This window comes from Phodopus roborovskii, unplaced genomic scaffold (assembly GCF_943737965.1).
Source record: "Phodopus roborovskii unplaced genomic scaffold, PHOROB, whole genome shotgun sequence".
Taxonomy (NCBI): Eukaryota; Metazoa; Chordata; class Mammalia; order Rodentia; family Cricetidae; genus Phodopus; species Phodopus roborovskii.
The window spans coordinates 34,126,085-34,198,173 of record NW_026125295.1 but is presented as its reverse complement, the minus strand read 5'-3'; positions in this window follow the sequence as shown (position 1 = coordinate 34,198,173).

The window sequence follows — 72,089 nt, the reverse complement described above, 5'->3', positions numbered from 1 at the left end:
CTGTTTCTTGAATGACACAACTCCATGATTCCATCCTCTGTCATTGCTCTTCTCATGAAAGATTTCTCTGTTTGTTTTTATAGAAGTTTTTAAATAATTATTTTCCTTTATATGTACGAGTATTGTGCATGCATGCATGTCTGTGCACCATTTGTATGCCTGGTACCTGCTGAGGCCAGAAGAGAGTGTGAGATCCCTTGGAACTGGAGTTACAGATGGTTGAGCTGCTATGTAGATGCCGAAAACCCAATCTGGGTCATTGGAAGAGCAGCCAGTGCTTTTACCTCTGAGCCCTCTCTCCAGCCCCTACCTACTTTTAGGGTTTTAACTGTCCCTTAGTGCTTTTTCCCACTGAGAATTTCCATCTTAACTTCTTATCTAGATTTCAGTCTCGACATTTCTAACCCTGTAAGATCCATCCATAGGCTACATCTAAAATTCACTTTACTGCTGCCCTGCTCCTCTCCTATCTTCTATATCATTTAAGGAATGGCCAGCTGCCAAAAGTCTTGAATCTGAGAACTCGTCTCATTTTCTCTGCCCCTAGACTCCCTGTTGAACTAATGGATAGACTCTGTCACCTGCAGCTTTGAAACATTCATTCATGTATGCTTACTCTCTCCTCTACAGTCTTAGTGTCATAACTTGAACTATGTCTGAGTTTCTCATTTTGTGATGAGTTTTTAAATTCATGCACTACCCCAAAGCTACCTGACCAAAGTAAAATCTGATGTCCCTTTTCTCCTTGCAGTCTGCAAAGCTTCTGCGTAGTTGCAGGGAAAGCCTGATGCCTGATGATATAAACATGGGAACCAAGGCCTTTATAAGCCAGGTGTAGTCTACATTGTTAAAGACTCCTAATATTCCACCCCTCACTACTCAAAAACACCGAAGGATTAAATTTTCTCATCCACATGGATTTTTTCACCAAACCACGGCTGCTGACCACATCTCTAATACTCTTCAGACCTCTCTCTTAGTTGCTTTTTAGAAGTACCTACCACGGTTTCTAGTGCACCTTCACCTTCTGAAGGCATGATAGTTCTGGTGACCGTGACCATCTGACTTGTTTTGACAAATGAAAACTAAGAAAAAAATAACATGAAGCATAACTGAATAGAAACTTTGGAAAGAAATACAGTAGTTTTGCATCTTCCTTATCTCCTGTGATGGCGAAAGCAGCATTGTGAAGGATCATCCAGTTGCTGATGCTGCAGTAAGGGAAATTTTCTAATATCAACGTACATACAGGTAGGAAATAACCTGTGTTACTTTTACATCCAAAAAGGATAATATGCTTAATGACTGCAGCATATTCTAATATGTTTGACACCTGCAACCTATTCTAATCTTTCTGTGTGACAGATTTCTTGCCTTCCCCATCTATTCAAAACATTTCCTTTGAATTGCCATTTTATTCATTCTTCCATATCTTTCAGCCACTACCTGTTGCAGATTTCCTTGTCCTGCCTAGGTCCTGCAGCCACTTCAGCCCCAAATGAGCACACAGAGACATTATATTGATTGTCAAACTGTTGGCAGGTAACTAGGCCTTCTTATTTTCTAGCTCTGTCTTAATTATTAACCCATAACTACTAATCTATGTATTTCTACATGGCCTTATCTTACCGGAGAATGCCTGATGTATCCTATCTTCCCAGTCTCCACATGGCGATTGTTGGGAACCAGCAGTCTGCTGACCCCGGCCCCTGATGATGGGTGGGATGCTCATGGACATGTCTTATCTCTGTCATGACTTACCTGGCTGCCAGGGGACTCAGTTACGCATGTGCAAGTTTCCCTTTTAAAGCAAGCGTGCCTTTCTCTCTTGCTCTCTCTCTCTCTCGCTCTTTCTCTCTTCTCTCTCTCCCCTGCTTTTGGTTGGCCACCAGCTATCCCCCTTTTTCTCCCCTCTCTCAATAAACTCCACGTGGGCACTGAGTCTCGTATTTGTGTTTCATAGGCAATAGCTGCAGAAAAAGAACAACAGCAATTGTTTTGATGGGTCCTCTATGCCTACCTTTCCCAAATTCTCCTTGTCTCCTAGTCCTCGCTACCTTCCTGCCTTATTGGCCAGACAGTGTTTTATTCATCAACCAATAAGAGAAACATATATACATAAGGACCTACCCGTATGTCAGCTACCTCTTCTGCCATTCTACTGTATTGAATTGTCTCTGTGTAACTCATTCAACCCCCATAGGCTGAGATTCTTTAGAAAAGGAGAGGAAGATGTTACAATGTATATCTTCTCTATTGTTTTATGCCTAGTGTTTAGTATGGGCATTTATTGGTCATAGAATTAGGGCTTATTATTAGTACTTATTCAAGTACTTCAAATTAAGGCAGCAAGATGTGAAACTTCAAGGCTAATGGTATGGGTAACATACAGTTCATCTTGAACCCAACTCACAACTGGAAATAATTTAGAGGAACTCTGAGTGTTCCACTGTGTTTGTAGAGTAACTTAGGGAATTTCAGTGTCTCTATGCCTATGTTTGCTAAATGTAAAATGTGGATAAATATGGATAGTCATGTCATTTCTTTAATTGGGCTCCTATAGGGTTAGCAAATAATAGGGCAGAAGTCTGTAATTCACATCAAATACTTAAAGTAGTAGATAGCTAGACATTCATGTTATAAAACATGTCTGTTTGCATAGTGGTTATTATTAAGATATAACTATCAGTTACCCAATCTCCATCTTTCCAAAGTGTATATTTGACTCAACTACATAACTTTATTGCCCCTTTGAAAACAAGATAGACAATTTCTCCTCAAATATATCTCTTTATCAAAATGACAGCATTTTAACTATGAATTTGGAGGCTGGGAATGCTCAGAATAGAAAGGGAAAGGGCACAAAAGCTTGGTCAAGCTTTGACTGTAACAGATGTTCTAGGTCTCTCTGACCTCTAGTTACTTCAGGTGTGATATTTTCCATTATTTAGAAACATGTGAAGTCCCTCACATTGCACTGAAGGAAATATAGCTAAAGAGTCTGTTTCTTATTCCTGTTCTTATGGTTGTCAACACGCATCCTGAGGAAGGATTGTCAACAGTCTACGTCTGTAAGTAGACTGCAACTCTACCTTGCCTCTGCCAGCAGTCACAAGAGTGAGATCAGATGGCCCTTTTTTACATTAATTGCCCTTAAGGCTGAGTAGAGCACTGTATTAGTTGTTGCTCTTCTCGCTGTAATTGATCACACAGCTAAAGTCACTTTTCAGAGTTCAGGGGAAAGTGAGGCAGATGGCAGTATTGTCAGTAGTTTGTTATATGGCTCAGTTACACAGATGGACCAAGAAGCAGAGAGAGAGCTCTAAGAACCTGGGCTGGGCTCTCACCCATAAAGCCTGATTCCTGGTGATCCACTTCCTTCAGTGAGACCCTACTCTCTGAGGGCTCCCCAACCCCACTCCAAACAGAACCATTGGCTAGCATTCAAATACCCAAAACTGGGGCGTGGGGGACCCTTCCCTCCCATCTAGAGTACTAAAATGCTTGGTAAGCAGTTTTGAGATTTAACTGGCTTTTTAATAAAATGTGTCACTTGATAGTCCAGATCAATATTACCAACCTTAGTGCTGAGGGAAGAGTCATGGATATTGTTATTTTCCAACTGGGGGATGACTGCCTTTGACAAGCCAGACCTTACTATTAGTCTAGGAAATGCTGCTGTTAACCAAACTCTTGGAATTTCCATCTATTCTGTCAGTGACTGTTAATCCCACATATAAATTTATCCAGATAAAAATGGGTGTGCCTTCTTGACCATGAGGTACTGGCTACTGTATAGGAAAGCTTCCAGAGACTGAAAAACTAAAAGCATCTGGGATTGAATGCCTGCCCCTGCTTTACAAAGACAGTTCTGTCATATACAGGAGAAATAGCACACTCACCTGAAAATGTTTGTCAAACACTGCAGGAGGCAAGCAGAGACAGACCAGAGACTATATTATAATTTGAGGAATCCTGTCAGTCACCATAGAAAACCACCTGGAAACAATTTAAATGCAGAAATTTGGGAGTTTGGGGACTGGTTACAATACTGTATTTTTTTTTCTATACTTCATAACTGGACCAACTTTCAGCAGAACTGAGGTGCTGGGGGCTTTAAAACAATCTAGAAATGTGATAGCCCACATAACAACCAGAAATAGCAGGGAGAAGACAGAAAAACCTCCACACAGAACACTGGATGATGTTCAGTGTGCCCCACAGAAGCCTCTCAACCAGTTCTAGGCATACTGGTGCTGAGCTAAGGAAATTTGTCGGTTTTTTTTTTTTCCAGTCACTCTGAAGCCCTCTATGTGGAGTGACATAGGAACTAGTCTTTTATCCTTGATAGTATGTCTGATTTGTTTCGTTCAACATTTGGATTCTGAGATAATTGCAGGTTTCTCAAATCACCGCAAGAAATGGGAATCAAAGACCAACCTTCATCATCCATGCTGATGAGGTGCTACCCCCAAAGCAGGGGTTTCTCCAGACCACAGCAGCACTTGGGACCTATGGCCACCAATGATGCTCTCAGCAGCAAGCTGCCAAGCAGTTCAGTGGCCACAGAATCTTCCCTTCTGCTTCCCTGTGTAGAGACATTCATTTTTTACCTACTCCATCAAACAATGAGGTTCTAATAAAAGTGCCTGGAGAGGAATGATGTGGGGTTTTATAAAAATGTTTTCATTATCCAAAATAAATACATCCATACAGTATGTTTTAGGTAGACTACTCTTTATTTAGTTTGTATTTTGCTTATTTTTCTAGGCACAAGAGAAATCTTTTTTTTTTTTTTTCTGTCAAAAAGAACTATTCAGAAAGAAAACATGGGAGAAAAAGAAACAGTTGCTGGAACATTTTATTCAAACTTCCTCCTGAAACTTTATCTGGCAAGTCGTGTCAGAAAACATAATGCATAATCTGCTTAAAAAAGAATAAAAGTAGGAATTTTTATTATCAGCCTCTATGTCCTGACCAGCACTTTCTCTTCTAGCTTGTGAGGCCAAATTCTACACTGACATATGCTCTTTCTCCCACAGTCTTCCTGGGTTTCATGATCCATGGAGTTATTCCAAGATTTTGAAAGTTGGATGACTTCTGGGTCCATCATGGGTTTGGTGAGAAATGCCATTGTTCTGTGAAAGGAGCAGAACATTAAGAACTAATTCTTCCTGTGAGGTTTTCTCTGATGCCAATAATTAAATTTTAATGGTAATTTAGAAACCTTTACGTCTTACTTATGCTACCTAATGAAATCGAATGGGAGGAGAGGGAAAAGGGGGAATGTTAGGCTTTGAAATGTGTCATTAAATTGAGAATTGAGGATTTGAATTTCACCTGCATGCCCTACTTGCTGCCTGAAGGATATATGACAACTCTAAAGTCCCTGCCCCCTTCTCATGTCCTTATCTATTTGATATTGGTTAATATATGTATAATATGTATTAATATGTGTGCATGTATGGTTGCATGTATGTATGTGTACCAGATGTAGGTCTAGTGCTGCCAAGACTGGAAGAAGGTGCTGGACTCTGGAACTGCTGGAACTGGAACTGGATCGGTGTAAGTTGCTGTGAGGAAGCTGGGGAGCAAAGGGTCCTTTGCAAGAATGGCAAATGTTCTTAATGGCTAAGCTTGCTTTAGAGAGCCCCCTACCACCATATTTTAAATTTGCTTGTCCTCCTGACTGGCTGTGGTGGCAGTGGGTGGAAGCCAGCAAATCATCATTAGTTTCTGTTCATGTCACTGTTTGAATTACTAGGTTTCTCACAGCTCAGCATATGCCATAATCACTTCAAAGGCCTATTAAACCCAGATCCCTAGGCCTTATCTCCAAGAATTCTCACTCGACAGCCAATGTATACAAATTTCATCTCTAGCTCCCATTTCAACCAGTTGGTATGCTCTTTTGAGAATACTCTAAGAGTGCGGTCACATTTGGAGTGAGGGATATTTGACATTTCTCTCCTTTCTATAGCAGGGCCTCCCCTCTTTCTTCGTATTTGCACACATTCAGAGACTCCAGTCAACTTAACATTCTTACAACCTCATGTCATGCAGGCTATCTTTAGAACATCTCCATGTACTCCCTCTGAGCCGTTCCATGACACCAACAGAACAGTAAAAAGCAGAGCCCTGTGCATGTTCATCAGCTATAGCAGCCTATGGAGCACAGATAAGAAGTCATAATTCTTGTAACTTAAGAAAAGCATGAAAGAGGGTTCCAGCAAAGATTTTTTGTTTTGTTTTGTTTTTATTTATGGAAAGGGATAATAAAAAGGGGAAAGGGGAGAGGGGAGACCAGCCTCCAGGGATAGGAGTAGTGGGAAAGAGGAGAGAGAGGAAGAGAGGAGAGAGAGGAAGAGAGGAGAGAGAGGGAGGGGGAAGAGAGAGCTAGAGGGAGGGGGAGAGAGAGGCAGAGGGAGAGGCAGAGGGAGAGAGAGAGAGAGAGAAGGATGAGAGGTGGGCAGGGCCCTTTTAAAGGAAACAGTAAATACACACAGGTGGTGCTTTTAGTGGCTGTAGCTGAGGGCGTATCCTGTCAGGATCCCAAGGATAGGCCATTACAGATATCTGAATACTAACAATAACAACTTACCTGACAATGTACTACACCTTAATATGTATGTCCTTTACTACCCCAAAAGTCTACGGAACAGGGAGACTATCACCCAAATAGAAATGAATAAATGATGTTTAGAGTTTTCTTCAGTAAGTTTTCCAAGGCAATACAGAAAGTATGTAAACTATTTATAATCCCAAAGGCTATGCTCTTCAATGCTATAGAAGCAGGAGAGAGAAGCAGACATTTTCTCTGCTTTGAGAAAAGAAAAATCAAAAGTCCTGCTATATTTTAGGGATAAAGGTCTGCTTATGAAATACATGGCGATGTTAATTTCCTATGTTACATTCAAGTGATACTTGAATAGAGTTCTGTGCCATTTTGAAGTAATTTCTCCTAAACATGATTCATTCAAAACAATGCCTTACTTAAGTTATTTAATATCTTTAATAGTTTCATGTCAAAAGAAATGTATTTTGGGGTGGTGAGATGGCTCGGAGTATTTATTGGCTGCTCTTACAGAGGACCTACGTTTGAGTCACAGCACTACATGGAGGCATGTAACTGTCTATAACTCTGGTGCTAGGGGATCAGATGCCCTTCTCTGGCTTCCAAAGGCGCCAGACATATACACTGGTGTACATACTGCATAAAATAAAAACATCAAAACTTCATATATTACACACACACACACACACACACACACACATCAGAGGTCTGTCCCAAATGGTGGGAAACATGCCAGTGTGCAGCCAGACTTACTGCTGGAGAATGAGCTTAGAATTCTACATCTTGATCCATATGCAGCAGGGAGAGACCTGACTTGAACTTCTGAGGCCTCAATGCATTTCTCACAGGGAAATACTTCCTCCAGCAAGGCTATACCTCCTAATAATGTCACTCCTTATGGGCATAAAGGGAACATTTTTATTCAAATCACCACATTCCACTCCCTGGCCTCCATAAGCTTATAGATATACCATAATGCATTTAATCCAACTTCAAAAAGTCCCCATAGTCTATAATAGTCCCAGTACTGTTTAAAAGTTCAAAGTCCCTTCTGAGACTCATGCAATCTATTAACTGTAATCCCCTGTAAAAATCAAATGCAGATTCCATACTTCCAACATATAATGGCACAGTATATACATTACCATTCCAAATAGGAGAAAAGGGAGCATAACAAGGGAAAACTAGACCAAAGCAAGATCAAAAACCAGCTGGGAAAACTCCAAACTCTGCATTTCCAAACTGATGTCAAAGTGCTCTTCAGTACTCTAACCCCTTTCCGTTGTGTTGACTTCAACATCCTTCTTTCTCCTGGGCTGTTTCTACCCTGTTAGTAGCTTTCCTTAACAGGTATCCCACAGCTCGGGCATCTCTAACATCTTGGGGGTCTCCAAAGCAATCCAGACTTCATCTTCACAGCTTCACCCAATGGCTTCTCTAGGCCTTCATTCACGGTCATCCCCAACACATGAATGGCCTCAGTGGTTTTCCTTATTTGAGAAGGAAGATTCCATAACTGCTTTGTTCTGTCATCTTAACTCTAAAGCCAAACCACATGGCCAAAGGTGCCAAGTCCTGCTGCTTGCTAGGGCAGAAACATGGCCCTTTGCTCATTTACATTTTCACCAGCTTTCTGGCTTTGATAGTTTTCTTCATTGCTCAAACTTGGCTGTCCTGCAACTTGCTCTGTAGACGGAACTGGCCTTGAATTCAGAGATTAGCTTTCCTCTATCTCCTGAGTGCTAGGATTAAAGACATGTACCACATACCTAGACCTAAGCTGTTTTAATTTCTTTTCACAAGATGGAAGATATTTGATTGGTAGGGTTTTGCTCTGAGGTCATCACTCCTTACATTCCATTTAACACAGGCTTTTGTTTAATCTATTTGTCTCCTTGAACACAGGATTTAGCTCCACCCCATTTCCTGGTGCCCCTTTTCTCCTTGTGCTGTACATTTTGTATGTTTCCTTGCTGGACTTGCTCCTTTTCATTATAGATCTTCATAAGAGTGAACACTAATAACCACAGACAGAGTTAAAACCAGGGTGTTTTGAGATTTCCTTTGCCAATGTAACTAATCCAAAACTCTTCAAATTAGCCTCAGGCAGACATTTTGAACAAGGGCAAAAAGCAGCCATGTTCTTTTCCAAAACATCACAGAAGTGGTCTCAGGCCACATATAACCTCTCCAGCCAGACCCCCACAGTTCAAATAAACCTCAGAGCCATGATCTTCCATGTTCTTACTAGGGTGGCCAATTGAGCAGCACTTAGAGTGTTCGACTGTTTTTCCAATCCAAAGACCACATTCCTCCAAACAACAGCACAATCTATCACAGCAATACCCCAAGTCCTAGTCCCAACTTCTGTCTTACTTAGAGTTTCCCTTGCTGTAAAAAGACACCATGACCATGACCACCGCAACTCTTATGTAGGAAAATATTTAATTGGGGCTAGTTTATAGTTCAGAGGTTTGTCCATTATCATCATGGTGGGAAACATGGCAGTGTGCAGGCAGACATTGTGCTGGAGAAGGAGCAGAGAGTTGTACATCTTGATCCTCAGGCAGCAGGCAGAAAATTTCCTAGAGCTCTGAGACCTCCAAGGCCACTTGCTCAGTGATACACTTCCCTCCAACAAGGCTACACCCACTCCGACAAGACCACACTCCTAATAATGCCACTCCTATGGGTCCATGAGGGTCATTTTTATTCAGACCACCACAATCAGGCAGCTGAAGCTAACCTCGAGTTGACTATATATTTAAGGAGGATGACTTAGGGATTCTGATCTTCAATGGGAGTACTACTATTGTAAGTCATGTGGAGCCAGGGATTGAATTCAGGGTTCTGTCCACACTAGAGAAGCACCCTAGCACACTAACTAAGCTACATCCCCAAGGTGATCCCAAATTTTAAATGTAACTCACTTAAATTTAATTCAGTGCTTTGCTAGTCTTCAATATTAGGGGGCCTCTACTTGTTTCAATTTTAGCAAATATTTTTTTTTGTCTCCAAATTCACTACCAGTTAATTGATTTTAGGCATATTGATGGATGATATTTATATTTGATATTTTGAAGAAAGAAAGCATATTTCAAAGCAAGCCAGTTCATTGGTAAAAAATGCACATATGATGCAATGTAATTTAATAATAACAGACTATTATAAAATCCTACTTTGGAAGTCCTGGACAATATAGTTACTGGTAAGAGCAGGACTGCCTGCTGCCTCCTCGGTGCTTTTATGTTTATAAAGGCGAATAAACAAAGCTATTTTGAAATACACTTAACTCTGTTTCTTTTACGCTCATGAAATTTCTTTGAAAATCATATTTAAATTTGTGTTGATACTCCTGGAATCCAGTTGTAAAGAGGGAGGAGTAATGGGCAAAGAGGCCAAGACCATTCTGGGGAAACCCATAGAGACAACTGACCTGAGCAAGTGGGAGCTGGCTGACTCTAGACTGACAGCTCCAGAACCTGCAGAGGACCCAACCAGGACCTCTGAATGTGGGTGTCAGTTGGGGGGACTTGGGCCGTCTATGTGACTGCTGGCAGTGGAACCAGTATTTATACCTAGTACCTGAATGGAGTTTGGAAGCCCATTCCCTGTGGAGGGATACTCTTTCAGCCTAGATACATGGTGGAGGTCCTGCCCCAAACTATATGACAGACTTTGATGATCTCCCATGGAAGACCACACCCTCCCTGAGTGTGGGCAGGGGATGGGTAGGGGTTGGGAAGATGGTGGGGGGATGGGAGGATGGAAGGAAGAGGGAACTGAGATTGGTTTGTCAAATAAGGTTGTTTTTAATTGAAATGAAAGTTAATTTTTAAAAAAGAAATAAATTTGGTCATTGTAAAGGCACTTTAAGGATAGCATTGTGAATTGTGTTCAAGATCTCTTCCTCTTTGGGACAGCTCACTTTGCCCTGATCGCTGCAGAGAGAAACAGCCTGGAATTTGTTCTGCTTTGCACCTTGCAGAGTTGTTCTTGAGATCAAAGAGGTTCCTGTGTGAGAAAGAGGTCTGAGGGCAGCAGGGTGATACAGCCTATGCCAACCAAGCAGGGGAGGCTGACTAGGAGAGCAACCTCCAAGTCACCAAAATATCGTTGTCTAACTTACAGGAACAGGGACTGCAGGATTATTGAGCTCTGAAGACCAATGGTACATTAGAGAAAACCCACTCTCAATTTTTTATTTAACTGAAAGAAAAACAGCACACAAGATTGCAAACTCAATTGCAAATAAATAAATATCATCCATTAAAATTGTCACAAGTAACCAATAACATTATACCAAACCATTTTAGTTCTGAACTTTATCAAAAATAAACTCAAGTGATAGAGTAGCCAGAAATCAGGCAACAACGGTAGATAAAACATTCAGAATTCTAAAAGTCAACATCAAAGCAGTAAATGAGATTTGTCATTATATTTGCTTTTTGTTTGTTTTGTTTTGTTTTGCTTGCATATGTAAAACATGAACTAGAAAAAAAGCCATTGAAAATACATGAAAACCATTTTATTGGGAACAATTTTGACTAAAGTGTGTCAGCTCTCCATGAAAACTTCCCAGGCAGATTCAGCCAAAGGCCTACAGAAAAGACAACTTGCAGGAATTGGGGGGTTACATCAAAATGGGATCTTTCCTGAAAATCGGCAAAGAACAATGCATGGCTTCAAAAGGGAAATTTGTTGACTCCACACTTTGGTACAGGATGTGAGTGAGATCCAGCAGCACTCAGGACCATTCGGAGCTTCAGCACTGGCTTATGAGGTTGAGATTGATTAGAAAACAGATGTCATCTAAACAAATGTTTCATAGAACTTATATCTACAAATTAGGGTAAATGCAGCAATAGAGTGAAAACTGTGAGTTAAAACAAGAGACAGAGACACACAGAGATAAAATGCCCTTATGACTAACTTGGACATCCATACAAGGAACTTCTACTCCCCTATTTATTGATGCAGTGGGTAAATATTTGCTTTCCTTACCAGTTAATGCAGGAACTTGAACATATAGGTCCATGTTTGTTTATAAGGCTAGTAATGGTTTCCCTGTAACCATGCGAGATGATCAAAGTTGACTTCAGACACTAACAGCAAGTTTGTGTATCTCTGCTCTGGGAGGAGTAGATGGCTCCATTACTGAGAGTCATAGTATTCCTTGTGTCAGGAGGCCCTGTCAGTCCATCAGTATGTTTGCTCAGTGTGGGTTTACCAAGGTTAGTAGTTACTGTAAGTAGCCAGGAAGTGTTTTCTTTGGGGATGTCTGACACATTTACCAACGCCACACATCTGAATTCAAAAGGAGGAAATAATGAAATTAACAAGCAGTGTTTTTTTTTTTTTTTCTGTTGCTTGTTTGTTTTGCTTTGCTTTGCGTTCTCCGTGTATTTGTTGTTACTTCCTGGGCATCCATGCTTACTCCCTAAAGACTTGTTTTATTAATATTAGAGAAAGTTAGAAATAGCTTATAACAATTCTGTTTGTATTTCTGAGGTTATCCCATTCTCCCATCACTCGGTACCGTCATGTACAGATGTTTCTTTAATGTACCTCAAAATGATGCTCTATGTATCACTAACCCAGTCCTCCAGTGAAGGAAGATAGTTGTTCACTGCACAATTGCTAGTCTGTAACATATAATAATTCCCAAGCTGCTCTATCAAGTGTTCGGGGTAATAGAAGCCGGATGGGATCCCTTTTACTGGTGCACCCCAGAAGCAACACCCTACAATCAAACTTTATTTCTTCTCTGCCCACAGCTGAGTAAAATATAGCACCTTGTTTTCATTTTAGATATGTGTTTTTATAGATATGTGTAAAATTAGCTGTATTTCCTAAGGCATACCTTTTAATTTTAACTTTTAAAAATCCTTTTAAGGAAGAAGAATAAGAGCATTTTTATCAATAATTCAATTTGGTAACAATGTACTTCATTCTCTCTCTGTCTCCCTCTCTGCCTCTTCCTCTGTTTATGTCTCTCTCTCTCTCCCTCCCTCTCCCATCATTGAATCTTTCATATTGTTCTTGTTAGACTTCCTCCTTCTCCTCTGCATCAGCCCTCCCAACTTTGCACTTGCATGCTGCTTCAAGAACAGCCTTCAGCCTCGTCATTCAAGTTTTTGGTCTGCTCATGGGGACAGTGCTCAAAACTGGTCTCCTTCAGATCCTATGGCCTCTAGCTGAGAGTGGCTCATTCTAACCAAGTGTCTCACATCACCTCTAGTCCTAGGCTTGCTGGAGGGGCTGCATTGCCCACCACTGAGCTCTCAAATGCAGATGAGCTATAGAAACGTGGTGTTTCTATAGTGTTTAACTAAAGGGTAGCCACCTCACCCCTCCTCACTCATCTTGCCCCTAGTCAATCTTGATGATTTATATTTTAACTCAGAAAGGAGAGAAAAACATGTTCCTAATTTAGATTATGAAATCCACTGACTAAATGAACAAAAGTCCTGGGTTTGTTTTTCCACAAACTGACAGTTAAATGATATACAGTCATAATATTTATCAAATACATGCATAGAATTTTAATTTCTTTTAAAGTGATATTTACTTATTAATGAAATTGATGATCAATTGAATGACTCTAACTCCTCTTTGTCATTTCTTTTGCTTTCACTATAATCATAACAGCATCATTTGAAAATGATCCATATAATAATATTCTAATATTTAGCTCATCTTTCTAAAATTCCTGAATAATTTTTAACAGGGATATGCTATGTAACTATAGCTACTGAGAGCTATCCCAGGGTGCAAGAGATGCACAAATACCCACTCCAGGGGAAAAACATAATACCAACTTTCAAATCCCAGCCTGTCTAGACTGATGCCCCAGTGCACTGGTTTATGATAAAAGTAATGAATGGGATTTTGAGGAAAAATATATGGTAGCGAAAACAACACAGAAACTTACATCCTTTGCAAACTGGGCATTGCACAGAGCTTGAGTATTGTGTGACCACCGGCTGTTTACATGTGGTTTGGGCATTTAAAAAAATGTTATCCTGTATTTAAGTGCATATAGGTTCAGCCAGAAAAGACAAAGATGAACATCAAAGTTGTTGCAATGCCAGCAGAAAATTATAGGGTGTTTCCAAGTTTGAAAGATCACAAGTTTTCACTATTGGTTTGGAGTGATGAATTATCCATAAATAAAAACCTTAGACACTCTGACCAAAAACATACACTGTGCTTACAAAAAGTACAAATTCAATGAGTAGCTGCATCTATCATGAAGGACCATGTATTCAGTTAAGAAAATCTGACTTAGAGAAACTGAAAAGCATTGAAGTAATTTTGAAAGTACACTGACAACCCATCCTCTAACGCTGGCTTGTTTCTATAAAATACACATACACACACGAGAGAAACCACGTGCGCATGCACACACACACACACCAAACAAGAAAGGTTTTTAATAACTGACTTTATTTAGGAATGTCAAAATATAACAATGACATTGGATTATGGATTGCTTACTACAGGTAAGAAATCACATTAAAAGTTTACATAGATCATTTTCTATGGCTCTCATAATTCCCACTGTCCTGGTTGTGTAGCCATAGCAAATAACACTTAGAAATATAAACACAATTAACAGCACAAGTGTTTATTTCTAGCCTTCTAGAGTTGTATCTGATCCAGTACCAGTCAGGCAAACTTTGTGGGGATAAAGTCCTTTTCAGGCTCTAACCCCAAAAGAGAACAGCTAAGGCCTGAACAGCAAGATTCAAATTCTTTAGACTAAATGCTGTTCACAACACCTTGACTGTAGTTATACAACTGTATGGACATGACTCCAACATAGTGGAAAGCCAAATGAGACACCCAATCCTGTAGATTGAACAACTCATGGATTCTTGACTTTTCTGTCAGGAGATAATCATTGCTATACCATTGTCTAAGCCACTTTAATGATATTCCTCATATATACGTGTGTGTGTGTGTGTGTGTGTGTGTGTATGAACTGATATATATATATATATAGTGTGTGTATATATCAGCACATATATATATATATGAACATATATATGGTGTGTGTATATATCAAAACTGTTATATTTAAACTTATTTATAATATATAAGTACATTATTTATTCACCCTATCAGTACTGTTTCTCTATAGAACTTGACTAATATATGTATTTAGTTATATGGAGTGAGTATCATTTCCATGTCACAGGAAAAGAAACAGAAGCATTTTTACAGTGCCTTAATCAAGAAGTAGATCTTGAATTCAAACCCTGGATTCAAGCCAATTGCTCAGATGTGGAAGCCATCATTGCTCCTTATTCTTCTTATATCTTTTGAACTCTGTATAGAGAGGACAGCCAACAAGCTGAAGATAGGTGAGACATGGCTTTGTCATGTGTACAACAAGAGAAGCTTATTGAAGTGGAAACCAAAGTGAGGGAACTGAAGTGAACAAAGGGGAGAGGATTCAGAATTGCTGGCTGCACAGTACAGAGATGGTTACTTTGTTATAGGAACATGGACCACTGTAACAAGAAGAAAATTTACAGGAGTCAAAAGGTAGGCAAACAAGGCCTTACAAGACCTGGAATGGGGTTTAACTTTCACTGAAGCAGTGATAGGAAAAAATTTTGAAGGGCTTAAGCAGGGAAGCAGAATGAATCTCTTGATGCTTAAGTCCACATTATCAAGTGTTTTTATGTGCCTCTTACCATTTTAGGAACTAGAGTTAACTGCAGTGAACAAAATAAGCACAAACACCAAATGACACATAAAACTAACCCTGGTGGGTTTTGCTTTTTGTTTGTTTTTTTTTTTAATTTTTTTTTTAATATAACAAGTGAGTTGGGTTAGAGAAGGGTTGGGGCAGCCAAGACTATAACAAAACAGCAGGACCAGCTGTCCTGCAGAGAAGAGGGAAATGAAGATCTAGGGGTGAAAGGGTCAACTCATTGAATACAGAAACAGAGACTAGGAAGGTGAGCAAAGGTAATTCTTGCTCTCAAGGAACTAACAGCATCAAGGAAGGGAATGCACACTGATCAATGAACAATTCTAAACAGAAAGTGGCTGTTCTAAAAGAGGAGAACATGTAGGCTGAATAGCAACACTGAAAAGGGCCATCCAATAAAGTTCAAGGCTAAGAAGGAAGCCCAAAGAACTTTCTGGCTTAATGGATATAAAGTTTCATTATTGACCCTTCTCGGTAGAAAGTTCGGAATGTATAGAAGCATGAATAAAACACCAAGGAGTGCCTGGGAAATGATGAGAGAGCAATGTGTTCACCACAGTAGATCGGATTAAAAGACATGCATGGATGCAAAGTGCTGAGGATTTAAAAATTATTCCACAAATTATGTGGAACTGGGAAGAGGTGGGCAAGGTTCTGATAAGAAAATTGAATGTACTTCTGCATACTTGATGTTCTTTCAGAGGACCTGAGTTCAAATCCCTGCACCCCTACCACAGTGCTCATAACCATCTATAATTCAATCTCCAGGAAGTCCATCACCTTCTTCTACTGGCAAAACTGATTGTAAAATAAGAAATTGCAATGTAACTGCTCTTCTGAAAACTGTAGAACCATTAACTGGGCAGCCATTGCATGGATCCACTGAGGTACCCATATTCTCAATAATTATCTGTGGCCAACACCTGGTAGAAAAGAAGCTTGCTCACATCAGATGGGAAATGAATGAATACAAAGCTAAACCAACTGTAATAAACAGAAGAAACTTAAGAAGACTAGTTCATGGGAAAGATGGAAGAATTTCTGAGTGAGAAAGGTTCAAAATGACAGCATGTTCTGCCTGCCTGGATAGAGCAGCAGCTCGTGTTTACATTCATGAAGATAGAATTCATGGGAAGATCAATTCTAGAAGCTGAAAAGAAAGAAATTCATTGTGGTCCTATTGGGCCTCAGATGACTTGACTAACTAGATAATATGTGTTGCACATCTGGTTCTGGATCAGGAAAGATGACTAGACTGAACATTAACTGCTACCAGAAGCCAAAGGCCAAGGCAATTCCATTCTAGCAGGAAGAATGTGCCAAGTGCAAATAAGGGGAGCACAAGAGTCTTTGAGGAGACATAACTGAGTAATTAGAGGGGGGAAGAAGACTGAAGAAAAGACTTGGAGACAACTGGAAATAATACAGTTATGATGGGGGAGCTTTGGGGTGGCTCACTGATACATCCACAGGTAGAGACAATACAAATTTATCTCTTTATGCAATTTCTCTATCCAAGACTTCATGCATTTATGCATTGTATATAGATGATTCCCAATATTTTATATGTATAGTAATTAACTATATTTTAAATATTTACTAAGAATTCTAATTTTCTGCTAAAATAATCTATATATTAGTTTCAAAATGTCTATGAAGCAGTGTATCTTAGAATCATAAAATGGCAGGCCAGGCTGCCTTTGCCTGGTCTCTATTCTTTCATGTAACATCACATAGAACCAAACTGAGTTACTTAACCTTTCCATGACTTGGGTCTCCATTTGCTTAGGATGTTGATAAGTTCTTCATGGAATTTTAGTAAGAATAAAATAAGTTAACACACGAACAGTCATTTAAGACACTGCATATCATAGAATGTGCCTTTAATAATTTCATACAAAATTAAGTGTTTCAACTTTAAAACATCTCATCACTGTATCTCTTTTCTAATTTGTGGTTCTTGTCAGCTTGGAGCCATTCAGGTTGCAACCTTTGTATCCTTCATTAGAACAAGATCATGGGCACACCCATCTGGTCAACCACTCCTTTGGCACCATCTAGAGTACATTGTGCACTAGTAATTATTAAATAAATGAACAGCTTCATTGTTCCTTATTTCCCTTATTGTTAGCATCTTAGTAGTTAAACCCTACAGGTGCTACTTTTGTTTCATTCACTGGCATATGTTACTTTGTTGTTGTTGTAGTTCTTCAAGACAGTGTTTCTGCATATTCCTTTGGAGCCTGTCCTGGAACTCAATCTGTAGAACAGGCTTGCCTTGAACTCAGAGAGATCTTCCTGCCTCTGTCTCCTGAGTGCCAGGATTAAAGGTGTGCACCACCAACACCCAGCTGGCATATCTTATTTTTATATAAAATCTCCAGTTAGTCCAGATTACTGTGTCTTTAAAATGACTAGTAAAAGGCCTCACTTTCAGGCATGTGTCCTCCATTTCTATCTCAATTCTCATCCCCCACAAACACTCCACTGACACACTACCCATCCTCCCCACATACATATAACATATTCCATGGACACACTACCCAGGCTCCTATTACACACACACACACACACACACACACACACACACACACTCAATGGACACACTACTCAGCCTTCTATATCCTTCCAACACAATCCATGCTTGGACTCATTGCTACTAAATCAACTTCTTTAAAATAGCCTGATTGAAATAAAAGCTCACTATTCTAGAATTCATATTTTAAGTACTATACTACCTTGCCATTCTTAGCCACTAACTTGAACTAAAAGAAAAATGTGACTAACAAATATTCATTATATTTAATATCAAAAGCTAAACATAAAATCTTTATTTTAAGTATGAGTACTATCTTATCTCCTGAGGGAGATTCATGTGAATTTGTTATAAGCACTTGGAAATGCTTATAATAAAAAACTCATCCTGGATAGATTTTCAATAAGAATATAATTCAGAGAAGCACAATAGCAAGACAAAGGTATTCTGGGAAGATCAAAGAGAGGATGGACATGTGGAAATGCCAAGGTGTTTGCACAGGGAAAGGGAAGATCCACAGTGTCTGGGTGGGGGGAACAGGCAGCAAGCTTGAGGTCTGGCCTAGAACTCATTTACAGAGATAACTGAAGACTCTAACCAACACGTCAAAGTTTGTTTAATGTCACTGCAAAGGATAATGAAAAAGTCAAGGTGGTTCTGCTTGAGAAGGTGGGTTGAGAGAAAGCTGTTTGGAAGCAGAAGAAGATAAACAGACTCAGAATGGTTACACATAGGGCTTGGACTCACAAAATATTAGACCAGAAAGGAAATTCTTGCAACATCTAAGTATGAAGCATTCTTACAGTATGAAAATATATCAAATTCTTCAGGACAGAAAACTCTTGGTAGAAAATTGGAAAAAAAAAAAGGAGTCTGTTCATGTTGATGTTTTAAAAATAAACAAAAGAATTCTTTGTAGGAAACAAAAGGCAATGAACAGAGAACTGAAAACAATAACCAACAGTGACAGTAGAAGGGGAAGAGAAACAACACTGGACAGTCATTGACATATAGTCTGCTCCAGTCTGTGCCCAGTCACTCCATACAGAACTGCTCAGCATCAGTAATGATCAGACCCTTAACTGTATACTAGAACTACACAGAGAACAAAACAGATGAGAACATGAACATCAGATATCCTTAGATGGTGAAACGGATGAATAATGAGACACTGGCAACACAGTGTGATAGATAAGTGATGGCTAAGCCAAGACATGGAACCTATCCATGAGATCTCACAGAAAGACCGGAAAGTGACCAGTGACATCTATCAGTGTGTGTGTGTGTGTGTGTGTGTGTGTGTGTGTGTGTGTGTGTGTGTGTTTCTTATTTTGAATATCATTCCCAGTTCCCTCTCCCTCCTATCCTCCCATGCCCGAAGACCCCCCTCCCCAAGTAGCATTCCCCAGCCACTCCCCAGGGAGGGTGAGGCCTTCCAGGAGCGATCATCAAAATCTGTCAAGGCATTTGGGTTAAGACCTAGGCCCTCCCTCCTGTCTCTAGGCTAAGAGAATATCTCTCCTTTCATGCACCAGGGATACATCCTGATTCCACTGTCAGAGGTCTCATAGACTGCCCAGGCCTTCTAACTGAGACCCACATTCAGAAAGTCTGGGTCAGTCCTATGCTGGTTTCCCAGCTATCAGTCTGCGGTCCATGAGCTTCCCCCTTGTTCAGGTCAGCTGTCTCTGTGGTTTGCTGCAGCCTGACCTTGACCCCTTTGCTCATCACTTCTCCCTGTCTGCAACTGCATTCCAGGAGTTTGGCTCAATGTTTAGCTGTGGGTGTCTGCTTCTGCTGTCATCAGTTACTGGATGAAGGCTCTATGATGGCATATAAGGTAGTCATCAATCTCATTACCATGGAAGGGCATTTAAGGCAGCCTCCCCACTATTGCTTAGATTGTTAGTAGGTGTGTGTGTGTTTTATTTTGCCCTTATTCCTAGAGAAACTAGTAGCTAAGGCAGATTTGTAGGATACATTAGAGTTATTTGAGTAAGTACAGAAGGGGAAAAGGGTAATCCAGGAAGAGGGAAATATGTTCCAATCCCAAGGAGGACTAAAGGAGCAAGAAGTGTGCAGAGCCCACTGAACTGAAGTACTGTTTGTCAGCTGTGTTATCAGAGGCTCGATGAGGAGCCACTGACAGAGAAACAGAGTTGTACTCCAGGTCCAGGAATATTCCTCTGGGTTTAGTACAGAAAAACAACAACAAAACAAACAAAAACTTGTAGAAAGGTAAGCTGGGAGACAGAGAACAACAACAACAAATTGGTAGAGAGGCAACAGAATGAGGGATGGTACATACTATGATTGTAGTGCAGATAAAAGTGTGCAGCCTAATGACTAAAGATTTAAAATAGCGTTATTGAAAGGGCCATCTTGTCACTAATGAAGATGAGCACAGCGTTTGGTCTGATGCATGAGGTTACAACCATGTTAAGAAAATCTGAACGCACAGAGTTAGCAAGTGCTGCACAGTTTTATCCAGTAATCCTAAATGGTCTGGGACAATTATGATCTTGAACATGCCCTGGGGCCGAGGATTAGTATGACATTCAGAGAGCAGGCTATAAAAGTTCATAGATAAATTGTTTCCCATGCCTGGCTTTCTACACCCAAAGATGGATTAACCAGTACCCTGTACCTAGAGGGAAGGTCAAAATCAATTTAAGGAGAAGAGAGTGAAGGAGTTGAGAGTCCAGAGGGATGGCTCAGTGGTCAAGAGTGCATACAGCTCATGTAGTTCTGTTTCCAGCCCAAGAGATCCTGCGCCCTCTTCTGTCATCTGTGGGTACCTGTACTCACATGCATATTCCCACACAGACACATTTTTTTTTTTTTAAAAAGAGTGGTTGAGTTGTGCTAGAAAGAAAAACTCATAAGTTCCAGAAGGAAACGGAGATGAGCAACTAGAAAAATAACTATTAACTACCAAAGGTCGATAATTTTAATCTTGAATGCATAGACAATCTCATTTAAAGATTGGTATCATTATAAATATTATAGATGTACAGATTACCATGATGCTGGCTGGTCACTTTGCCTGTTTCATTCACTGATTTTTACATAAGGGATTGGTAGTAGTACGCAGCAGATTTTAGCAAAGATGTTGACTGGATGATTGAATTTATCCATAACACTCAACAGACATATCCAAGTAAAGGGGAAAAATCACTGAAGATCAGTGGAAGAAAATACCATTTTACCTTTAGTTTTGAAAGATAGTACTAATGACCTAGATGAGAAATAAAGATCTAGTAGAAGGAATGGATCAAAAATGGTTTTATTGGGGCAATAGTACACAGACTGTAAGAAACATACACCAAAGCTCACAGTTTCAAGGCACAGCTCCTGATTCTATATTGATGCATGCTCTTTGGAGAAACTATATGACAGGCACAGTATATGATGTATGTCAGTAAAGGGGCTGGTTATATACTTGCCTACACACTGTCAAAGAAAAATGCAACTGTTCAAATAGTACCTATGTTAAGATGTATAAACTAATAGAAATCTACATTTCTTTAATATATTCCATGTAACGATAGACTTTCTTTCTGCAGGCTCATTTGGCCATTGGAAGAAATGTCTCCCTAAGGAGACAAAAGTATTCTACGGATGGATGTCTAAAGCTTGTAGAGTTGCAGGATTTACTCTTGATCACTTCATTAGAAGCAAAGCCTAAAATAGAATGACATGTTCCCATCCCAAACTGGCATTCTTTGAGTACCCCACACAGCAAGCCTCAACCACAGTTGAGTCACATTTGAGAGCATGACTCTTGTCCATGGCATACAAGCTTTTAGTCTGGTGGTTTAAGTAGCACAGATCTTCGACCCAGTGACCCAGTGCTGAATTTTAGAGCATGTGGAATGCTGGGTCTGAATTCTCAGACCAATGCTGTGCTTTTCCAGAACAGTAGTCACCAACAACCCTTAGTCTGCATTTTGTTCAAGGAAAGTAATTGCACTGAGGCCACATTGAAGCATCTTATTCCTAGTCTTCTATCCACTTGCTTTTGTGGCACCAGCCCTGGATGAGCTCATGGAAGACACAACTCATCATTTCTTTGAAAATCACAATGGACTTCCAGAAATCTTATAAATTAAAAATAAACTGACTTCTCATTCATTCATCCACAAATCCCAGAAACACTTGATATGACTTTCTGATGGAAACATGGCTCTATCCTTAACAGGGAGAGTTGCTGTTTATTTGAATTTGCTAGCTATAAGGGTGATTAAACTACCTGCCTGACCTAGACCTCAGTTTCCTTATAAATCAAAAGAAAATAAAGACCTCCTGCTAAATTAGTTTAGCATTTTAAATATCTAGATGTGGTTGACATATATTTGAAAATTTTAATGCTGGAAATATAAAAGACAAAGGTAAATAATAGCATCAAATCACAGTAAGACTTGTCAAAGCTGGAGGATAGTAGAAATATATATATCTTAAGGTTCAAGTTTTCATATCTTACCCCTACCCCCCCCCCTTCTACTCTGAGGTTTCTTGAGTCCTTATTCATTTACTCAAGAAAGCTTAATTTAGCTTTGGTTTGATTCAGAGTCTTCAGGATTGGTTAAGAGAGCCCTCAGTGCCTCTTAAATGCCACCTTCTATTTCCTGGGCAAGAGTGCCTGGGCTGGCAGAATCCCACAGCCCAGCAGGGCAATGGTGGTTATGGGAGGAGCTGCTGAGGGGGTGCTCTTTCAGCTCCTGAAATTAGTGCCTAGAGAGGTGGAAATTCCAGTAGTCTCTGATCAGATGGTCCGGAACTGGAAATAACAGGAGTGAGAAGTTCATGAAAGAGAAGGTTGCAATCCCAGGGGGAATTTGCACAGGAGCCCACCACTGTGCACAGGCACCGAAAGGAATCATTCTTCTCTTCTGCCTGGTTCTCTCCTTCCAGGCCTGACTTCCCTTGGCTGTTGATACTAATTAAAAATCACACAGCACCTGTGTCTAGACTGTATGAAAACAGTACTATCCCTGCCCCACCCTTGGCCAATCTCTGGGGCACCCCAATTTCCTGTTCTTCATCTTCCTTCTGCTTCTATTCTCCTTCTGAATATTACTCTTCTACCTCAATATGTACTTCAGAAAGTCTAAAGTGACGCTCAACAATGAATAAACCAAAAATAAACATACAAATGAAATCTTTAGTTTTCATACTGCCAGAAGAGGAGGCCATATGACTTTGTACAGCAGAGAAGACAAGTAGAGACAATGAGCTTCTTTTTGTTTTGTCTTTTTCTAGACATGGTTTTTCTGTGTAGTCTGACTGTTCTGGAACTCACTGTGTAGACCAGGTTGGTCTTGAACTCAGAGGTCTGTATTGCTGTGCCTCCTGAGTGATCTCTATAGCTCTGGGTGGTCCAAGCTCTCTAGGAGGTCTTTCCTCTGGCAGGGCCCCAGTGATAAGGGTCAAAGGTCAGGTGGGTTGGGTCTCATGGTGGTCTGTCTGGATAGGTGGGTTTAGTGTGCTCAGAGCAGATCTTGCTGTCAATGATCTTAAATTCTCAATGAGACTTCTCTATATATGTTAACATCACAATGATTGACTGAATTATTTAAACGTGTAATCTTTCAACAAAAAGGGACAAGTTATGCACCACATGTCAGAACCATAGTCAGTTTTTAGTATCTTTCTTTTTGGAAATAAAATAAATATGTGTCTCTAAATATCCAACATTAGCACATGGTTACAAAAGGGAAGCCAGTGATTCCTAACAATAAGGCAAGGATCTGGCATAAACATGAGAGAGACTGATAGTTAGATTCCTTTGTCTCTTCCTTGACAAGGAAAAGGAGGGCCTAAGTTATCTACATCATGATAAAGGGCAGAGGAGAACATTAACCACACTTAGTGGGGGGGGGGCATTTGTTAATATCAGTTAACTGGCATTCTTAAGTAAAAGAACAGAATGAAAGAGAATTTCCTCAATCTTCAAACTGTGCCTATACATCCAGCAAACAGGTAATGGTTGTCATGACAATAGGAAGAAATCTGAATGTTCAATACCTGAATCATATATTGTCCGGTCTAGCCATATCCACTTTCTTCCATCCTGGCCTGCTTATGAACACTAGGCTGCTAGGTATTTGCAAAAACTGACACTTCCTCTTTCTGCAATGCCTTCTTTTCTCTAATATGTTGGATACTCTTACCCTTCTTTCAAAGCCAACTCCAGTCTTGTCATTTTATGAAGACTGTTTTCAGACACTCCAAAGAAGAATTATCAACTCTTTTTGGAGATGTGAAATTCTGTGGCATTGATGTCTTTTCTCTTAGATGATAAATCACATTATATTGTGTCACAGTCCTACATCAACCCAGAACTTGAAGTTTAAGTGGAACAGATACCATGCCTCAATATTTTTTTTTTGCGTTCATTGCACAGGTCCAGCACATTGTAAATGCCCAGTAGGTAATGAAACATGAGCTGAGAAAGCAGCTGAGTGAAGTTACAAGTTACAGATGAAGTTAGAGATAGCAAGGACAATGTGGTATGCTTACAATGTTTCTTGGAAAGGGAGAGCCTAGTTATATTATGAATTGCTACCTAAGTGGTAAGTAAACTGCATGTTTGTGGTGTTTATCTTTGAATATTATTGTATTAAACATAATGGAAAGAACTTTCTACAATTTTCTAGGTTTAGGAACCCCAAGGCAAGGAAGTCATTCCTGAACATATTTCTGTGTGATGCAAAGATTTTCACTGTCTGAATCTCACAAGGACCAACTCGCTTAGTGAATTGGGGAATAATGCAAAACCCCATTTAAAAGGAAAACAAGCAGCCCCGTATTTCACATACATGAAAAGAATGGTAATCTTTAGTTTTCTGCCATTAAAGAAGACTTGTGTGTACTTCCACCCTGTTTAATTAATGTAATGATATGAGGAGTTACCACCAATTTCCCAGAGTTAATGTAAGGAGCCAATGTGGTAGAGGGTTTGGAAAAGCAGGCTTGGTCTATCACAGGTCCTGGGGACAGACAGAACTCTCTTTTATAACTCTTGTTTACATGGCCACACATTGAATTGAGTCTAAGGACACAATCTCACAAGAGATGAAAGTTAAAAATTTGACACAGAGGGAAAAAAATTGAAACAGCCATGTCTGGGCAGGAATGCTGAGGCTGTCTCAACATGTGTTTATGAGCACAGGGAATGATGACTTACGCATGTCTGGAGAAGGCAGAAGTATGTTTATTTTTCTTTGCAATCATCTCTGAGTATTTTTTGAGGTGTGGGAATTTGTGAACCTTAGCAAAGGAGGAGAAGAAGAAAGAATAGGAAGGAAAAGGGAAGAGGAAGTAGAAGATGAAGACAAAAAGGAGGAAGGAGGAAGAGAAGGGAGGAAGTTGTTCATGGTGTCATATTTTGAAGAATGCTGCGTTTAGCATAATAAAAGTATTTTCTGTAGCTGTCTATATCTAAGAAAAATAACCAACGAGACACAGGATAAAGTGGAGAGAACAAACCTGACCCTATCCCAAGGTGTGAGATTATGAGGCCCTTAAGGGGAAAACATCAAGAGACCAGCCATCCACTGAGCAGCTCTATCTTTCATGGCTGTCTATTGTAGCCATTTTTACAAACACTAGGGCAGAAATCCAGAGCAGGGCCTTTATATTCAGAAATTCTCCAGAAGACACAGCCGCAAAGACTGTTGGGTCATGGGAGGACAGGAGGAAGAGCAGGTTTGACAGGATGAGCATTGTGACTCTGGTAGACCTGGTGTACACTGGAAAAGTGCAAGCCTTCAGGGAACGCAGCACAAAAGGGCATTGATACACTCCTGGCACTGTCTGAATGAGAGAAAGTTGCACCAAGGGCCAGCAGGCAGTGAGAGTAAATGGCATCCTTTAGAGCAGAAAGTCAAGCAGGAGTGATGGGGCAGGAACATTTAGTCCCTGAGTTTCATGAAGGCAGCCCCTGGAGTTCTTCCTCATATACGTGGCAACCTGTTCAATACTAGAAAGAAGGGAAGACATACACTTAGAGGTATCAGTACCATTGTTAAAGACTACATGTGGTTGGAGTGAGTCAGGAAAACCTTGAGACATTATACTTCATTTGACACCCAAGCCTTCCATTCATTTGGACAGCTGAACCAGACTTTGGCATCAATTCTGTTTTATAATCCAAAAGAGGCAAAGTGGATCAGGCTGCCACAAAGAACATGCTTTCTTTGATTATTTGTTTGCTTTCTAATGGATAAAAAGAGAGAAAATAGAGTCCCAATCTTTCAGCATCAGCGAAATTCTGTTATTAATGAACAAGGGCCTGAAAGGCATGAAGCTCATTAGTGGCTTGTGTGGAGAAGACTGGGGCTCTGGACAGGAGAAGGTAATGGAAAAGCTGCCAGTTACCAGCAGGGTCATCTAAATCATCACACTTAGGAGGCCTGGAAAAACAAAACAGTGTTTTACCCATTGCAGAAAAATAACAGTGAAAGAAAGCCTTTATTGAGTATATATGTGGAATGTCTTAAATCAGGCTGCTAAATAAACAGCTGTTGTTGATGTAGCAAAGAAGATAAACAGGCCTTCATAATGGTCAAAAGGACAAGGAGCATGGGCTGTGGGGTAAATGGCATTTGGGATTCTAAGACACCTAGGCAAACACACCCCAGTTAGAGTCAGCTTAGTAAAAATCATCCCACAGCCTTTGGTATATGGCAAATGCCAGACCCAACCTGTTAAAACAGTGCTTTGAATATCAACACCTTTAGGGACTGAGGGTGTAATTCAGTTAATACAGTGCTTACCTAGCATGCACAATGTCCTGTGTCCAATCTCCAGCATCAAGTAAAGCGGGTGTGGTGGTGCAGAGCTGTATTGCTAGGATTGGAAGTACAGGCCAGGCCAAAGGATGAGAAGTTTAAGGCCATCCTCAATTACATAGTGGGTTTGAGAGCAGTCTGGGCAATAGGAGACTCTGTTTCAAAACTAAAAATGTATTGTGTACAAGAGTCTGTGCTCATCCGTGGGAGGACGCTAAAACACTCCACCTTTCAAGGGATCTCCCATGCATTTGAAGAACCAGGGTCAATACATGTGAAAAGATAAACACTGTAGTTCTCAATAAAGCAGCAAGGCTGAAAGTCCCGTTGCTGGTAAATGTGTGGGATTTGAGGGAAAAAAGGCTGCCAAGACTTGGGTAGTTAATTAGACTTGAGTTGAATGGAGTTCAGAAGGCCATGCAGTCAAGATTCTGAATAAAAAAGAAAAAAGAACTTGGGAGGCAGTGACTAATGGTTCCTCAGAGGGACTCAGTACTTAGATTCTGCCTCCTCCATGATATTTGCAAGTTATTTAACTTCTCTGCTACACCCAGTTAGGTCAAGAATAAAATAGGGATGGTGATACTCAGAATAGACTTTTGGGAGAATTCAACCATGATCTTCTTTCTTTCCCTCTGATCTGCCAGTATAAGCTTCTCAGCATACAACTTCAAAGGGAAAGCATTCATATATAGGCACTATATATACATATACATATAAATATATATGTATATACACATGATTAAGGGAGTTTTATGTTTTGATAACAAAAATCTATACATGAATGTTTTTTCTAGCTTCAACTCTATCACAGTTTTTCTTTTCTTTTTCTCTTTAGTGAGAATTTCAGGCATGCATATAATGCATTCTGATCAAATTGACCTCCTATTTCTTCCATCTGATTTATAGACAATTTTTTAACTTTACGCTTCCTTTTATAAGTCTTTCTTATGTTTTTCCTTTTATTGTTTTACTTTGTTTTATGAGACAGGGTTTCTCTGTAGCTTTGGAGCCTATCCTGGCACTCTCTCTGTAGACTAGGCTGGCCTTGAACTCACAGAGATCCACCTGACCCTGCCTCCTGAGTGCAGGGATTAAAAGCGTGCACCATTCTGGTGTTTCCTAAAGATTTATTTGTATTATTTTAAAGTGTGTTTGTGTGTGCTGGTTTGTGGTGCACGTGTGTGTGCGCATGTGTGTGTGTCTGTGTGTGCATGTGTGTGTTTGAATATTTATCTGTGTGTGTGTATGTGGTTATGAGCACAGAAGTTCAGGGGCCTGTGGAGATGAAAGGCATTGGATCTCCATGAAGCTAAAGTTACAGGAGCTTGTAAGCCACCTAATATGGATACCGGGGAGCAAACATGGGTCTTCTGCAAGAGCAGCATCCACTCTTAACCACTGAGACATCACTCATCCCCAAAGTTACATTTTGGGGTTTCTTTTTCAAGTTTTACTAGAACATTGCCATTAGTTCATGTCAATTCCACCGAGAGGCTCTTAAACAGTTGACTGGTCTCTGGAGTAGGTTTCAAAATACCACTTGCTTTTTCATCTTTACCAATGCACAGTGTACTTTAGGATTCAGTGCATCATGCTTTGAGGTAGAGTCATGAACTGTCTTGTACAGAGTGAGTGGGAGCCCAGCTTCCTGCCTAGGTTTCCTTTTGGACTCAGAGAACCATTAAAATTCCCCCAGTTTTTTCATTACTACTTTCCATCATTTAGCTGCTTTTTACTTACTGAGCCAAGAAAATCTAGGAGTCCCCAGTGTTACCTGTGAAAAGAACTTAGGGAATTAGTTCACCATCCCCTCTAATGTACAGTTCTCTGCCACTATAGTACTAAGGCAAATTGGAAGTTACCTAGCACTTTTGTGCAGCTCAAGGCAAGCCAGTCCTGTGAACCAAAGTAGATATACCTGGGGTGGTTAAGACCTATGAAGAAAAAGAGCCAACCTATAGAGCCACTTCCATGACAAAGCTACTACCCTTGGCTCAGTGAAGTAGTATATCTCTGTCTAGTCATACGCTGGGAGGCAGGACTAGAATGTCTCTAGTTTCGAATGATCAGTAACACGGTTTGCAAACAGTTGAGGGCGAATGTGCTACCATCTGTATTTCCAAAGTAATGTTTGCAACACAAGAATCCCAGACCCCAGAAACAGAGACCACTGGATGGGAGACAGAAGCAGGGCTGGAGGACAGTGCCTCTAGACTAGTTAATAGGAAGACTATGCCTTGTATCCATCTTAATGTGGCAGGCAATCTAAAGGGTTTGGTGACAAAGTGCTGATGAGGTATCCCTATAGATCGTTATTTACCACCTTTGATTCACTGAAGTATAAATAATCAAATGATACATAAATTTAATTGCCAGTGTCATGTAGTTATTTTTGTGGAACAGCCACAAATCTGAGATCTACTATTTAACAAACAGCTCAGGCTGTCTTCTCAGACTAAACACATAGTGTATTCTCCAGGCTGTAATTTTATAAAAACAAAGTGTCTTGAAAGAGCAGACAAGTTAGTACTGTTGCTTTAAATGTTCCTTTAAGAAAAGTTTCCTTACTTAACTGAAGTAAGTCATGGACCATCTATTGTGCTTTGCTGGATGGCCCTAACCTGCCCCACTATGCCATGTTATGATCGTCCTTCCATTGTCCCCTTACAGGAACTTGTGGCTGCTACTCAGCTGGCTCTGGGAACAGATAAACTACTTGTTTCTGTAACTACAGGAGTTTTCAGACTTTTGAGGTCCAGAACCATTTATACTCTTTCAAATTATCCAAACACTGAAGGCTATCAGCCTTTTTGCACCATCTATTGAAGGTCACTGTGCCAGAACTTAAGCATATCTGCATAAGAGTTGCTTTAAAAAAATAAAACTTATGAAGCATATGTTATTTCATTTATTTACAGATCTCTGGAGTGTCTGGATTAATAAGCAGGACTGGATTCTCCGATATGAATTTTATCCATCTTACTCAGATGTGTAGTATTTTGTACTTGATGTATATAGAGTATATCCAGCAGGGTTGGGGTGACAAAGGAAAACGCTTTCAGTGCTTTTCTTAGGGAATTATGGGTAATGCTTTACCGTTCTATCAGCAAGTGGTCCCCCTGTAAGATTAGTTACAATGAGGAATCTGAACTACCTTTAATGAAGGTTTTATATGCTTATTCTGAAATTCATTGGTTTGTAGTGTTAAATTAACCTGTTGCACACAATTTTAATGACTATTCATGTGTCCTTTATACTTATTTTTTTATAAGATCCAAAATGTTCATAAATATCTGAGGTTACAGCATCTCTGCAAGGTCTTAAGATACAGGGAGATTTTTGAGCTCATGGTGATGGATGTAAGTTTCCAAAAATTATGGCCTTCTCCTTAAACGTGCAGTTTGGCACTGATAATAAATATGTTCAGTTATTTTCACTGAAGAAACCTGTTTCCTTTTCATTTTTTGAGATGATGTATAATGTATAAAGTGTTAATGTAATGTCCATGGTTTGATAACCAGGTAATTTTCCAGATAAAAAATGGAATTCTACGAAAAAGGGGATAGTGAAATCATAATCTAACCACACAAGAACTTCCTGTGGTGATAACTGTCTACACTGGCAGAAATTGATATGGGATGCCCCTCTGTATGCTGTGAATATGTTTTGTTACCATTGGTTAATAAAGAAGCTGATTTGGCCAATCAATATCCAGGCAGAATATAGCTAAGTGGTAAATCCAAACAGAGATACAGAGAGAAAGAAGGCAGAGTCAGGGAGAGGCCATGCAGCTGCTGGGGAATAAGATGCTACAGCATTATCGGTAAGCCAAGGCCACATGGTAATAAAAATGGGTTAACTTAAATATTAAAGGTATTTAGTAATATGCCTGAGCCATTGGCCAAACAATTATAATTAATATTAAGCTTCAGAGCAATTATTTTATAAGTGGATGCAGCACCAGGAAGAACACACAAAAGCTTTCAGCCCCCTGCTTTAGCAGCCATAACAGGTTTCAGAAAGACCCAGAAAGATGAAGGCCTCTGACTCAGCACATGTTGCTAAGTTTCCAGCCTTCTGACCTTGTTGAACCTGCCTTAGTCCCTAGGAAGTCAGATACCCTCCTTGTGGCAAGGAACCAATCAGAAGTTACCTGACGGGCTCTGAATGTGCTTTACAGTAACAGTGGAGTAATGGGGCATGACAAGCATAGCAACCGCCCTGGGAGGGCCTATAGGCCATAGCAACCAGTTAACCAATCAACACATGACAGGTCACCCAAGCCCCGAAGTGCACCAATCCTAAGACTGTTGCATACTCCGGCTCTTCTCACTCTACCAGCTCTGTCAAACAGATGGAGAGGCTGAGTTAATACAGTTAACTTATTAAAACAAACAAACGAAAAAAAAAAAAAAAAGATTCTTTGCTTTTGCATCTGAATGGGTCCTTGGTGATTTGGGGGATAAAGAATTTGGGCACAACAATAGACCTATAAATGACCCAAAATCCAGATGTCTAGATCCAGCATAAGAACACAATAGAGTGATTCAGGGCAATATATCTCCACCAGAGCCCAGCTATCCTGCCACATTATCCCCTGAATATTCCAACATAGCTACAACACACACACACACACACACACACACACACACACACACACACACACACCACTTAAAACAAACTATATGAAGATATTGAAGTCCTTAAGTCCTTAACAAGGAAATGAATAAATCTCTTAAAGAAAGCCAGGAGAGCACAAACAAGTGTCAAGAAAGTCAAGAAAAAAACCAAATGGTAGAAAAGAATAAAAAAAAAAAATGGATTAAGACTTGAAAATAGAAATAGAGGCAATAAATAAGACATGAACTGAGGGAAGTCTGGAAATAAAACATATAGGAATGTGAACAGAAACTACAGAGACAAGCTTCAACAACAAGAAGTAGAGGAGAGAATCTCAATACAACAGAAAATACATTAGAAAAAAATAGATACATGGGTAAAAGAAAATGTTAAGTCTAAAAAACACAAAACATCTAGGAAATCTGGAACACTATGAAAAGATGAAACTAAGAATAATATAAATATAAGGGGGAGAACAATTCCAGTGCAAAAGTCCAGAAAATATTTTCAACAAAATTATAGAAGAAAAAAGCCCTAACATAAAGAAGGACATGCCTGCTGAGGAACATGAAGTCTACAGAATACCAAATAGATTGGACAAGAAAAGAAAGCCTACTTATTATGAAATAAACAAAGCACTAAAACGATAGAACAAAGAAAGAATGTTAAAAGCTGCAAGGGAAAAAGAACAAGTAACAAATGAAGGCATACCTGTTAAAATTAAACCTGACTTCTCAATGGAGATTCTAAAAACCAGAAGAGCTTGGAAAGATGAGCTACAAATCCTAAAAGACACAAATGCCAGCCCAGATTACTATGCTCAATGAAACTTTAGTACCATGAATGGAGAGGTAAGATATTCCATAATAAACTCCAATTTAAGCAATATCTATCTACAAATTCACCCCAACAGAAGGTGCTGGAAGGATAAACCCAAACCAAGAAGGTTAATTACAGCCATGAAAACATTTCTCACACAAGCAAAGCCAAAAGAAAGGAAACAAGAATGTACACACACCACTACCACAATCAATAACAAGGAAAACAACAACAAAATAACAGGAATTAATAATCATTGGTCATTATCTGTCAAAATCAAAGATCTCAATTCCCTTAAAAAGACATAAAATAATAAAATGGATGCAAAACCATCCTCTTGCTGCATACAGGAAACATACCTTAATTTTAAAGATACACATCACCTCAGGGCAAAGGGTTGGAAAAAATTCTAAGCAAATGGACCTTAGAAGCAAGGTGATGTGGCCATTTTGAAGTTCAACAAAATAGACTTCAAGTCAAAATTAATCAAAATAGATGGGAAGGACATAAAATACTCATCAAAGGAAAAAATTTGACCAAGATGACATTTCAATTTTTAACATCTGTGCCTCAAATGCAAGGGTACCCACTTTACTATAATATCTTAAATTACATATTGACTTAACTAAACAGAGAAATACTGAAACCGACAGTCATTGTAAACCAACAGGATCTAACAGATATTTACAGAACATTCCATCCAAATACAAAAGAAGATACCTTCTTCTCATCTCCTACTGGAGGTTTCTCCAAAATTGACCACATACTCAGTCAGACACAAGGCAAGTCCCAACAGATATAAGAAAATGGAAATGACTCCCTGAATACTATTAGGCCATCATGGATTAAAGCTATATATCAAAAATAACAGAAAGCTTACAAACTCATGGAAACTGAACAACTCTCTACTTAATTAAAAACTGGGTCCATTCGCTGCGAATGGTGAGAGAAGTAGGAGAAAATGAGGGGGAGGAAAGGAAAACACTGGCGACTAGGAAGACTGAGCCCGGTTAGGAATAGAATACAGGAGAGAGAGAGAGAGAGAGAGAGAGAGAGAGAGAGAGAGAGAGAGAGAGAGAGAGACATAAAAGAAGGAGTCAATATTGGTTTGAAGATAAAATTGAACACAAAGAAAGGTCTAGAAAACTACAGGACTGCAGCCAACTAATAGTTTAAACTTCCTTGAAAGGCTACCATAAATGCCCTTCCCGGAGAGTGAGATCAACAACTAACTTCTCCATGGAGCCCTCATCTAGTACCTGTTGGAAACAGGAGCAAACACCCATACATAAACACAGAGTCGAACTAGAACCCAGGTGCAGATGAAGAGGACAAGACCAGGCTGCAGAAACACATAGAGACAGCTTACCTGAACAAGGAAGAGCTAACGGGCCCACAGACTGATAGCTGTGAATCTAGCATGGGACTGACTCAGCCTCCCTGAATATGGGTCTCAGCCAGAAGGACTGAGCAGTCTAAGGGACCTCAGACAGTGGAGCCAGGATGTATCCCTGGTGCACAAAAGGATATAGATCTAAACAGATAATTCTCAATTAAGGAATCTCAAAAAACTGAGAACCCCTTAAATAAACATTTAATATTATTAGCCGTCAGAGAAATGCACATCAAAACTACTTTGAGATTCCGTCTTGCACTTGTCAGAATGGCAATGGCAAAGATCATTAATTCAATTCAAGTGGCTGCTCATGTTGGCAAGAATATAGAGCAAAAAAAAAAAAAAAAAAAAAAACAAAACAAAACAAAACAAAACAAAAAAAACCAACCAACCAACCAACCAAACAAACAAACAAAAAAAAAACACTCCTCCATCCTCCATTGCTGGTAGGAGTGCAAACTTGTCTAACCACTTATAGAAATCAATATGGCAGGTCCTCAGAAAATGGAGACTCTATCTATGTCAAGAACCAGTTCTGGAGCCTTGTCCAGTTGTCATCAAAGAGGCCTTCTCTTGCAGAAGATGGGAGCAGATGCAGAGGCTCACAGGCAGACATTATTTGGAAGGAGTCTAAATTGGGGGTGTTCATCTGGTCCCCCAGGGCATCAGGAAATCCCACTGAAGAGGGGTAGGAAAGATTGAAGGAGTCAGATGGGATGGAGGACACCAGGAGAACATGGTGCAACAGATCAACAAAGCAGGGTTCATATGGGCTCAGAGATGGAAGCAGAAAGCACAGGGCCTGAATGGGTCTGCAACAGGTCCTCAGAGCATGTTATGGCTATTAGGTTGTTGCTTTTGTGGGACTCCTAACAGTGTGAACAGGTGTGTCACTGCCTCTTGCTCTTTTCTGAATGGAAATGGTGGATCTGGGGAAGAGGGGAGTTGGGAGGTAGATGGGAGCAGTGGAGGGAGAGGTATGTGTGGTCAGGATGTATTGTATGAGAGAAAAATCTATTTTTAATTAAGAAAAAAGTGATTTTCATTTTTTTTTTTTTTTTTTAGAAAAAAAGAAGTCACAATGCATGGTGCATCATTTACATAAACTACCCAGGTTTGTGCAAATATATGTCATGATGCTCATACACTTATTAAGTAACAGACACTCTGAATCCAATAAAAATATCTAGATACAGAAACTAAAGCCTTGTCTTCTTCCACTCCTTTGTGCCTGATTCTTGGTGACTTAAATGTCTCTGTGCCTCAGAACTTGCAACTATAAGATGGAAATAATAACTGCATCTAAAAAGTCTTGTTTTTCCACAATTGCAAGTTTTCACTGAGGACATTTATGACTCAAAAGTGTGAAGGTATTTATGATGCTTTTTGTGCTAAAAATACCACTGCAGAGGGTGTGGTAGGATACGCCTATAACAAAAGACTGAGACAGGAAGATTGCTGTTAGTTCAAGACCAGCCTGCACCACATGGAGAATGCTACATAAGTCTGGGTTAAAGAGTGGAACTTCATCTAAAAAACAGTTATATTTTATTATTTCATGTATGAATATTATATGTAGGTGTATGTGTGATATATATGTAAGTGCACATAAATGCATCTTTTAATTAATGCAGTCCTATAGTTTCTTTTTGAGAGACATTTTAAAGACATTTTAAAAGAAAGTTCACCGTGGCAGAGCAAGGTTTGAAATGAAATGTGAAAAGCCTTCAGATTAACACCTGCTACATTTCTATCTGTAGACACAGAACAAGGTTAACTCCTGGAATTTGTTCACTGTGATTGACCACCTCAAGATGATGAAAGTCACTAAGAAAAAAACTGGGAGTTTCATTATGCAGCTTAAGACTTTAATGACTGAATCACATAAGCTGTTGCTCTTGACAGGCTTTGACATTTTCCTTTATTAGAAATATTTTCAAAGAGCTGAGGAATACTAGCATTAGCAAAAATGTTTAATTTTGGTGAATATTACTCTGTCAGCTGGCATGGGATGAGCCACTGCTCAGTGTGATTTCCTCACCCTGAATGACGGCTTTGAAACAGAACGAAGCATCACAGACTTCAAAAAAAAAATTGTTGCCTTTCTTCTGGCATGAACTTTAAGGAATGCCTCTGCTGGTGTTTACACAGTTTTAGAGGGGCTCCATGGTTTATGATCAGGTAAGCCTCATTTCCTTCCAGGGCCTGACTCCCAAGTCCACATGTGGAAATGGTCTCCATTCAAGAGCTGCAAGTGTGAAGTCCTGCTTCAGGAGGGAGAAATCAAACCCTAATAAAAGACAGCCAGGCCAAGGGAGACCAGGTTCAAATGCTCAATAAGTTGAGCACACTTAATGATTAAAAAGATTCGAGTCCTTATACTTCAGCAATATTTAAAATAAATTATCCCATGCCCACTCACTTGAACACAAGAAAACGTCAATATAAGCTTCAGGCAACAACTTCCATATTAAAAATAAAAATCTTGGATGCAGAGAGCTCTGCAAACCATGGCTATCTCACCTTCTATTTTTCTGCTATGTACTTCTGAGCTGCCAGTCACCTTGAAATGGATGCAAAACAAAGGACTGGTAAAACTCTCCGGAGCTGAAAAGGACCATATGAGGAGCTGGGGATATGGCTCAGCTGGTAGAGTATTTATTCAGTATCCAAATGGGCTGGTCTTTCATCCTTAGCACTGCATAAAACTGGGTATGCTCCAAAGCCTTGAAGTGGAGACAGGGGGATTAGAAATCCAAGATCGATTTTGGGTACATAGAGAGTTCAAGGCTAGCCTGAGCTATATAAGACCTTGTCTCAAAACAAAACCAAATACCAAAATAACAAGAATGGAAACATGAACATGGGAGATGGCATGTTCTTTACCTAAGCAGTTAGTGGATGCTGACCTAATGATAGTTAAGTTGGATGGAACAATATGATGAAGACATGGATACTATGAAAATCATTGGCCAGAAAGCATGGTAAGAATGTTATCTGTCTCAGTGCAAGCTATCCATCAAAGAGGTTGAGGTTTACTATATCCTTACTATATGCCTGTTGCTGTGTTTGCATCTAGCCCTGGGTGACAATGTTCATTTTGACAATGTTCTATATAATAAAAAATGAGCTACCACAGAAGACAACACATTCTAGGAAAGCAAAGTGAGCAGTGGGCAGGAGGTTCTTGGCTACAGAAAGGGAAGATTATGAAACATTGCTATGCTCCTGAGTATCCGAAACTTTATGTCTTCAAATGCACACCTAAAGGCAATTAAAGAGTGTGTCAGCAATAGAGAGAGATCAGGGTTGAGAGTCATTCATTAGCAGAAAGCTCAGAGAACTGCAACCTGATTTGCACTGGAATAGATGGTGCCATTCTTGCTTAGTCTCTGCTGTCTCTTTGAGCTCAACTTAATCCTGGCATAAAGGGACAGCTGGAAGCAGTATTTTGTTTTTATAACTTTCAGAGCATTTCTTACAGTCTAGTATCTGGGGTTCTGCCCATGTTTGTTTTTGCATCTCCTTGTGCTACACAGCAACCCTGCGTTCTGTGGGCCAAGGCCAGAGAGAGTATAGGAGGCAAGTTCCAAAGGCCGAGAGTGCCAGACTCTGGATATAAAGAGATGTCTCTCTTGTCCTCTCTCATTCTTTCTTGGCAACAAGGAAAGTAATTTCTCTGCAATTTCATATTTAAAACTCTGCCTAGCTTTTGCTAAAGATAAGAGAGTTCCCAGACCTAGAAGATATGGGAGGATACACTATCTGAGAACACAAGGCATGCTGGGAGATGTATTCCTCATCTATTTATGTGGTTGTGGTAAGTGCTAACCCCTCACCATCATCTTTTCTCTGCTTCCTGGGCCTCTGCACATTCCAGTAGTAATTGTATTTAAAGGAAATAAAAGGAGAGGGGAAAACAAAACCTTGGGATTAGTTGGTAAAATAAGAGAAATGGTTAGGCTTTCCAGTAAATGAGGATGAGGAAAAAAAAAAAAAAAAGGAGAAGCAGACTATTTGGACACATGTGTTTTCATATTTAACACCACAGATATGACATTATTACAGCAGAGTTACAAACTCATTGCAGGGGTCTTTGTGATCTGCGCTTCAATAGTCTAGTCTTCTTACCTACCGTATATGCATCCTGTAGTTCTCATGACTTTGTGCATACTGTCTGATGAACCTGGACTTGATTCATCTAGAAAAACAAAAACAAAACCAGTCTAATTGTTGCTCTTTAAGGACAATTTTGTAAATGTCAATATTAAGATGATAGTAAAAACTATTCATTAGAACTAAAATGTGATATATCAACATCTATCTCTTCAAATATGTTGATAGCTACATTCACAAAGGTCCTTAATATCTCTGTTCTTGGAAGACTATTTCTCTATTAAATATATTTGGTGCATTACCTAGAGATTTGAGAAAACAGAACTGTGGATAATCCAAAGCCACAGTCCTAGAACCACTCATTTTCTATCTTAGATGTTATCATCTTAGAGGTCTGTTATGACTCACAAATCATCTTCAGTTAAAAGTAAATCTTGAAGTCACCGCTGTCCAGACACATGGCTGCAACATTCATCTGACATTTACTGTATTCCTAGTACTGGGTCAGACATTATTTAAGGGTGGGGAATGTAGAGATGAAATACAAGCTTATAGTGTTGAACAACACTATTTTTGAAAGTAAACTTATACCTACACTGCCTTCAACTGACAGGTATTATTGACACTATAAGAGCTTGGTAACAACACTACTGATACATAGAGCTGAGACAGGTGGAAGCCTTTCTTGAAGTAATGATAAGATTGGGATTTTGTTGTTGAGTGTGTGTGTGTGTGTGTGTGTGTTGTTTTGGATTGACTTTTGTCCGGTGAATCAAGTCTAGGTCCAGGAGACAGTATAAAAAGGTCACATGTAGTACAGCAAGGCATGTATGGCAGGTGACAAGACAAGACTGTTGAGCAACCACAGCTTCCTAAGACTCCTGAGAAGAGTTTGGAACTCTTGAACTATGGCATCCATGATAAATAAACAAAGATATGTAAAGATGAGACTTAGAACAGAATTGTAGAGTCATGTCGCACTCTGGATTGGGACACACTGACTGAGGGTGAGGGAAAGCCTACATTATGCCCAGTGAATGATTTTGTGACTTTGAAGAACCATCAGTTCCAGAAAGAGGAGCTCTCTTCTAGACTTATTCTTAAAATTGTTTTCTCTACCTGAGTTGCTATTGTGGAGGAGTACCTAGAAAGTAATTAGCACTTTAGTTACATGCATACTAATTAAAAACATGGAGTGAATGAGACAGTTTGGACTTTAAACATCAAACATATGATCAATGATGTAGGTGGATAATTGAAAGAGTGGGGTCACAGAAGCCAAGGGACAAAGGAGGGTTAAGAAGGCAGGCATGCTCAACAGTGTTCTGTGCAGAAGGCATGTAGTCAGATGAAGTTTGTTTTCTTTACACAATCATCTTATTGGGGTGTTAATAATAGAAATCAGCATGTGAATTTTCAGAAGTGATTGAAAGACCAGGTATGTTTAAAATGTGAGTATAGGATCTGTCTCCTCTATGAGAACAGCTCTCAAATTTTAGTGACTTAACACAATCTAGATTTATTCTTAACTGTGCAGCATGGCCAGTGGTCATCGGAATGACTGCTGATTGCTTTCTTGAAGGGGTCCAAGCCAATTAAGAGTGACTTTAGCAAACTGCTTTATACTTGCTTCAACAAGAAAAAGAATCCTGTGGCACCTCACAATACCTGCCTAGACACTTTCATTTTATAGTCAAGGAAAGCCTACCTTAAAATGCCTCAAAATTGCTCCATATACCAAGCTGGCATGATTAAACTCTTAGGCCTACATGAGTCCATTATATTTGAGTAAATATAAACTATTTTCCCACATGTGAAAGGATACATTACAGTGCCCCCAGTATATGCACCAAAATGACTAATGCTGAACCTTACATGTGCCCTATACCTTTTTCCACATATACATATTTACAATAAAGTTTATTTTTAATATCAACACAGTAAAGCTAATAATAAAATAAAAAGATTGTAATAATATACAGCAGCAAGCTATATACATCTAGCATCTCTTTCAAAACATCTCATCCTTCCTGGGAGACAATACGGGTCAGATAAAAAGAGATGAAATGGGGACAAAGGCATTGTGCCATAGCACTGAGCTACTAATGCTGTGTATTCAAGTGATACTCTAACACAAGATTGCAATACACAGTCAATCTGACACCACAGGCAGCTTCCAAGTGACTAGTGGGTAGGTAATATATACCACATGGACATGCTGGTAAAGGAGTGACTCACATACACGGCAAATTGGAATGAGATGCTATAAATTTTGTAACACTACTGCAAATGGCACTCAACTTAAAACTTTCACATTATTTCTAGATTCCTCTGTTTAGTTATTTTCTGACTGTGTCTGCCATGGGATAGAGACCACAGCAGCTGAACTGTGGACTATAGGACTCAATTGGATTTACTCATGCTTCCCTTAGTGCCTTGGTTTTGTTGGATCTGTCCTTGATTCTAAAGAGTAAGAATGTCCCCACCTGCCTCTTTTCTTTCTATGGGTTCAACCAGCAGAAAGAAATGTATCCAACCCATGATGCTCGCCAAGCAGTTGGTATCTCTGAGAAAAAAATACTTCAGCAAAAGTTTTAGGCGCCTCAACACCCTATCCTGGTGCACATATGGTGATTTGTACAAGAGTTTGTAAAGAGAATTGCAAATTGTCCTCATCCCCACACACAGAGATTGGGGGGGGGGTGCTACAGAGGCAGGAAGTCAAACAGCTGTGGCCCAGCTCTTACGGAAACTCCATTCCTTTACAAGCACCATGGTAATTGTGAGTGTATGCTCTCTGGGACTTGCCTAAACCTGTCAAGTTCTCACTTTGAAAACTTGTACACAAACCCGACACCTATTTATGCACTCATTTCCATATGCAAAGAAGTTGCTACTGAGAGGTAAAGCTTCATCAAGGAAGCTCTTGACTGAGATGGTTTTTATCATGCCTACCTCTGCTTTGCCTTCATTCTCTTGTCTGACCCTCCAGGACCTTCGCCACCCATAAGCATATTGGTTCAAAGTGTAGTGTTGTGTGCAGGACATGCGTGCTAACTAACTGGTGCCTATGTTAGAAACAGGAAACCTAGGTCTGTGACCATCTGAGCTGAGCAGCCACAGATATGCAGACCCTGGACGCGTCTGAACGGAAAACAGGTGTGCTTGCACTCTGGTAAGGGTTTCCATTATGCTCACAGCTGAAAATTCAGATTCAGTCATTAAAGCTTTTAGCCAGGCGGAGTCACAAAAACCACCCACACACAAAATAAATAGGTCAGACAAACTGGGGGGGGAGAGGGCTTTTTGAAGAAAAAGGAGACTTTGTCAAGTAAAGTGTTTAATGAGAGCATAAGTGAGACAGGAAAGACAGCTTATGATTAGGGAAAAGCTAAGCCACTGCCTTTGGGGCGTGTCCTGAGTAAAATCGACTTGGACTATGAGCCACTGGAATCAACTAAGTCTTTTCCACACAGGTATGAAAATGCAGTTTTGTGTCCTGTTAGTTTCACCTCTTGATTCAGGGTAGAAGAAGCCTCACAGCCAAATAGTTATCATAAATAATTTCCCTCTGGTGTTGATTCTAGTCAGCCTTTATTCATTTAGAGTCAGCACATATGAGCCCACAAAAGAGGAGAAGTAGAGTGAGCCTTGGCAACCAGAAAGCCTGCTTTCTCTCAGTCACTGTCATTTGCCAGTCTCTGGTAACTAGATGCAATCAATAGTATCGGCTCCCTGGCTTGAGATGATCTTTCTTTCAAACAGTGTGGAAAGTGACTGTGGGCAACCATGTACTTCCAGGGCACAGGCTGGGCCCAGTAAACTCCTACCACTCCCTTGTGTTTTCCCCCATCCTTTTTTTCCACCATTACCCCACTCCTATTATTCATATTTGCTCACCTTTTCTTTTTTTATGTTTCCAAGTTTCCCATGACCCCTGGCTTTTTTTTCTACATGTCAATCCCAGTTCCCTCTCCCTCCCTCTCTCCCTCTTACCCTCTCTCTCCCCTCACATGCACCCTGACCACCCTCCCCACCCCATCTCCCCACCCCAATTCCACATGTACGGCAATGCCATCCAGGTGGGGTCATGTAGATCTGTCAAGTCATTTGAAGTAGGGACTAGGACTTCTCTCCTGTCTCTAGGTTAAGGCAGTTATCCCTTCATGGGGGATGTGGTCGCAAGGTCCTTTTATGCACCAGGGATACACCCTGGCTCTACTGTCTGAGGTCCCTTAGACTGCTCAGTCCTTTTAGCTGAGACCCATATTGGGGGGGGGGGGGCTGAGTCAATCCCATGCTGGATTCCCAGCTATCAGTCTGGGGGCCCGTTAGCTCCTCCTTGTGCAGGTCAGCTGTCTCTATGTGTTTCTGCAACCTGGTCTTGTCCTCTCCATCTGCATCTGGGTTCTAGTTCGACTCTGTTTAGTTATGGGTGTTTGCTTCTGTTTCAAACAGGTACTAGATGAGGGCTCCATGATGGTGGATAAGTTAGTTGTTGATCTCACTATCCGGGAAGGGCATTTATGGTAGCCTTTCCACGGTTGCTCAAATTGTTAGTTGGAGTCAGTCTTGTAGGTCTCTAGACCTTTCTTTAGGTTCAGTTTTCTCTTCAAACTAATAATGGCTCCCTCTTTTGTGTTTGTTCTCTCTCTCTCTTGTCTTCTATTCTTAGTGGGCGGCAGTCTTGTAGGTAGGTCTCTAGACATTTCTTTGGGTTCAATTTTCTCTTCAAACCAATATTGGCTCCCTCTTTTATGTTCTCTCTCTCTCTCTCTCTCTCTCTCTCTCTCTCTCTCTCTCTCTCTCTCTCTCTCTCTCTCTCTTACTTTTGTCTTCTATTCCTACCCTGGCTCAATCTTCCTAGTCGCATGTGCTTTCCTCTCCTCCCCTTCTCTATCTCCTACTTCTCTCTCCATTCACTGCCCCCCCACTTCCCCTGTGCTCTGGGGGGACTTGTCCCTTCCCCCTTCTGTGAGGACCTTGTATGAATCTCTTAGAATACACCTTGTATCCTAGTTCCTCTGGTGGTGTGAATTATAGGCTGTTGAACCTTTGCTCTAGGTCTAAAATGCATATATGAGTGAGTACATATCATGTTCCTCTTTTTGTGACTGGGTTGCCTCATTCAGGATTGTTTCTTCTAGTGCCATACACTTGCCTGTGGATTTCAAGATTCCATTGTTTTTTTTTTTTTTTTTTTTTTTTTCTGACAAGTTTTTGTTCTGTTAATAAGAACTCTGGACCTGTGAAGAGGCTACTATCCCTGACCTTCGGAGAAGATGGTATGAAATGGAGAATCAGTGATGAAAGATATCAGAGGTACCCGGAGCAGAGCAACGTGCTTGATATATGTGGCCATAAAATGTTTAATGTATTGTTTGTAGCTGAAAACGGCTGCGTTTTCAGGTGAAATCGGTTATGAACATTGCCAAGGTGCAGTTCCTCACCCTCTTTGCCCAATCTTGCTCAAGCACAAGGAGAATTCGGCTTGTAGAGTATCACTACTCAGACTATTTCCAACCATCCTTTCAATCAGTGTAACCAAAGGAAGAGAGGTAGAAATAGAACTAGGAAATTGTTTTGATGACCCAAACTCATTCAAAACAGATTAAATTCATGCTGTCATGGTTGTGTTTCCGACATTTTCCACTGAAACTTAAAATCTCAGGTCTGAGGGAAAGAGGAGGAAAAATGCAATTGGAAATCTGGGGGAAACAGGAATGCAAGCCTCTCCTGGACTCACATAATTGCACTACTGCTCAGAATTGTTGGGTGGGTCCAAAGTGTGATAGAGGATGCTTGGGGATACCCCTGTGTAAGAAAGGGTATATGTTTTCTAATTCTGCCTGGTGTCCCGAGGTACCACGACAAATTCCAGTGGTGGGTAACCAGCTCACACAAGTTAATAGCTACTTACAAAGCACTACTGTGACTAATAAAGCCCTCGGACCCATTATTCAATTTGTTTGTTCCATGACGTATTTTTACTTTAGACACTAACATACAAAAATAACCTACTATGAACACAGACTGTTATTTTAAATGAGACTGCTTTTGCCAAAGCCACAGGGATTTTAGAGAAAACTCTTCATTAGAAGAAGCAACATGCTTCCAAGTTGCTTGAGACACCCAGTCTTCTACTTACTACCTTGCAGCTCTGAATAAACAAAACAGGAACTGTGTTTCCGGATAGGGTCCTCATAAATGCATGCTACCCTCCCACCTGAATCAACATGAAAGCCTACCACATAGGACACACACCTGTAATGTCTTAACATCCTAACCTTCAAAACAGTGTCCCATTCCATTCCATAGAGATGAAGTGGCCATCTCTATGAGTTGGAGCCAGCCTGATCTACAAAGTGAGTTCCAGGAGAGTCAGGGATATACAGAGAAACCCTGTTTCTAAAATAAAAGAATATACATACATACATACAAATTTAACTTAACATCACAATCACAATTTATTTCATTACATACTTTTTGTTTGTTTTTACTGCTACATTTAAACAGTGGTAGTCAAGACTCTTTTTTCAGTCCTGCATTAACTCAAAAGTGGCCTTCCCATCATGCCCTCAAGAAGTTTGTATTTTCCAAGGAAAGAGAGTTCAGCAAAAGAATGGTATAAATGGTTGATCCAAGCCCAACATAACCCTCCTATTTTCCTTTAGATAGACCTTTTACATCCAGAAGTGGCAAAAGTACCTCATCCATCAATACACTCAAAAATCCCTAAATGCCATCAGACAACGAGACAAGAAGTAATGATGAAGACAAAAGTCAAAGTTAATGTTCTTTTTGTAACTATAATAAGAAAAAAGTGAAAGGAATAAAATAATCTGTAGATTAAAATATCAAATACCTCCTATATTGTCAGGTCTTCTACAAATAAATGTATCATAAAACTAAAAATAGTTTTTAGAAAATACATGAGCTGATTGATTCTTCTCTGTCATCCAAACTACCTAGTTGGATGAAGAGCATGGAATGCTTACTTTCTGTCTTTTAGTACTTCTCTTTTTAAGGGGGTTTCCTGGTTTTGTCAATGGGAAAAATCCAAAGTTTTCTCACATAAACCAATGTTTATTTTTTGCAAATCTCAAAAGCTAATGTTTTTGTTATTGAAATAATTTATGTTTATAACTTAGTAGAGAGAATAAAGATCATGAGAAATTTCCCATCTCATTAAGGCACTGAGTAAACAAAAGGCATTAACAATAGTCAAAGGCATATAATTATCTAAAAAAGAACCTAATTTGATCCTGAAACAAACTTTAAAATGCATATTATTATCTTCATGCAGAATAGGAGAAAATGGGGCTTTCATGGAAATAAAGTAATATGCCATGGGCATCCAGTGGGGCCTGGCTCACCACCCTATACCACCCTATCATGGGAGCTCTATATTTTAAGATGATGCTGAATTACTGACCCGCACCCCCAAGATACTGATGGTTATGTTAGCACTGAGGTCGTGCTGCACAGGAGTTCAGTGAATTTGCATATAGATGTAAAAACTCGGATTTGCATATGTGAGTCATAGAGCCAGTCAGAAGCAAAACTGTGAGTTGGCAGACAAGTCTTGACTGCCTCCGCTCTGTTTTCCCCTGAGGCACTCTGAAGCCCTGCTGATGCCTGGTTCCTTTGGCAACCCAAGTCCCTCCTGTACAACAGGCTATACTTTGTATCATAATTGCCTGTGTGTCCTCCTCACCAAAACCTCCAACAGGCGAAATGTAAGACATTGAGTGTCTCATTTCCCTCTTCCTTAATGTACTGAGCTCAAAGGAGCATGCTCAGAGAACATTCGTAGAATAGATGTGTGAAAGCAAACTGGACCTCACTCTTTTCCCCTAACTAAAGTATCTAAACCCTGCAGTAATCACTATACAGTTCTCTGAGCTTTACTTCTTAATGTGACAAATCAGTAACATAGTCTATTAACTCACAAGGAGATGGTTGGCTGACCCTCTGATCTTACAAAGCAGTATTATTGCATATGAGGGAAAGCATGCTGAAGAGTAAATACCCAATCTTGCTTTGCCTGTTGGGTTACTTTAAAAGTGGGGACTTAAAGGGGGTAGAATCTTGATAAAAGTGAATATAGAACAACAACAACAACAACAAAATGCCTCCGGGCAATCCAGCATTTCAGTGCATATTGGGTGCTGGTTAACAGCAGTAAAAGGGAGGAACTTGACTTATGTCACACACTTGACATAAACCATCTTATTTGGTTCACAAAATGAACCTTGAATTGGGTATTATTTTTATGAAAAGGAAGGGGGTACAGAGGTATGTTACCCACTGACAGACATGAACTAACATCCCAGAAAGATTCCATTTTGGCCTGGCAGCAATCTTCTTATTGTCTGAGTTCTCCACTGCTCAAGGTTATTGTCTAGACAGCAGCTGGAGGACTGGAGACTATTACAAGGAAAATTAGCGCTGTAAACTTTCTTACGGGGACAGACAAGAAGAACCTTGAGACAAAAGAAAAACAAAACTCATTTGGGGCACTGTTGCTAAAACTTTGGCTAAAATCCCGGTTGATACCCCATCAGGAACATTCCTTTACTTGACATACATAGAAAGCCTTCACCGGGTTCCCCGGATGCTTCCCCAATCAGCAGCAGCTGCAGAAATATAGACATGGATGATCCTACAATAGCAACTTCAGGGAAAACCACATTTGATGAGAAAGTCACTTCTTAACCTGAAGGAATTTTTATTCCAGTTAAGAATCACAACACAAGCACCAAAAGTCATAAGAAGCTTGTAGTGGGTTGGTTACATACGGGTAGAAAGATAAACCATAGAAGAGAGGAGAGGCCTCCCGTCTAAAAATACTCGTGTTACTTTAGTGGCTTTTTAATCCGTTTCTCAGATTTCTCGGTGTCTACGATTGACATGATGACATCCAGTGTTTAAGATTGTGGGAGAATTATACGGGGCGATGTATAGAACCCACACAGCCGTAGTTCGGTGAATGCTCCCGTTTTGAAGTGAATGGATACTGACAACCAGTTTCCAGCTCAGTAAGAGGCATTCACGCTGAACACCCTCCATTATTCTGGTAACCAAATAAAGAAAGTTAGATCTTAGGTGGAAAAGAGGAGGGCTCCCAGCAGCTTGGATCGACCAACTCAGCTGCCACTCAGGCACACAGTAAGGGCTTGGAATTGACTCACTCCAGCATCTACAACATCTACAATCTGATAGGACTGATATGGTATCAAGAGTTTAAAGAGACTGATCCTGTGGAACCATAGTGTCAGAATCTCCATGACTCGGGGCAACAGCATGATACCGGAGAGGAATATCGGTGAAGGTCCAGTTTTGATGTTTTCCCAAAGTCAGAGGCCCTGAATATGACCAACAACTCATTAGACAAAGAATATTTGCAAGTAATGCTCTTTGGAAAGTGTATATCACATGATACAGTAGCTCCCAGTGCCACTAAGATGAATGAAGATACAATGGAGAGGTGGGAAAGACAGGAGCAAAGTGGTTTTTCTTCCTTCTTTATTTTTATCTCTTTTTGCTTTCCTTTTGGGGGTCACTACAAGACTGAAGGGAAGATACAAAGTGGAACTGGGGTGCATGATGTGAAATTACCAAAAACATCAACCTCAAAACGTGACTGTGTGTGTGTGTGTGTGTGTGTGTATGTGTGAGTATATATATGTATATATGTATATATGTATATATTATATATATGCATATAAAAAACTACTAGAATTGGAAATGAAATCAACAGAGCTATAATATTAAAGTACAGGATCCAGCACTTTGTCTAACAGACAACTCAGATGAGCAAACAAGTGAGAAAAAGAAAGCTTACTAACCATAAGATATTTATGAAATTATGCAACCAAAGAAATGAACAAATGTATTGTCTCCATATGACCAGTGTGTGTGTATGTATGTGTGTGTGTGTGTGTGTGTGTGTAAGTGTACTAAAGTTAAGACTAGTATCAACACTAGGATTATAAATATGAGTTGTTTTAGGATTAAGGTAAAGTTAGACTTAGAATTAGGATTATGGTTACATTTAAACTTAAAAATAGAGTTAAATGAAAGTTAAATTTAGAATTATGGTTATCATCAGGGTTGAAGTTTAGGACTTGGGTTAGGGATAAACCTTAGTAAGAGATATACAGCAGTTAGTGTTCAGAATGATTTTATAGTTAACTTTTGATCTAGTTTTAAAGCTTATCTTACATATAGAGTAAGATTTAGGGTTTGAACTAGGGTCTGATTAAAGTTATTGTGTCAGAGTTAGTGTTAGTGTTAGACAAGGTTAGTGTTTGTTAGGCAGGGTTAGGATTGATGTTAGATTTAGGGTTAGTGTTAGACGGGGTTAGGGTTAGTGTTGGGGCTTGAGACAGTTTTAGGTTTATTTCTAAGATTAGTGTTTGAGTTATTGGTAAGGTTGTGGTTATACTTAGTATTAAGGATAAGAGTATGGCTAGGAACAGTGTTGGTGTTCTTTCGAAGGTTAATCTTAGAGTTGGCCTCAGTATTAAGGTTAGGACTATGGGTCATTAGGGTTAGTGTTAGTCTTGGAGTTAGTGTTAGAGCCAGGTTTAGGTTTAGCATTAGGACAGGTGGCTTAGGTCAGAGCTGGGGTTAGTCTCATACCAATAAGACTTGGTGTAGCATTTGAGTAAGGGTTACATTTAATGTGGGTCATTGATTTGTGGTTAGTCTTAGTGTTTGAGTTGTTGTTTGTTGTTTTTGTTTAAATAGCATTTTAGGTTGTTTGTGGTAGTCCAATACTTTAACTCCAGTAAACAGGAGGCAGAGGCAGGTAGATTTATGTAGTGTACATAGTGAGTTCCAGGATAGAGAGAGCCTATCAAACAATGTTTTACTCTCAAAGAAAGCATTAAGCATTGTTGCAAAATGTGTGGTCGTTACAGCATGTAAAATAACAAAATAAAGAAACACATTGTAAGTCTTTTTTTCTAATCAATTCATCTATAACAAATCAAATTCATTTATGACAACCCATCCAAAAACTTGATTTACAAATTAAATTCAAATTATTGCAAAGGTCAAATATACTATATTAAATATTTTAATTGATAATTTATTATAGTAACCAATAAAGACCAATTTTAATATTGAATTTTTATCTCAAATGATGATTTGGGGAGGTTTTGCATGACCTCAAGTTGTTGGTGGGGAAAGCAACAAAGAGGATTAGACTGTGCTCTTGGGCATAGAAAACCATGGAGAAAGCCAGCCAGCCACGGTCTCTATTCTGCTCTATATAGTATGTACCTCTACCCACATCATAAAAGGATGACATTGCATGCATCCGTGAATGAAAAAATGAGGAAATAGCACAAAGATTTTAAGAGTAAAATTTCTCACATTTTCTTCTTTCTACCCCATTCTCAAGGTCAGGCAATATTAGATCTATACTGGATGGGATAAAGGTTGGGTCTTTCTTCATCACTCATCCTCTCATGGATAGCGCTCTTATAATGGACTACCTTTCGGATAAGGGAATTTCTTCTAGGAAATAGCAGAGAAGCCTAACAGGGTAGAGATCTGGGAGAGGCCACAAGAAGCAGCTAGTTACATAGGGAAGCCTCTTGAGCATGTCTTCCCAGGTGGCAGGGGAAGGTATGCTCCCTCGCATCCCTCTCTAATGCATTTTGACAACAGACAAGTTGGGGAGCTGTTCAAGGGGGAATCATAATCACAGAAGGAGGAAAACCATTTAATTTAGATGGAGTTAAGCTGACTTTTATGGGTATTTTAGAAGTCCAGAATAGAGACAAAAAGTGAGAGTAGTACAAATTGGTGCAACCAAGCGCTGAACCATATGCAGGGCTAGGTGCCACCGTAAAAATACAGAATGCAATGAGCCAGAGAGGAGAGTTTGAAATGAGAAAGGGGTTGGAACTCATTTTATATGGAAAAGTTAATGTTTAGTCTCTAGAAAATGAAATAAAATAGAGTTGGATCTGAGGACTTTGTGTCTGTGAATGTATGAGAGGTGCCCATGACTTCATTACTTAATGAAGGTAAACAAGAAAGAAAATGCTGTAATTTAAAATCATAGGGCACTTTTCTCTCTGCCTCTCTCTTTCTCCTCTCCCCTCTCTCCTTTTCCTTCCCCCAGTTCCTTCCCTTCCTCCAATAAAAGTTCCTTCCCATGTACAAAAAATAATAAAATAAAAGTATAGGGTGACTGAGTTTCCTTCCAAAGTTAGGAATACTCTAATTATTCTATAGTCAAGAGTTGCTTTAGGAAACTAATGAAGCCACATTCCTAGATGAGTCCAAGCAGAGACTGGTAAAGATACATACATACATACATACATACATACATACATACATACATGCATACATACATAGTTATCCCTTCTTTCACCTACTGATTCATTCATTTTCAAATTTTACTAAGGACATGGTAGGTCCAGATCTATCTTAGGAACTAGGAAGAGAAAGAATAAAATAAAGTCTGGTGACATGGAGATGGTAGAGAATGTCTGATAGAAGAACAAACACAGAAGGAAACATGTACCAAAGTGGCAGGCCTTGGCTTCAGAAGCAATTCCAGAAGAGGGGAAATAGGAATGATGTCCCAGGCTCCTCAGACCAGAATCATAGAACCTGGCTTCCCTCTGCACTTCACAAAAACCAAAGTGAAGGACCAAACCAAAAGATACCCCTTTGTCCACAAAGTATTTCTGACAGTGATGAGTTTTCAGCTCTGGGATCTTAGTTGAGGTATCCTTTTGAGCCCCATAGTATCAACATATAAACAAATATCCAAGCATTTAAAAGCAATAACCACGGAAAAGGCCGAAACAAGTGCATAGAACTATAAACAGACTTTCCCAAAGGCGTGGAGCTTATGCTCATATAATTGGCTATCTTGATAACAGCATCCATATGGGTGTAAATGGGAAACATTCTTCACAGATGTTTATTCATGGAGTAGTATGAGGAAGGTGTTCTGCTTATGCTAGCATTGGCTGCATAAAAATAAGTGGGGAAAAATAACATTATTGTTTAAGGTTTTGACCAAAATATTGGGCAAAAGATGTTGTGCTTGATAGTTTTATATCAATTTGGCAGGAACCAAACTCATTTATGAGGAGTGAGCCTCAATTAAGAAAATGTCTCCCTATGATTGGGCTGTAGGCTAGCCTGTAATACTTTTTCTTTGTGATTCATTGGGAAGTGCCCACTCCATTGGATGTAGTGCAATCCTTAGGCTGGTGGCCCTGTAAGAAAGCAAATTGAGTAAACCAGTAATCAGCACTCCTCCATGGCTGCTGCATCAGCTCTTGCCTCTAGGTTCCTGCCCTATTTAAGTTTCTGTCCTGTCTTCAGTGATGAACACTGATATAAAAGCCAAATAATTCCTTCTTCCTCAACTTGCTTTTGTTTGTTTGTTTGTTTGTTTTTGGTGTTTCACCACAAAAATGGTAACCCTAACTAAGACAAGTTGCGACCAGGAGTGACATATTGCTGGGACAGACCTGACCATGCTGTTTTGGGATGGGTTGTGGAAGGACTTCGGAACATTGTGCTACAAAAGCCATTGAGTGTTACGAGTTCAGTGAGCTGTTCTGTACGAGCTTGGAATATAAGAATGTTGAGAGAAATGCAGATGATGGAAGCTGGGTTGCAAGGTTTTAGAGGGAAGGAAAGACTCTTTTCTGTGACAAATCTGTGGTGTCTAGTCAACTGGATCTGGAGAACAAACTGAGATTAACAAGAGAGCAGAACCACTACAGTAAAATCTTTGTCTTGCTGGGGCAATGGATGCTGGTCAGCTGGAGCTGAGAAATTAGCAGTGATTAAGAAGGCACTAACATCACTGAGGTGAAATCTTCTGGGAAGTATTTCTGGAGAGTCAGCATACAAAAGCTATGTTCCACAAGTGGCCAAGATTGTGCCTCATGCTGGCACTGGAATTTGGTAGTAATTTGGTAGTATAGAAGTTATCCAGGTGGTACTGGTTTTGAAGGCATAAAGGTTTCATGGGGAACAGCTGCAGCTTGGAACTGTGAGAGGCCAGGAGATGCCACTATGAAGATGTCGCCTCAGTAGCAGATGAAGGTCCAGACTGAAGTGGTCATGCAGAGAAGTTTGGGCTTGGCCCCACGAAGAGCGCCTAAGAGAGGCTATTGGTGAAAGTGCAGACCAGTTACACTAGAAGATCCTAGTATTTTACAGATATCAATACCATGGGATGACCATCAAGAACAGTGGCAGTGGTGAGTGTGAGCTTGTCAAAGCTTAGAAAAAAAAGTGTGTGTTCTGTAGAGATCAGAGCTGGAGAAGTGATCCAAGCACCTTGGAGAAGACCAGAAGATCACGAGTGCATTCAAGACATTGGATATTGTTATTACATTGTTGGAGGTCTGGATTTGCTTTGATCTGGTTGTGACTGTGCCCTTGTTCTTCCTTCTTGAAAAAAGAAAGTAATTAGTTTGTTTATTTTTTAGGAAACCACAGTTGAGAGACTTTAAGCTTTAGAGAAACAGAGAATTTAGATTTTCAAAATATGATACTTTTGAAGAGAAAGCTTTCAGTGTATTTGAACTTGTAAATACTGTGGGACTAAATTTAAGTTTTTGATGTGAGATAGTGGGGATGAATGAGGGTGGAAAAGTTATGGCTTAAGAGTGATGTGTTTGTGTGTCAAATCGACATGGGGACCATTGTGCTGGATAGTTTTATGTAAACATGACACAAGCTAAAGTCATCTGTGGTTAGGGAAGCTCAATTAAGAAAATGCCTCTCTAACATTGGGCTGTAGACAAGCCTACAGAGCATTTTCTTAATTAGTGATTGGTGGGGCCGGGCTCAGCCCATTGCAGGTTGGTACTATGCCTGGGCTGGTGGTAATCAAGTATTTTGTAAGAAAGCAGGCTGAGAAAGCCATGAATTGCAAACCAGTAAGCACCTCCCTTTATGGCTTCTGCATCACCTCCTGCCTCTAGATTTCTGACCTGTTTGAGTTCCTGTCCTGACTTCCTTTGATGATGAACTGTGATGTGGAAGTATAAGCCAAATAAGCTCTTCTTCCTCAATTTGCAGCACATCTTTGCTTGTTAGAAGAGAGTTGTGATGTAGGAATTCAAAGATGTTCTAATGCCCAGTACTGAGGCTATATCAGAAGCCTGACACTATGCTGAGTGTTTTTCATGAATTATCTCTCATGATATAGCTTATATTATTGTGTCTGTTTTACACTTGAGAAAACTACACTCTAATCATATATATAGTTTAGTCATAGTGCTCCCTCACAGCACTAATAACCCTAACTAAAATGGATTCTAACATGGCATCAATGCACTTCAGATGGATGTTAGAAGGTGGAATAAGAGTTGTGTTGACCATACAGAAGCTGTTCAGGGAAGGCCTGCCCCCTCCTCCCAAAGTCTTCTGTACCTTACTTTTCTCCCAAGATAATAAAATCACATTGCTGAAGTTGTGACAATTCCCCAAGGACACAAGGATACAACAAACACAAACCCCTTCCTTCTGAGTACCTATTCTCTGCCACCACACATTCCCATGCCAACCTGTATGGTTCCTTGAGAACCCTGAGAATCAGTTCTCAAATAATGCTTATTCCTTCATTCTTTTGCCAGGAAAAGGAACACTGTCTCTTTTATTAAACTCAATTTATTGGATTCTACCCTGAACACACTTGCTGTCTTATAATTAGTTTATGCAGTACAGAGTTCTGATGCCTGAGGCCAGTCACACAATGCACATCTATGAAGATGCTGGACAACTAATCAAAGCTTGAGCTCACCATAGTGACCAGGGGCTTCCTGTATATGGGCCTCACCGCAACTCCTCCTCAAATCCTTAACTGAAGTGCTGACCTTCCTTCTTACAGACACACAGGTTCCTGCCTGCATATGCTCGGATGCTAAGAAAGCTTTATTTTATTTTTATTTTTATTTTTTTGTTTCTTTCATCACAATTGCAGATGTGAATGGAACAGCATGTTACTACCTTTGGAAGTTTTATTAATCCAGTTTGCTGAGGCTGTGACTAATTTTATCTGGTATCAATTATTGGGTAACAGAAACATTAAGATGCAGGCACATCTTTTCCTGTAAGTACTGGGTGTGACTAACGCAATAAACCTGAATCATTTCTAAACATGACTACCATTTTTGAAGCTTGTTCTTGATTACAAAAATTATCAGCTCAAGGAATAGTCTTGCCAGGTTGGCACCCTTTCCACTGACTAGACTATTTTTCTCCTCACCCCCCATAGTTTTTAATTTAGGCTTCACACCACACCTCTCATTTCATAATGATTTGAAACAATGATGATATCATTAGGCTAGAGAAACAAAGCCACACTGTCTATGGTAGTGCAGACTTTTCAAAAGCATAGTGTTTTACTCAACCTTCAGAAAAGTGGAGAGGCAAGATGTGCATTGAGGCAGATTAGGATGCTTGCTAGATCACCACCTTCTCATTCCTGCAGAGTGTTTTCCAAGAAGGCTTATCTCATGTCTCCTGAACAGCACATCTTTGTTTAGAGGAGAGCTGTGACATACAAATTCAAAGCTGTTCTTCTAATGCCCAGTGCTGAGGCTATATCAGATGTCTGACACTATGCTGAGTGATTTACATGAATTATCTCACATGACATAGCTGATATTATTATGTCTATTTTAAATGTGGGAAAACTACAGTCTAGAAAGATGACATCACTGATAAAATACAGAGCAAGGGTTTGAATGAGGTCACACTGAATTAGGAGCTACCTTCTTAATTGTGGTTCTCAGGCTTGATGGGTAGAAGTGATTCTTTCAAGCCAGAATTTCCATGAGCTTTATGACCTGCTGAATATGCAATCCCTCTTCTCCTGTTATATTCTAGGCTAGAATATGTTGACCAACAGAGTATAATATGTTCATAGTCCCACTTGTAGACTTTACAACCAGAAAGTCCTCATGAATCCAGACAAATATATAGATTTTAAACAGTCCTGTCTTTAAGGTAAAAAGGTAGCACAACACACATTAATCCTACATGTGAGTTAGTAGAACTACGAACTTCTGGCATTTTTTACAACTCTGATAAGTTTTCCTTCCTTTTCAAAGGTATCAGGTGTTCAAAAACACACTGAAGAAGCCCATTGTTGGACTGAACATTGCCTTTTTATGGTGTCCCTCTTTTGAAGTACAGATATCACCAGAACACATTGAGTCATGAATAATTTTATGCAAGTAGTTTTATTATAGTCATCAGTTCCCATGAACCAAGATATCTTTGAAGAATGCACAATGAGTCTCAGACCAGAATAAAAAGGCCCAATATATGGGTAGATTTTGTCTCAGATTGGGGAATGAAGATCCACACTGCCCATGGTTTACAGAGCAACAAAGCTTCTGGGCATAGACAACTGTTTCTGTGTTCTAATTTAGGAGCAATACCTGTAATGCAATTCTGATATACAAGTGAATTTCAAAAATTATTTGTGGACTTTAGATATTTGTATAAACAGTATTCTTAGATTCTATCTCCAATGGTTCTTTTCTTTGTAATAGAACATACCAGGGTACTGTTGAAGCTTTTCTGGTGAGTTTAAGGACAGAGCTGGACTGCTGCTTACTGCACTACTGCACCTTATCTCTTTGACCGAGATATATGTAAAACACTACAGATTTCCCAGAGCTCATGAAGAGCAGAAGATCCCATCTTCCTCCAGCAATGGAGAGGAGTACCAACACATAACGACTGTGACATATGAAATTTTACTTCCACCTGAAAACTTGAAATATGATTTCCCTGATGGTACCTAATCAAAGCTGAGAGAACAGATACAAGATTCAGAGTATTGAAACAGTTCTGAAAGGACTAGATTTCAATGGAAAAGTCTTCATTTTACCAGCAACTGAAGACATAGCAAATGCAATGAGAGGTGCAATTACTAGATCCATCCCAAGGAAGACCAGTACACAAGCAAATGGCAAGTTATAAAATGATGAGAAACACCTAAGATGAACAAACAAAAAAATTAGAAATATCTGGAACAGAAGACGTCAGAAGCCTGTGGGACTAAAATACACTCTGGGCATTGGTGTCACTAGAATTGTGGAAGGGTAAGAGTGAGTGGGTGCTTCTGAAAAGACACTTGAAGTAACTATGGCTGGAAGATTCTCAAATTTGAAAAGAGCCATAATACAAAGATCTGGAGAGTTTTTATCAAGACATAAGCAAGATAAAGCCAAGGAAATTTACTTCAAGGCATTCCATACCCAAACTAAAATCTAAAAGGCTGAAAGAAAAGTATCACCATTGATGCATAAAGCTTGTTTTTTATTTTTGTTTTTGAAATCAGAAAGGCCAAAAATAAGCACAATGTGTAAATTTTCTTGAAGAAAATAATAACCTATTCTGAACTGTACACTGTGTTGCATAGTTCTTTTCCTGTGGAGATGCAAACAAACATCTCTTCATCCAAAATTAGCATCGATGACAGAACAAAGAACAGTTCTACCCAAATACAACTAGTGAGACCACTAAATTATTAGGCTTTGTGTGTGTTCAAAGAACAACTTTGTGGAGTCAGCTGAAGTCTGGTCACAAGGCTTGTGCTGCATGGGCCTTTACCAGTTCATGGGTTTTTACTGGAGTTTCTTACATAGCATGATAAGAGAATACTTATGTCAATGCAAAAAATGCAACTCTAACCTCAAAAGGGACCAGAGAAAGTTTTTTCCCCTGAAGCCAAACATGAATATACCTGGCTCAAGAACACAGATTTGGGTTATCCCCAATTTCATGTTCTTATATGGTAACAATCTCATGAATTATTTAAAGTAACAGAATGAGGAAAATCATAAATCGTGGAACATTTCAAATACAGTTGGAACATTAGGTATGTTTTTACATTGTGGCAAAATATAAAAATCTTTGCTATAGGCCTCAGATACTATTTGATACCATCCTTATTCTTTTGGTTAGTGGAAGCTAGTGTTACGTGCCAAAGGTTTCACCAGTTAGTCACAAGGATGTTAGGACAGACACACAGGTGGACATGGAATGGCTATTAAGGGGGCTAAAGCCAACCCAAGATAAACTGAAGTTAGATTCTTGGATATGCAACTTTCCAATCTTACTGCTATCACTGATATTCAGAAAATTAGCCTTAAAAAGGTTTAATGGAAAGGGACATCTTTTCAAACATAAATACCCTACCAATGTCACCATTTTACCAGTGAGTATTAGATCATGGATTTGTAACACCCTTCCCATTTAATTTTTTTTAATTAAAATATAATTTCATCATTTCCTTCCCTGTCTTCTTTAAGATACTTGTGACTCTAAGTGGCCAGATCCCACAGCCTGAAGAAATCCAGACCATAACACCCTGCAGCATTCTATGGAGGCAGAGTTAAGGAGTCATGTGCTGTCGCTGAACAGTGCCTAAGTTATGGTCCTGAGCAGTGCCTATCTCCTCTGTGCCACTTTTCACGTAGGCTATGCTATGCTGAGCTGGATGAGGTGGTGTGGCATTCTTACCACTCTCTGAAAGGATCTAAATGCCAAATAGTTTCCTTTGTTTTGGAGAGTTCCTTAAGGATTTTTCTCTGGGTCTCCACAAGACATCCTCTCCAGAGTGAACTCTTTTCCTTCACTTCAATCTATCTCTTCTTTTATTATTATTATTTATTTTTCTTATTTTACCTATCAATCCCAGTTCCATCTCCCTCCCTTCCTTCCTCCCTTCCTTCCTCCCTCCCTTCCTATCTCTCTCTGTCCCTCCCTCCCTCCCATGCTCCCCGACCACCCTCCCATCCCATTCTCCCCCACACAGAGAGGGTGATGCCTTCCAGGAGGGATCAACTAAATCTGTCAAATGAAGACCCTCTTCAAGATCTAAAGGCAGCAATGCAACGGTAGCCATATCTATAATAATGCTAATGCAGTTCCTGATACTCCTGGGTAGGTAGAGCAAAGAAGGACAAGAGACCCTAGCCTGATATTCCAACTATGGTGTCTCTGTTTCCTCCTTCAGATGCAAATGATCTTGATGGATGCTGGAGTACAAAGTGAAAGGTTAATTGAAATAGGGGCTCTATGATGCAGTTTCCAAGATGTTATCATCCATAATGGCAAGAAGTTTTGAGATATTGCAACTGTTTGGGGTTGCCTACATTCCTGTAAGTGTAAACATCAGCTCTTTTAGGTGGGGTTCACCTTACAGTGAACCTTCTACAGTGCAAAGTTTGGAATGCCATGTGTCCAAGGCCTAATAATAATTTTGCTTTGAGTATGTTTAGCCCCCTTAATAGCTGTCCCTTGCCCACTTCTGTGATGATCTAACATCCTGAATAATGTATAATCAGATAAATAGCCTCCTCCAACCAAAGGCTGGCTGAGAGTTTTCCTCTTTGGTATAACCAGTCTACCTGTTATTCCCACTAATGGATTTGAAATGTGCTTTGACTTAAGACTTTCTTCATTCTGTTACTATTCATGAAGCCATTACCACTTTAGAAAATTGAATTTAGGATAACCTGAAATCTACGCTCCCAGATGATAGTTATATACATTTGGCTACAGAATAAATGTTTCCTTATTCTGTTTGGGGTGAGGGCTGTTTATTCACCTACATATGCATATATACAGATACCTATGATTGTGAAAGGGGATTGTTAATTTACAAAAATAGGTAAATTAATAATATATAGATTGAACAAAACTGAAATTCTAAAAATGAGTCAGGTAACCCACAGGAAATCAGGAAAAAGAAAACAAGAAAGAATAAACAACATAGAGAAAAAACAAGAAATAAAATGAAAATGGCATAAATAGGTCCCAACATATCAACAATTATAATGAATAAAAAGTATTAGTTAAAACACAAAAGAAACTGAATTTAACTTTTTTTTTCTAAAAGTAAATAATACATAAATAAAAATCCAAACCAAGATTTTGTGCTGGAGAATTTTAGAATTAGTTGTCAATTCTACAACTCCTTTCCAGAAAGCTGACCCTCCTCACCAGCTCACTTCTCTGAGGGAGTGTAAACAGGAAACAGTTGCGATGATCTTTGTGAACAGACACAGTAGAACTCATGAAAATGGTGGCAGTTTGGCTTGAAGGATAGTCATCAAATGCATTGAATTCAGATGTATTTTTGTTGGAAAAGAGTGGTATGGTAAAAGAGGAATATCCATCATGATCCCTGGAGCAGTCATCACAGCCTGGAGTCCATGTCAATGCTATTCTTGACAGTGAGTTTTGACTGGAAGTCTTGTCTGTGTTGTCTCTGGTAGGATAGGAGTTATAGAGTCTAGACTTTTCAAAATAACATTTGTAGTAGTTTTACTCAAATCCTAGGGTTTTAAAGCTGCTAATTTCCCAGGCTGTGTTTCTGGCTGTGCCTTTGTAAATGGCTGGGCTGTACAGCTTGTTATTTAGCTGATGTACCACAATTACTATTTCCTGATCTCCCTACACAATTGATGTAGTTCATTGTTCAGGAATATTTTCTCTTTGTTTGAGTTGCAAGGATTAAAAGCATTATAGCTTAATCCCTTTGATGCACCCAGACCATTCTTAAACTGAACATTTTCCTATTAAATTTCCTACTGGGGACCAATTCACTGACACTGTAGCAACCAAAGCAGGAAGTTTTGATTAATTACAGAACTTCTGCCTCCACAAATCTCTAAAATATCTAATAACAAAAGGCACTTATACAAATCTGCAAGGTTAATAAATGTTTCATGTAATTTGAAATAAGTAACTTCAAAGCTTTTGGACAGAAACAGCGATGGGAAGGAGATGAGCACGATAGACTAAAGGAACCAGTGTTTAAGAATTTGTGTGGATTAAAAGCTCAAATCACAAGCTATTTTCCAACTAACTCAAAAACTAATTCATATTGGAAAATCAACACACACTCAGTTGCCTATCGTTCTTGAAATGGAGAACACGAATTTATAAATTTAATTATACATTCAAGTCAGAAACTCTAACTCTGCCATCAGATTTACAGCTTCAACTTACAGAGATCAAAATATAATAAACTGTCAAGGAGGGAGGCTGTCTGCTCATCATATCCTTTCAGTAGGTGAGTTACACTGATCACTCTTTGTATGGTAGCCAAGGAGATGAGAGAAGTCTTCCCCTTTGTTCCCCTTTATTCCCAGTGCCCATGAAGAGACCCACATGTCTCTAACACAGACAAATGAATGCTGGTTTTCTCTTTATTTTCTACAAATAATGGCTTGAATCAGAGTAAGAGTAACTGGCAACATCTCAGTCTTGTACATACCAGGAACTTTATGTTCTGTGAATATTAAAGCAACAAGTAGTAACCAAGAATAAGAAGCAAAGAAAGTCCACAAGACAGAATGTGTCTTTCTACTTTTGAAAACCAGAATTTGTTTACTTGTAAAACTCATAACCTACTTGAATTGTTTTTCTCACTGTAATCTTGTTATAGTTTGACTTAAATTTCATTTCAGACAAGGATCAGTCTTTTCATTGCATGAGCTTATTTTCTTACACTCTGGGAGAGGGTTGATTTCACCAGATTTGTTTTATAGTCCTATCTAAAGAAGAGCAACAAAGCTGAAGCCTTTGCAGCTGCTTTAGTACAAAGCTCTTTGTTAAATAAAATGAGAATGCTACATCATGCCCAGACACAGTCACAGTCCTTAGAAATGAAGTTAGCTAGGCAAGAATTAGTTCTACTTTCTTGTGTGTGTATAGTGAGATATAACTGAAATTTGAAAACATGGAATTGCTCCAAAAGATACCACCTGTCAATGCAGTATAAAAATCACCATTTGTACCTCTCACTATTCCCCCACAGTTAGATTCTACTCAAGATTTTCTAGGCATTCTAACATTGTAAAACTCATTTCTCTTTTTACTTTAACTTTTTTGAGAGTTTCATACATCAATATACTGTATTCATATCATTTCTTAAACTCTTCCCATGTCGGCCAACTTTCTTCTGTTGCCATTATTATTATTACACATACATACACATAACCTATTGAGTCCATTTACTGTTGTTCATATGTACATGTATTTGAGACTGACTACTTGAGATTGGAAAACATACCAGACAGTTTGTCCCTCTGCTTATTACCTCTTCATCTGGGAGCAGGTGTGTTTCTGAAATTTCCTCTGTCTGAATTGGTATGTCACCTGGTATCACTATTACACAGGTCTTGTTTAGGAAACCCACACTTCTGAGATTTCATGGACGTAGCAACTTTGTCATGTTTAGAAGACACTGTCTTATAGCAGGTGTGCTGGTCCTCTGGCTCTCTTAATCCCTTTGCCCTCCTTTGACAATGTTTCTTGAGCTTTGGCTATAGGAGTTGTGTGGTAGGTTATATCAATTGGGCCACTTACTCCACATTCTGCCCTGTTGTTGATCTCTATGACAAACTGTGGCAAAAGAAGCTTCTTTGATGAAAGAGAAAAGCTACACATATCTGTTAGTGTGAGGATAAAAAAGACAATTAGAAGCTATATTGATATAAGAAAATGGCAGTATTAGATTGTCCACCAATGTCTTATATTCTCTTCAAGTTTATATAATTGGCCAGGTTTATAGTACCATGTGTGACAACCACCTCCTATTGAGTGGTCCTTACATTCAATTAGACTGCAGTTGTTAACCCCCAAAATATAAGTGTCACTACTGCACACTTGGGTATATCTTGCTGAGCTGGTCAGTGTTGCTGTTTGTTGAGTAAGAGTATGGAATATTTTTCTCCCTTGTCAGCTTGTGTATCACATCCAGACTCTACAAGAGCTAGCCCTCAGGGAGGAGGCTCCTAGGGCATTACCAGTTCAAGTCCTCCCAGTCCTGTATCCCAAGTGTGTGCTGTCTGCAACAATAGGGTCTTACCTTCAAACTCTGAGTGACACTGGCCAGACACCCATTACTTTTACCAAAGGTTTCTTAGGTCTGAAGATGTACACAAAGCACAACTACGTAAGCTTGAGAATATTTCTTTCGAAAGACAGAATAATCAGGCTTTCCATCCTCATTTCTCTTTTCTCTTTCCTTTTTTTAACATTTTTTATTAATTTATTTTTTCACACTTTACTCTCCCATCCTCATTTCTTAGGAGTCCCCCCCCCAGTGCTATTTAAGGACAGAAAAGAAACATTTAATCATTTGCTTCTTTGAAATTGTTGCCATTTCCTTATAAAATATAACAGAAATCAGGAATCTGTGAATAATGGAACAGACAAATAGGCAAATATTATTTGTAAACATGTGAAATTGTCTTTATCAGATGATAGTGTGCATCTACAGGAAGACAAACCCTGTCTAGTGGAATGTTGCTTCCAGGAAAACAAAAACCAATGCTTGCATATACCTGCCCAAAGCCCGTCTGACAAGCATATTAAATTAAGATGTAACCAGAATCATCACTGTGTACCCCTGTTGTTCTGAGCCTCACAGGTAAATGTTAATGATCCTTGCTCCCTCCTCTGTCTTCCATCAACTCTCTCTTCCATGGCTGGCATGCATGAAAACTAACAGGTGGCACTCTGATTATCCTCAGATAATTAACTGTATCATCTTTGTTTATCACTTGGGTTTTTTTTATTCTTTGTACCTACATAATTGGCATTATGCTAAAAGACATCACATCAGACAAACAGAAAGAATAGCTGCAGAACACTGAGGGTGAATTTGTTGACAGATGCTGTAACAAGGTTTCTCTTCTGATGCTTCACCTGTCCTTTCAACTAGTCTATTACATTGATACCACCATTATCCCAATTTTACAGATAAGAGGACTGAGGCCAGAGTTGCATAGTGCTGAAGAAGAAGATTCCATTACTCCAAAGTCCAAGCTTTTAAACCAAACATCTATATTTCCAGTAGCACGAGTGAGTCAGTGACTTGAGGATTGTTAGATTAGGGAAAGATCCTGGCAGTGGGTAATGATTAACATGAAATGGTAGAGCTTAGGCACTCAGCAGGGCTGTCAACAGCGATTCTTAGAAAGGTGGGAAGGAAGCCTTGGGGAAGCCTAGAGTTTGTGTGAAGTGCCATCCAACAAGCAGACTAGGTGGTAACAGCATTCAGGCTGCTCCTCTGCCAGAATTTCTTTCTATTTCTTTCTTCTCTACACCTCTGGTTCCTACACAAATTCCAACAAAGAACATGAAACATGAAACTTAGAGGGGAAAGTGCTGTACAGATATTTTACATATTTGAAGCAGATGTAACTTTTCTCTCTACCTCTCATCCCAACCTTGAGTGTCTAGACTCTATTCAAGTTAGGACATTTAAAAAATGCAAATGTCAGTCACAAGAAGAAAAGGACAGTGACTTCCCTGCTTAGTGCCACAATATGCTCACATTCTAGCAGGTGTGTCCAACCTGGAGCTCATGGATCACCTGGTCATATGCATCCCCAAATAGCTGAGACTACAGCCCCATACATTTGTAGATTATATTGTAATTTCAGAAGTTTGGACATCACTGTCTTGAGTCAAAGGGGTGAAGTGTCCTGAATGGTAGGGTTTTCTCTCTGAAGGAAGAGCCTTATCAAAGGGGTAGTGTGCTGCATGGTGATGGGTGGTTTGTTTCATGGTGAGGGGTGGTTGTGTTGTATAACGAGGGGTGGGTGCACTATGTGGTGAAGGGTGGGTGTGTTGTATGGTGATGGGTTGTGTGTTGTATGGTGAGGGGTGGGTGTATTGTATGGTGATGGGTGGATGTGTTGTATGGTGAGGGGTGGGTGTGTTATATGGTGAGAGGTTGGTGTGCTTTATGGTGATGGGTTGTGTGTTGTATGGTGATCAGTGGGTGTGTTGTATGGTGATAGGTGGATATGTTGTATGGTAATAGGTGGATGTGTTGTATGGTGAGGGGAGGGTGTGTTGTATGGTGAGAGGTGGGTGTATTGTATGGTGAGATTTTTCACTGAAGAAAGAGGCTGAGCAAACAAGGAGATGAAGCCCAACTCCACAGGTGTTTGAAGACCCAGAGCAGAGCACTTCTGGTACCATCTTAATTCCATATCGCGGTTAAATAAGGATCAGGATAAACAAATAGGCCAAATAGATGTTTATTCAGGGAGAAATAACTTACAACCTAGACAGATGAACACCAGGAAATTCAACCCGATCCTGTCCTGTCCGAGTCACGCCAGAAAAAGAGCCTTTCCTGGCTCCCCTCCGACCTCCTTCCACAGGTCACTCCACCCATGGCTCCACCCCCAATGGGCGTGGTCAGTGCCACAGACTGACTATCTCACTACAATTCCCCTTTTAGTCTAAAGAAAAGATTTAGGCTTAATACAAAACTATATACAAAACAGTGAATAACAAGTGTGCTCTAAGAAAAGGAAAATCGAGAACAAAATGACCTACATATCTAGTCCTAGGGTGAGGGCATAATGGAGTTTACAATAGAGTTGTCCTAAGCTGGAAAACGTAAGTCTAGTATCTAATATATCTAACTAGGAAGAGAGAATAATAGTTGTGATAGTTTAATCTTCAACCTCATCCAGACCTGAGAAGGTAATTAACAATACTAGAGTAGACAGGAAGTGCGGATGGACAACTTCCAAAAGGTGCAGCAAGGACAGAAACAGCAAGCCACCTGGACAGTCACCCTAGGTCTCACAGCCACGTTGGTACACCCAGTTTTGGCTAAGGCCAAGAGAACTTGACAGACCACAACAACAGCAGGGAGGTAGAATGGCTGTCTTACCCTGACTTGGCAAGGTCCAGCAGTCTTCTATATTTGTCTCCTGCAAGCACATAGGACTGCATGTCCAAATCAGTGGTCAACGTGGGGGCAATTCTTTGCCCAACAGGCCATTAGCTGAGGTGAGATTGAACTCCAGCAGGAGCAACAACAGTGTCCAACATATTTTCGGGAAAGTGCACGGTGCTGTCAGGAGCAACAGTGTCTCATGTCAATGGAGTACTAATATTAAAACATTTAAATGCCATGTTCTGCATGTCTATGAAGTGATTGAAGATTAAGCATCTATCTCTGACTAATCTCATAGGTACAGGAAACATGAGTGAAGATAATCTGTAATACTCGGGAACTTAGCTAAAAAGACTGCTTAAAACTTCCCTGAGTAAAGCAGGAACAAATACTTAAACAATATACTATTTACATATACATACATGTAAATCCCTAAAATAGAGGTAGAGTATAAGTGTCAAGACAAGAGGTAGAACTATAAAGGGCAGCAAGATAAATATCCCAAATTGTATCAATATACAAAATGTCTTGAATACAAGAAAAGTATACATACATAGAATATGGTAAAAAATAATGTGCATAAAACATTGTAAGTGGAAAGATTTAACACAATATAACAAAATATAAACTTAATTTTACATAGCTTACCACATAAGAATACACAACAATGTAAGCTGTAAAATACTATCTCATTCTTACTCAAATTCTCAAGAAAATAGGCTAATCTACCTATATCCCATCTAAACCATACCTTTCCCAACCATTCCCTAATCCTGTCTAAAATATAAACCCGAGTGTAAGCATCACCCAATCCCAAATAACTAAAACCAACCCAAAGATGATGACTATTATCCCAAAATTCCAAGGGTAGGGAAAGGGGGCGTCATTATTTTAAGATTACTTCCTGCTGAAATGGGACAATGATTGCTCCAATGGATCCTGTAGGAAGAAAATTTTTAGCAACCAAATTTTTCAACAGAACTGGCTGTGACATATGTAGCTAGTCACTGTGTGGCAAAAAATTCTTGACTGTAGTTCTATTTGAAACTCTGGTCAGGGTGTAATAAAAAGGTGCACCATTACAGCTAGCTAGTCATGAGTTGTCTCGAGCAAAACAGTCTCAAACCGGTTTTAGGGTGATGTTTGTAGTTCAGATGCATCAGGTTGAGTCAAGTGAAAACGATGATGTGGGGCCATGTTCTTTCCGGAGAGTTCAAAGACTGCTGTTAGGAATCGTTATTATTCCTTGTGGAGAAGTTACACATCAATATTAAAATAAAATTTTCAAGTTTTAAGGTATGCATTAGGGAAAGACAACAATAAGCATTAAAAGTATGTAAGAAAATTAGGATTTCAGAGAGAAAATTGCATATAAGATATGAGTCCCCAGATTTTGTTTTCTTCTGCCTTACACCAATTGGCTTTTTGATTTAAGGCAGAAACCATGAATTTAATCTTAACAACATGCTTGAATTTAGAAAAGGAAAGCCAAATCCAACTCCAAAGCCAGCATTGGTTTACATAAATTGGGACTTCAGGAATCCTAGATAGTAGAGAGAAATAGATTTCTGTATAGAAATAGTTTACTACAATTAAATATTTTTTTACCATATATCAGATTCTGCTTCCTTAAGTGATTGTTTCTGAAGAGTTGTCTTTTGAATCCTTGTCTCTATGCTTTGAATTCTATCATTTTCAATGTTTTTAATCCTTGTCTCTATGCTTTGAATTTTTTCATTTTTAATATTTTGAATCCTTGTTACTAAGTCTCCTATGGTTTGTACAAGTTCCTTATTGTTTGCTGTAATCTCAAACCATTTCTTTAAGAATATCATGTTAATGATGAAACCCATTGCTATTACAAAATAAAAGTATATATTGGTCCAGTCATAAGTTTCTTCTGCTAAAATCCCTTCTACATATGAAGTAAAATAATTCCTAAAGTTCTGCATAGTAAAATTATCTACCATAGTTATGGAACAATTTATCTCAGATTTTATATCAGCTTAAATTGCAAAGGATGTTACAATTACCTTAGGTGTAATTCTGCTGTCCTGGAACTTTGATGCTTTTAGTTGTATATCTCAGCTTGTGGTAGTTACGCCTGGAGGTGTGTCACCAAATAGCACCTAGCTGCCAAGGCCCTCTGATCCCGGTTCTGTCTAGAAGTGTGCCGCCAAATATTGTCCGGCAGCAGACAATCCTTCTGATTCCGGTCCCTGTAGAATAGCTCTTAACAAACTATTGCAAGCAGAATTTTGTTAAAAGGGGAATTTTTTACTTGGAACACAAGACGAAACGCGTGCAAGCCGAGTGCCCAAGGGCAGGTGCCGCCGAGTGGCTCTGTGCAAATGCAAAGTCCCGTGCGGAAATGGGCAAAAAATGTTAAGTGGTGAGTGCCTTCAGGTCTGCTTTAGTGGCAAAGATCTCCTTTGCGGTAAGGAAGAGGCAAATGTCCCAAAGCTGTGGTGAGTCCACCTGGTTAAACCTTGCCCGTTGGGGAAGGTGGGGGAGGGGGCGGCTTCTGCCGCCTGGGTGAAACCCAGGTAATCCCACTTCTGACACCAGAAATCGCGGTAAATAAGGATCAGGATAAACAAATAGGCCAAATAGATGTTTATTCAGGGAGAAATAACTTACAACCTAGACAGATGAACACCAGGAAATTCAACCCGATCCTCTCCTGTCCGAGTCATGCCAGAAAGAGAGCCTTTCCTGGCTCCCCTCCGACCTCCTTCCACAGGTCACTCGGCCCATGGCTCCACCCCCCAATGGGCGTGGTCAGTGCCACAGACGAACTATCTCACTACAACTCCAAATGTGTGGGATGTCTGTTATTTCCCCTATGCCTTCAGAAGACATTTCCTTTTTAAAGAAAAAGGCCTATTTATTCATGTATTGTATGAATATGAGGGCTCTGTCTTCATGCATACCAGAAGAAGGAACCTGATCCCATCACAGATGTTTGTGAGCCACCATGTGATAGCTGAGAATTGAACTCAGGACTTCTGGAAGAGTAGTCAAACACTCTTAACTGTTGAACCATTTCTCCATCCCCAAGAGGACATTTCGTCATGTCAGTCTATGGCAAGGAAGTTACGTATCAATATAAATTAGTTTGGCTTAAGCTATGCTACTTAGATATTTGTATAAACCTGATTCTGGAGAGGCAATGTTTTGGATGATAGTGGCACTTTAATGAAAAGATTTCTCAACAATGCAGACTACTTTCCATTTGAGCCTCATCTATCTCAGAAGGAAAGAGAGATCTCTGCTGAGGAAGGAAGTCTGTTTTCAGGGTGTCTATGATCTTGCACTGCAGCTCTTCCCTGAGTCTCTGGTGTGCTGGACCAAACTTGCAGATTTTGGACCTATCTCTCCCAAATCACATGGACTGTTAAAATGATGGGGTATTCAGATAATTCCCTTGTCTCTGTCTGTCTCTCTTTTCCTGTGCTGGGGAGGGTGGTGATGGCAGGCATGAGCCCCCTCTCTTGTGTTTAGACCATTTGAAATAGCTTGGTTCAAACAGCATCGCTTTGATGTTACTGCTCTGAATGTTGGCTCTGCTGCAAACAGGCAGTGCGACTTTAGAACCATGAGTTGTTTTATCTTTAGTTATGTTTGTTTGTGTAACTTTGTAGGTGAGCATTGAGGTTTGAATGGCACTAATATTCATAGACAGAAGCTCTTGTCCATTGTCTTCCTCTCTAGCTGTATAGCACTAGGCATTGTGTCTTGTGTTTCAAAGGTACTCAGTCATGTTTGCTGAGTAATTCCCAATTTTGGCTTTCTACACAAAATCAAATAAATTTTATTGTGTTACTTAGGAATAAAAAAAATCATTCAAGTATAATCACTTTTTAACCACAAAGTTCAATATTCCCATTGCTTTATTTTTGCAACTGCAATAAATGAATAGAAATGCAGACACTTTAGTCAAATCAGAAAACATATGTCAAGTTTGTCGCATTACTATTTAAATTTCACAAAAGAAACCAAGATGCTTATCTATACATTTTTAAGAGATAAAAACCATAACACACATATCTTGATGTCAAAATCCTTTCTCACCTCTCTTTTTTATTTCCTTCACTTTGCCTGACTTATCCACTGCTCACCATTTTTTTTTTTTTTTTTTTTTTTTTTTTTGGAAGACCAGTGAATGACTCATCCAATAGGGAATGGACTCTGGATGACATGTTACTTTGAGAGACATCTGAAATTAATTGGAAGATTAAAAGACTACATAATAACATGAGTCTACAGAAGTACTCTTCTGCTGACAGATGCAGGAACAGCCCTTCAGATCATGCAGTTCTGAGAAGCATCAACTCAGCATTCATACATATGGCTTCACATGAAACCTTGGCAGCCACTTTGTATGAATTCACTGGGCCTCTGAGATTGTTTTCAGGTAAATGATTCAGCAGATTATGATATCATTTCACCAGGGAATCACCAGAAGGGAATAGCCAGAAGAATGTATCAAAATCAAACTGTATATAGCAGTGGGAAAAAAAAAGTCTAACCAAACCAGAAGCACATAGAACAGTGTGGTTCTCAACCTTCCTAATGCTTCGAGGCTCTAATATATTTCCTCATGCTATGGTGACCCCCAACCATAAAATTACTTCATTGCTACTTCATAACTGTAATTCTGTTACTGTTCTGAATCATAGTATAAATATCTGATATTCAGGGTATCTGATATGCTACCCTCAGGTTGAGAACCACTGTCATAGATTATAAAAGGGAAGGAAGAAGACTCACAGAATGAAAGAGAAGAAGGCAGGAAGAAAGAAAGGATTGAAATGTGGTTGGGTGGTTGGATTTCAACCAGATAAACTCAAAAGCCTGAAGTCAAATATCAACTACAATCTGTAAGATTAAGAAGGTGGAATCAATATTATACGATGATTCAAGAGAATCATGTAACCAGTACTACTCTCAGCTAGGAGATTTCCTAGATGTTAGGTCTGTTGTCACCAAACAAAACAGAAATCTGTGACCTCTTAAAGACTGTAATCCACTAAGGAAAGTACAGTGAACAATTAATGAAATTGATCAAGTAATTACAGTTATAGAATACTTCAAATTTTAGGTTGGAGTATTGTGATAGAGCAGATTCTTCTGTCATGTTGTCCAGTTATGCTGAGGAATGGCCTTAAAAGGAAGACGACTTAAATATCAGTAATCCAACAGAAACTAGATGAAGCAAAGCAGTGAACAGAAGCTATTTCATAGCAAATTACAAAAAGAATTGTATTGGCACTATGCAAAAAGAACTGCTTACATTTTTCATCTAATTTAAATAAAACATTTGCTGTGCACGTAATGCCAGGGAAGTACTGATAACATTTCATAGAATGGAACGTCCGTGTCTTTCTTTACCAAATACAACTACTAAGACCATAAAGACATAAGAGTTCCACTTGGGGCCAGGTTAAAGTCTTTAAACAGCTCCCTCTCATCATCCACGTGACTGGTACTATTATTCCTGTTTTACAGTTGGGGACATTAAAGTCCAAAGAATGTTTATGGCTGAACACAGTGAGTCAGTGCTGGGAATTACAAAAAAAAAAAAAAAGCATGTGCTAGGCAGTGTGCAGAATGACTTCATCTGCTGTGGGTTTGGCCATGGAAGAAGTTAAATTCTCTCAGTAATTTTGTGAGCTCGGCTTTCTTTATGATTATTCCTTTTCCTGTGTATCTTTCCTTCAAAGACCTGGTCACTGAGTGAATTCCTGTGAGAGCTCCAGATGAGTACAGAGGCTGAAAAAAAAAAAAAAAAAAAAAAACCCAAAAACACAAAACAAACAAAAAACATGGTACATATAATGTGCCAGGCTGCATCATCCTCATGAAGGACCCAGGGAAAGAACACACATTGCCAAAGGGTGAGTGCTATTTTGCCTAAGGTCTTTACAGTAAGTCCTTGAAGTGTTTCACTTTCCAGTTCCAAGTATCTGTGCTAATCTATGCTTGGGTTCAGCCAATGAACTCCCCTGCTATTCTTGGTAAGTGCAAGAGATGGTGTAAACCCATGAAGCGGGCAAGGAGGGGTCTTTTAACTTTGGAATTCAGATAAAATTGGGAAATTTTTATCAAGAAAGGATGAAGTTCTTTGTTTCATCCAAGTCGTGGCCAAGAGAACCCAGCCAAGTGTTTACTTTGTATCATTTAACCACTTTTGAAATTTGTCCAAGTTCCTTCAGACTAAACTTAAGCAGGATATTGTGTTAATCAACTCTTAAATATTGATGTGGCCCTGCCAGACTGGTTTCCTTAAAACCTTCATTTGTGTGACGCAGCTAGTTTTTCATGCAAGAGATAAAGACAAATGCTCAGAGCTGTTAACTCACTTTGCCTCTTGGACTATTAAGTGCACACACACACACACACACACACACACACACACACACACACACACACACACACACACACCACAGCCTGATTGATTGCCCAGGGACAAAGTCCACTAAATATTCATATTTCCTTTGCTCTCTGATCCCTTCAATTTTTCACGAGTCATCGTACTAACAATAGCTCCCTTCTCTTGACAGGTGTCAAAATTAAAACTAAAACAAACAGAAACCCAGGAACTCAAGAAAAAGCAAAAACAAACAAACAAACAAACTGTTTCCTATCTTGGTCATCTTTGTCCCTTTGTCTCTGACTTGACTACTAAAAGCTAAGACATCGCATGATCAGAGCAAGGCAAATTCACTTGGGGTGGGACCCATTGTGTGGAGTGATTCTGTGTGCCTTCTTCAGGTGGGAAAAACTCCAAAAAAAAAAAAAAAAGGCTAAAAGCACGGAGCTGACCTGAGTGCCATATCATCTGGTTGGAAAATAAAGAAATTCATGCTGTGGTGGCCATAGAGAATATGGCTGCCTCATTTCTCAGCTGGTCTTCAGGCGAGCTGTGCAAGGTCACCAGAAAGAAACCTTAGCTGGTGAGACAGCTGGAGCTCTGTCTGTCCAGGAAACTGGTTACAGGGTGACATCAGCTCTACTCTGGGAGCACTGAGGACTCCCATTTGGCTCCCACAAACACTTTCAAGGTGTTAATTCTGATTTATGATGCCGATGCCGTCTGTGTTTTGGATGCTGGTTACCTTAGAAATCTGCATTAAAGGTTACAGCTAGAGAGTTCCTGAGTTTACACTGCAGACACCCAGAAGCAACGCCCTCCCATGTAGAGCCAAGGTGACAGGAACTGAAGTCTGCCTTAATCTGACAGAATCCTACTTTGTAAATGAAAACTTTCCCCCCTCCTGGCTCCCCAAACTGAATAGAAAAAAATGCAAATGTGCAGGGAAACCTTGTAAAGATGTCAGCACTGGCCCTTAAAATCCCTAGCTGCTAAGACAGCTGAAAGTCGAATTTTGAAAAGTACAGCTATGAATGCTGTGTGCTTGACTAAGACTCCTTTTTATGGCCCATACTGCGTTGTTACCTACATTAGCTCACACAGTCAAGCCATTTTCCTTTTACTGACATGTTCCCACAAGCTGCAACACATGAATAGGCCAGGTGCCCACTTCTTGGGAGTGCATTGTCTTTCAAACCTGCCTGCTATTCACACCAGGATTTGAAGAATCATTTGGCTGATTTTGTTCTTAAATCCTCTGTGGCACTGACTTCACCAAAGAGCATTCCTGTGTCTCCCCACTGTATCCAAGTGACTCATCCATTGCATTGACTTTTTTTTTTCCAAAACCTTCTGAGGATGTTGGTGTCTTAAACTTTCTGACACTGACAG